This window comes from Spermophilus citellus (assembly GCF_964194105.1).
Source record: "Spermophilus citellus genome assembly, chromosome: 13".
In the NCBI taxonomy this organism is placed as follows: Eukaryota; Metazoa; Chordata; class Mammalia; order Rodentia; family Sciuridae; genus Spermophilus; species Spermophilus citellus.
The window spans coordinates 76890134-76962222 of record NC_138193.1 but is presented as its reverse complement, the minus strand read 5'-3'; the positions used below and the strand labels follow the sequence as shown (position 1 = coordinate 76962222).

General features: G+C 36.1%; 2 protein-coding genes across 8 annotated transcripts in view; one reads left to right on the top strand and one right to left on the bottom strand.

Annotated features, from left to right (window-relative positions):
• The window catches only part of LOC308632146 (uncharacterized protein), a 109713-nt gene extending 96052 nt beyond the window's left edge, over window positions 1-13661 (bottom strand). The window contains exon 1 of the mRNA XM_081263934.1: window positions 13596-13661. The gene's annotated coding sequence lies outside the window, so the exon portion shown is untranslated. The remainder of the gene's footprint in view (window positions 1-13595) is intronic.
• Window positions 13662-22931: 9270 nt separating this feature from the next.
• FOXN2 (forkhead box N2) lies at window positions 22932-71003 on the top strand. 7 transcript variants are annotated; one of them, XR_014018437.1, is made up of 7 exons: window positions 24929-25228; window positions 44562-45112; window positions 57377-57483; window positions 60228-60292; window positions 65494-65562; window positions 66869-67491; window positions 70763-71002. XR_014018437.1 is itself a non-coding variant. In XM_081263930.1 (6 exons), the coding sequence occupies exons 2-6, from the start codon at window positions 44576-44578 to the stop codon at window positions 67390-67392; spliced, it is 1302 nt and encodes a 433-aa protein (XP_081120056.1). In that variant the 5' UTR covers window positions 22932-23244; window positions 44562-44575; the 3' UTR covers window positions 67393-71003. The 7 variants fall into 7 exon arrangements, 6 of the variants coding, with proteins under 6 accessions (XP_081120056.1, XP_081120057.1, XP_081120054.1 ...); XM_081263930.1 differs by lacking the exon at window positions 24929-25228 and adding an exon at window positions 22932-23244 and having other exon boundaries at window positions 66869-71003; XM_081263931.1 differs by lacking the exon at window positions 24929-25228 and adding an exon at window positions 24236-24913 and having other exon boundaries at window positions 66869-71003.
• The last annotated feature ends 1086 nt before the right edge of the window (window positions 71004-72089 follow it).

Sequence of the window (72089 nt, the reverse complement as noted above, 5' to 3'; positions counted from 1 at the left end):
GTTACTGAATCTTCTTGGGTCTCATCTTTGACATTTGTAAAATAGAGATCATAAAGTGTTAGGTCCTAGGCAGCAGTCCTAACCTTGGAGTCTCCTGGGGAACTTGATAGAGTACTAATGACTGAGTCCTATGCCAGAGCTTCTAAATTTATCAGGATGGTTGTTGCCAGGGCTTGGGGAATACTAAAGCTCCTCTGGGGCTTGTAATGTGCAGTCCAGGTTGAGAACCAGTGTTCTAAAGGGTACTATGAGAATTAAATTAAATAAGGAGGTGGGGAGCTGATAAGTAGTAGGAGATAAGAAATCTTGTTTTCTTCTATCTGCAGTTACTTTTCCTATTTGTGTTGGTAGTTGTGTTTGATTCTAGCAGGAAGCTAAGGAACAGGGGGAGAAATTTGTTCAAAGATTTGTTTTATTTTTAAACATTTTATCTTGAAATAATTTTAAACTTGCTAAAAAGTTGGAAGAACAGTACAAAGAAGAATTCCTATACAAGCTTCACCCAGATTCTCTCTCTCCCTCCCTCTCTCTCTCTCTCTCTCTCTCTCTCTCTCTCTCTCTCTCTCTCTCTCTCTCTCTCTCTCCTCTCTCTTTCTTTATTGCCCAGGCTGATCTCAAACTTGTGATCCTCCTGCCTCAGCCTCCAGTCTCTGGGATTACAGGCATTCACCTCCATGCCAAATTATTTGTTTGTTGTTGTTGTTTTTAATCTAGCATAATTAATTCCTCTTTCATGATACTGACATTGTGTGTGTGGTGTGTGTGTGTGTTGATACTGGGGATTGAACCCAGAGGCACTTAACCACTGAGCCACATCCCCAGCCCTTTTCTATATTTTATTTATAGACAGTAGAGACACAGTCTTGGTGAGTTGCTTACAGCCTCCCTAAGTGGCTGAGGCTGCTTTGAATTTGCAATCCTCCTGTCTCAGCCTCTGAGATTACAGATGTACACCACAACATCTGGCCTGACATTTAATTTTTTTTTTAAGACAGACCAGTTGTTTTGAATCCCATACCTTTTTTTTTTTTTTTTTTTTTTTTAGTAAATTTACAATTTACTAAGATTCCACCATTTATTAGGTAGGGAAATCAGTGACTTATGGTTGCTGAGAGAATTAAATAGGATAGATAAATTTGTTTAGTCTTGGTAGGGACTCATACTACATACAAATGGACCAGTAAGGGTTCTGTCGTAATGAAAACTAGAGTTCAAATCTTTTAGAAGAGAGGATGGGTAGAATTAATGCATCTCTAATACACAATTTGTGTTTTAAATTGTGAAACAATAAATAGACAATGTATTTCATTCCATCGCATATTTGCCATTTACTATGTAGCATTCGAGCTTCTAAATTGGATAGGGAAAGGGAGAAGATGTAAGCCTGGCCAGACACCAGAAGTTCAATGTGGATCACTATTAGTGAGATAGTCAATATATTTCTCTATTAAATGGCAATACAGATACCCAAGAAAGGCATAGAAAATAAAAGGGGTACATTATTTTATTTGCCAGATTAACTGAATTAAGATTAATACTTTTTTCTTTTAAGGATGTGAAGGTATATTTTATTTCAGATACATAGAGATTTATTTAGGAAAGCAGATACCTATTCAAGAGAGAATGAGGACAATCTTGACAGAGATGCCTGTGAGGATAAAGCAAGGAAAACGCATTCAAGGGAGAATGGGGATCTTCTCTAGAGTGAGAGATGATGAAGGTATATTTTATTTTATTTTTTTTTAAAGAGAGAGTGAGAGAGGAGAGAGAGAGAGAGAATTTTTAATATTTATTTTTTAGTTCTCGGCGGACACAACATCTTTGTTGGTATGTGGTGCTGAGGCTCGAACCCGGGTCGCACGCATGCCAGGCGAGCGCGCTACCGCTTGAGCCGCATCCCCAGCCCATGATGAAGGTATATTTTAAAAGAAAGTGAAATGAGCTGGGTCTGGTGGCTCACACCTACAATCCCAGCAGCTCAGGAGGCTGAGGCAAGAAGATTGCAAGTTCAAAGCCAGCCTCAGCAATTTTGCAAGGCCCTAAGCAACTTAGCGAGACCCTGTCCCATAATAAAAAATAATAAGGGCTGGGGATGTGGAATGTGGCTCAGTGGTTAAGCATCCCTGGTCCCAAAAAAGGAAAAAAAATGATATGTGGTATTTGCTGACAAGAATATGAAATCATACTTCAGATTTGTTCAAGGGGCTGAATTACATACTGTATCAAGCTGTTTCCTGAACAACCTTTGAATAAATCCCACCTGGGCCTTACTGTCCTGACTGCCCCCAGCATTCTCGTCAGCCATAGTTGACCATATCAAAGGTAGATACCTGACCAAGGAGACACAAACCCATTCATCCAATCAGATTATCTTTCTCAGTACTTTGGACCCTGAGCCACATTAATGATGGAGCACTTGACTCACGATCCTGAAGGTCGAGAACTAAATTGTTTCCTGCCCTTCCTGAGGTTCTTCATTTCCTCATAGACTGTGAGTTGATATTTCAATAGTGCAATTATTTTTAAAACAGCATATTGTGTAAGGACACAGACAAAATGACAAAATTTATAAATAATAACAAGAATAATTATCTCATAAAATATATTAGTGCTAGGAGTGCAGCTCAGTGATAAGAGTCCTGGCCTTCCATGCTTGAGGCCCTGGGTTCAATCCCCAGCAGAGGGTAGAGTGGGGGAAACAGTATAATCCCTAGATGACAGATAGGGACATGTTTTCAGAAGGGGCAATTAAGTGACTTCTAAGGTATAGTGGTGTATTCTTAGCCTGGGTAGTGGTTACAGTTATTTTAAAAATTTATACATATGTGTTTTATATACTCTTGTTGTATACGAAACTCTCTCAAAAGGAAAAAGATGTTTAACTTGAGCTAATTTAGAAGATTTCTGTTCCTTTCACGCAAACATATTCCAAAATCATAGTTATTAAAGGTAGCTTAGTAGTAGTATTCATTCAAAAAATAAAGGGCTGTGTGTGAGCACATACACATGTGCTTAAAGAAGGCTATGCAAATGTCATTGAACTCCAGGATTAGAAGAAATCTTAGAAAATTTCTAGTGAGTTGAAGATTTTTGTTTTACAAAGAGAAAATTGAGAGCTAACTCAGAATCCTGGGTTCTGTCCATCAAGCTGTATCATTTCCCTAACATAAGAGACAGCAATCATGTCAGCAAGAAATGCATATTTCAAAGATTCAATTATTTTTAATGTTTATTTTATTCTTAGAAGACTTGACTGCCTCTGTGCTGAAAATAAATTATTTCATGTAATATAATTCTACACATAAGCAACATTTTATATCATGATTGCTAGATATCAAGAAAATAAATTACTGCAATTTAAAATGGAATTTTACTGACAACTACTAAATTTTCTTCCTTGCTTATTAATTTTAAATCATATAATAAAATGAATTTACTGATACAGTTAGTCTTATGGGTATGGAAAAAATTGCTTCCCCTTTGCCAAACCCATCAAATGTAATTGAAGATTAATAATACTATGTGTTGTAAAAATTGGCTTATTTTCACTAATGGAAGACATCACTGCTTCTGATGTGATAGTCTGTTACTTAGAAAGGAAAAAGAAGTAGAATACCTACAGACAGCACTGGCTAGATAATTTGCAGGGCCTATTGAAAAATAAAAATGTGGCCACCTTGTTCAAAAAGTGGGAATAGAGGGAAATGCTGTTAAAGCTTCTAAAATTTAAAGATTTAGGGGGAGAAGCGGTACTGGTATTGAACCCAAGGGCACTTTACCACTGAGCCACATCCCCCATCCTTTTGTTTGTTTTTCTGAGACAGGGTGTATGAAGTTAAGTTGCTGAGGTTAGCCTTGTGATTTTCCTGCCTCAATCTCCTGAGTAGCTGGGATTACAAGTGTGCTTCATCACATCTGGCTTAAAGCTTTTCTTTAATAAAAAATATTTTTTAAAAAAAGCTTTTTGCTTCGGATACACCTCTCTTTCTAGCTAGTGTAGATTCCTTGGCTACTTACTGTCATGCTCTCTCCCATGGGGGGTATTTGCAAGGTAAGTGCAGATGCTCCCAGATACCCTAGAGTCTCATTTCAAAACTGGTGTTGCACTCACCCTCCACCAGATTCACTCTCTTGCCAGCCACTGGGCCCTATAAGGAGCAAGAAGTCAACCTCCCCTTACAAGAAGTCAATCTCCCCTTACAATGGCCTGTCACCCCAATGCATGTCAGAAAGGCACTCCTCACCTTGATCCCCTAAGACTGCAACCTCCGTGTTGGTACCTGGGATCACAGATGGAAAAGAGCCTCACTTGTACCAAAATATACACTAAATGTCTGACAGCCCACTGACAGCCCAGGGCACTACACTGTGCCCTGACCCAAGGTATTATAATATCACCATGTCCAATCTGGATTTTCCCCCACACCCTACACAGGTTCCACTTACGGGCAGAACCACCACAATCACCATCCATCCACCAAGACTCATTGCCTCCCCAGGCAGAAGCAGTCCCTGACAAGGCAAAAAAGGAAGAGGCCAGGCAGAGTTTGAAATGCTAGGGCATGATAGTGCCAACAGCTGAGAACTGGTCTTGGAAAGCAAGAGAGATGGCAAGTGATAGAATCATGTGGGAGCCAAGGTTCCAAGCTCCAGTGTGCCAGCATTGTCCCATCAAACTTCACTTGCAAAACACAAGTTCAAAGAGAAAGTAAGATACTAAAGAGGAGACTGCAGGCACTGAACCCTAAAAACAGTCCATTTGAGTACCAGGCCCTATTGGATTTTTCTGGTCATATTCAAGCCAGCCTGCATACAAAACTATAGTTATTTCCACAGCATGCCAAAAATGAAATCACAAATAACTGTGTGTATTTATGAGCACATGTTTATATCTGTGTTGAAATATCTTCATAGATGAAAATAGTATTGCTGGCAGGATTCAAATCAAGTTATGGTGCCAAGCAGTCAAAATAATGAAGGTAATTTTTCCAAAAACATTACATATAGTTTTTTTTTTTTTTTTAAGAGAGAGTGAGAGGAGAGAGAGTTTTTTTTCTTTAATATTTATTTATTTAGTTAGTTAGTTAGTTAGTTAGTTCTCGGCGGACACAACATCTTTGTTGGTATGTGGTGCTGAGGTTCGAACCCGGGCCGCACGCATGCCAAGCGCGAGCGCACTACCGCTTGAGCCACATCCCCAGCCCTACATATAGTTTTATTAAAGAAACAGATGGGAGCCAAGCAGGATGATACACTCTGATGATCCTAGAGACTCAGGAGGCTGAAGCAGGAGGATAGCAAATTCCAGGCCAACCTCAGCAATGTAGTGAGACTCTCAGCAACTTAGTGAGACCCCATCTCAAAATAAATAAATAAGTAAGAACTGGGGATTTAGATTGGTGGTAAAATGTCCCTGGGTTCAATCCTCACTACCAACCAACAAACAAACAGATGGGAAAACATTGGGTACAAAAAACTTTTAAATTTTTAAGGATTTTTAGTCACCCTATGAAATTCAATGTGTCTAGCCAGGCACAGTGGCACATGCCTGTAATCCCAGCAACTTGGGAGTTTAAGGCAAGAAGATTGTGAGTTTGAGGCCAATATAAAATAAAAAAAATTGGGCTGGGGATGTGGCTCAAGTGGTAGCGCGCTCGCCTGGCATGCATGCGGCCTGGGTTCGATCCTCAGCACCACATACAAACAAAGATGTTGTGTCCACTGAAAAAACTAAAAAATAAATATTGAAAATTCTCTCTCTCAAAAAAAAATAAATAAAAAATAAAATAAAATAATTAAAAAGGACATTCTAAAATAGAATGATCATAGGTTCAACCCCCAGTACTGATAAATAAGTATATTTTAGAAATAACATGTCTAATTTTTAGAAGCTCTCTGGCATTTAGTAATGGGAAACCATCTATACTTGGAATGTTAATTCTTTCTTTCCTTCACACTCCATTTGGTAATTCTTACTCACTTCGATGCACAATCAAATTTCACCTTTTCCTTAAGACCTTCCTCAACTATCCCAGTGGTTAACTATGGTTTGCTTGTTTCTCTTTTTATCATTGTTTTTTTTTTTTTTAAAGAGAGAGTGAGAGAGGAGGAGAGAGAGAGAGAGAGAATTTTAATATTTATTTTTTAGTTATCAGCGGACATAACATCTTTGTTTTTTGTTTGTATGTGGTGCTGAGGATCGAACCTGGACCGCACGCATGCCAGACGAGCGCGCTACCGCTTGAGCCACGTCCCCAGCCCGTTTTTTTCTTATTTTTGATGCTAATTTTGTTTTTTTGGAGGGTTTGGTGGTACTAAGGGTTGAACTCAGGAGTGTTTTTCTGCTGAGCTGCATCCCCAGTTTTTTCTTTTTGAGACAGGGCCTCACTAAATTGCACAGGCTGGCCTCAAACTTGTGATCCCTCCTGCCTCAGCCTAGAGAGTTGCTAGTGTAAGAGGCACCAGCTTTAGCTATTGTTTTATTGTCCGTTATCTGCCAAAAACTGTTGTGTTTCCAAACCAGAACCTGACTTTCCTTAAAGAGAATACTCAGATCCTTCAGTATTTTCTGCATTCCTTATTTGGTTACTTCTCTACTCAGGACTTGATTGAAGTGAATGGGGTAATACTTTGTCTTATATTATGCATACCTAATCACATTTTAAAAACAGGACTCCAAATTGTCTTTGTTGTTAAGAATTTGCTTCAATGATAGCAAAATCTTTATTGGAAATAAGAGGCCAACAAGAAATGAGGATATCCATTGGGATGGAGATACAAGACCTGATTATAAAATGAAATTATAAGAACATTATGATAAAGAATCAATGCCTGGGGAAAGGGTTAATCTGCACCGACCCCTCCCAACCCCACTCCCAGCCTCTCTAGGGGCCCAGAATTTCTGAGAACAATCTGACTGGGTTCTCCAGTCCCCAGAGTGCTGCTTGGTCTCTTGCTGAGCACAATTTCCATAAGACATGAACTTGAGACCTTTGGCCAGCTGTGGTTGTAGCTCAATGGTGGGGTGTTTTCCTATCTTATGTGAGGCACTAGGTTCCATACTCAGCACCACATAAAAATAAATAAAATAAAGGTATTGTGTCCATCTACAACTAAAAAAAACAACAATTTTATTAAAAAAAGAAAAGAAGGGCTGGGGATGTGGCTCAAGCGGTAGCGCGCTCGCCTGGCATGCGTGCGGCCCGGGTTCGATCCTCAGCACCACATACCAACAAAGATGTTGTGTCCGCCAAGAACTAAAAAATAAATATTAAAAATTCTTTCTCTCCCTCCCCCCCCCTCTCTCTCCTCTCTCACTCTCTCTTTAAAAAAAAAAAAGAAAAGAAAAAGACCTTTGGCCAGAAATGATCTGTGGGGGAAATGTGATGCAATTGAATAGAACTTGATCCAATCTGTCACATGAAAATCAACACTTTCAACTGCATCCTGTGCCCATTGCCCAGGGCATGTACTGTGGTGCCCATGCCTGTTTACCTCTGTTGGCAGTATACTTTGCCTCCAAAGATTTCCAAAACTCCTCTTCCATGATAAGCATGAATACTTTTCTTTTGTCACCCTTTGGCCTTCCCCTGCCCCCAAGATTTTGCTTATGGTTTATTAAAGAAGCTAACAAACCTCAACTAACAAGTATGTTAGTGAGAGATGGTTGGGTGATATTTATACATTTAAAAAAATGCTTTGGGCAATCAGATTCCTAACTCAAAAGGAGAACTCTGAATTTTTGTTACATTTAGGGTCCCTTTCCCAACAATTCTCTTGCTTATTTGAGCAGGTCTAGTTGTACTGATCCTACACCTAAAACTCTCTTACATAACTCTGCTGTGGGAAGCTTCCCTTTTCGCCCCAGGCCAACACTGAAGTAAGAATCAGCACACTCAAATCCCTTCAAAAATTTATAAGCAATGTAGATTTTACAGAGTATGTAAAAGAGGTAAGAGAGGATTTTATAAACCACACCCTACAGCACATAACATTATTAATCCTCCCTTTACTTTTTCTTTCTTCCCCTCTCCCACCAGTGGGGTAGGGCAGGGACAGCGTTTCAACATTTTTTCCCAGAAAGGGAAACTCTCAGATCTTCCTGTTTACACCATTACTCCTGTTTTCTCCTTTCTTGGCTGTAATGCACTAGTCCCAAACCAGGCCACTGGTCTAAGCAGGAGTTCTGCCTCTCTGCCAACATATTAGACCAAGCAGGTATTTGGACATAAAAATTCGGTTCTGTGCATATGGGGTATGGCTGAAGACCGTAATTGGAGTGGAAATGGTATAAATACTATGGGGAGCATGAACTCTTAGGTGAGGAAATGTGAACATAAGCTTAAAGTAGAATTGCATTTAGGACACTTATTTATAAGAGTTTTTATTGTAACGTGGAGGAGAAATTAGAAACAAAGAGAAACAAAAAGAAAATGGAAAATTCCCAACTCATGCAGTTATTTGCATTGTTAAATGATTGTCAATTTGGTTTAGTGTTTGTCCAAATAAGACCCTGCAGCAAATACAAAACTGTAACCACAATGGTAATTAATTCAACAAATATTTGTTGAGTATGTATTATATACCAACAGTGTTGGATGCTTAGAAAACAGGAGTAAATAAAACAAAGACTGCTGCTCCCGTGAAGCCCTCATCTTAGTGGAGGAGACAAATTTAACAAAAACATGATAAATAAGCTATCTAGTGTTAGAAGATGGTTTCTGCGAGAAAAGAAAATAAAGAACAAGGAACGGAGAGTGGGATTCCTAGGATGGGGTTATTTGCATTATTAAGTAAGGAGGCAAAGGCAAGCCTCGGGAAGCAAAATTTGAGGAGATAAGAGCCTTACCTAAGAAGATATCTGGAGAAAGGACATTCCAGGCAAAGAGCAAAGGTCATTGGGCAGGGTGTGTCTGGTATTGTCAAGAAAGAGCTTCGAGGCCAGTGGGGGCAGGTGCAGGGGAAGTTGGATCTTGTAGGACTTGTGGGTAATTTTAAATATTTTGGCATTATTCTGAGTAAAATGGGGAGCTGTTGACCAATTTTGAGCTGAGGAAGGACATAAACGGACAAATTTTAAGAGAACCACTCTGGCTGCTATATTAAGAAAATACTGCCCTAGAGGTAGGAGGTGTAGCTCAGTGGTAAAGCGCTTGCCCAGCATGTGCAAGGCTCTGGGTTCAATCCCCAGAAAAGAAAAAGAAACATACTGACAAATTCAAGACTAGAAGCCGAGAGTAAGGAAGTTATTAGAGTCATTCAGATCAGAGATGATCGTGGCTTTGGGCAGAATGGTGGCAGTAGAGGTGAAGAGAGGGGATCAGATTCTAGAAATATTTTGAGAATATGAGAGAATAAGTGGAGCCAAAGATGATTCCAAGTTTGGGGGCTTGCACAACCACAGAGTGAATCTAAGTGCAACATGACTATAAGGTCCTTGCTTAGCATCTGGATGGTCATCTTAAGTGACAGCCATCATTTTAAGACAAATTTCGCTTTCCCACCCAAAGGCGGGAATAGAAAGGCTCACCACTCCCTCATACCAACCCAACCCTTCATCTCCCCCATTAGGAACTGCCCTGCTCTAATCCCTGAGCCTGCACCATAAAAGTCCCAGAACTCAAGCCTGCGCAACTCTGTTTGTCTATGGAGAGATGTGCCTTAATTTGTCAGCTCTGACAAATAAACTCTTGTGTGTATCTCTGCCTGGTCTCTGTCTTTAATTTCTTGATCGCCAGTTCCTCACTTTCCTTTCCATGACTGTTCAAGCAAAAAGTTGCCCTTTTTGCACTTCCCTGAACATTTATCTCATTTATCAAAAGCTATTTTCACAACTGCAGTATTTAGTTTCAAATAAACTCTATTTGTTATATAGTGGATTCCTGCAGATAGAATTTGTTTCATTCTCTTAGCAATAAGAAAGAAAACAGTCTTCTCTAGCTTCATACATGCAATCCTTTCGGGTGATATTTTTAAAAATCATAATAGGTTTCTAGGTGTGGTTGTGCATGCTTGTAATCCCAGCACTTGGAGGCTGAAGCAAGAGGATGACTTGAACTTGGAGTTCAAAATCAGCAACAAACGTAACTAGACCTCCATGTCTAACAACAACAACAACAACAAAAGCAGTAGGTTGCATTTCTAGTCGTTGTTTATTTTAAAATAATATTGAAGCCAGGAGAGGTAGCACACACCTGTAATCCCAGTGGTTTAGGAGGCTGAGGCAGGAGAATAACAAATTCGAGTCCAACTTCAGCAATTTAGGCCCTAGGCAATTGAGATCCTGTCTCAAAATAAAAATACAAAAAGGACTGGGGATGAGTGTTAGAGCACCCCCTGGGTTCAATCCCCAATACACACACACATACTACTACTACTAATAATAATAATAATAATGGGGGGCGGGCACTGGGGACTGAAACACAGCAATTAAATTCCATACATGTAAGGTTATGTCAAAATGAACCCAACTATAATGTACAAATATAATGTACCAATAAAAGCAAAATAAATAAACAAAAATAATATTAATAGCAGCTAACATTTATTGAGCACTTAGTTTCCAGGCCACGTGCTAAATATTCACAATCATTTACCTTATAGCACTGCTCTGAGGCTGGAATTATTATCTCCATTTTAGGCATGAAGAGGGTTAGAAAATATCTAATTTTTTTTTTTTTCTGGGCTAGTAAGTACCAGAGCTAGGATTCAGACTCATTTGCCTAGGTCGAGGGCTTTTATTATATTCTATTATTTATTTATTTATTTATTTTATTTTTATGGTGCTGGGATCAAACTCAAGATCTCACACATGCGAAGCCAGGACTCTACCACTGAGCTACACCTCCAGACCTCCAGACCTAGGGCTTTAAAGAACTGTGTATTCTGTCCCTCTACTTGACGTCCCTAGGAGACAGTAGGGAAGGAATATAGCTTTTAGTCACCCCTTCCCCTTTTTGTCTCTAAGATTTAATAAAGGATAAGGTTTGTCTCTTTTGTTAGAGATAAGTATGATATATTTATTTATTTTGCCATGCTGGAGTGTGTGTGGGGGGTCAAGCCTAGGGCCTCACACCTGCTAGGTAAGTGCCCTGCTACTGAATTACACCCCCAGTTCCAGCATAGTTTTAAATATAGTTGTGGTTTAATGAAGTCTCCCTGGTCATCTTCTGAACCTTAACTTCCCTATTTTTAAATCAAGAGAAGACATTTAGATAATGAGGTTTTGTTGTTGTTGCTTCTTTGGTAATGGAATTGAACCCAGAGGTGGTCTACTTCTGAGTTGCTACATCTCCAGCCCTTTTTATTTATTTATTGTTTTAATTGAAAGACAGAGTCCTTGTAATGCAAAAGGACAACCACTAAGTTGCCCAGGCTGGTCAAACTTGTGATCCTCCTGCCTCAGCCCTCCTCCCCCTCAGTCTCTCTCCTCTCAAGGAGTACTCCACTGCAACCAGCTCTAAATTTTTAAAATTCTAATATCTTTGTTAGTCACCACAAAAAACCTTGTTTATGAAAGATTTCTTGCCCTCACCCCCGAAAAAGTCTTAAGTTTACCAAAATGGTAAATTCTAGATTTCATTGTATCCTTCCACCCGGAGATATCAGCCTTTTTTTCCATCTGCCTTACTCTTTTTGTCTGTCTGTTAAGTAATAAACTTCTGGATGTTTAAAACTCAATGTATATACACTGAACATTGTGCCTCAGCCATTTCAGCTTAGCAAGAGCTATCTATGGAGGGTCTGGGAAATTTGCCATAAGTGAGTTATTTAAAGGTGGTTAGGGTGACACACTCTACTAAATTTAGCATCTTAATGAACTTCTCTAGATTAAGGAGTTACTGCCTTGCATTCTTCTACCCTTTGTGTGAAAAATTTGGCACATACTTGAGATTGATTATTTTCTTTCCTGTGTTAGAATTTTCAAACAGTTCCTTTCTCAAAATATGTTGTCAGCTGCCTTTCCCACATTATCCTTTTTCTGCAGAAAGTGGGAGGGGCTATCCACTCTCAGAGCTGAGATTGCAGAGTTGACTTCCCCCTCACATCTCCATACCCAGCTGTCTAATGCAAGATCAGCAATTTTTATTTTTTCTCTAAAGGTCTAGGTAAGTAAACGTTTTCAGTTTTTTGGTCAGTAGGGTCTCTGTTGCAATTACTCAGCTCTGTCCTTGTAATGCAAAAGAAGCCACAGACAATATGTAAATAAATGTGTGCTGTGGTGTTCCATTAAAACTTCATTCATGCCAAGCACGTGGCACGTGCCTGTAATCCTAGCTATTCTGGAGGCGAAGACAGGAGGATCAAAATTTCAAGGCTACCCTGGGCAACAGAAGAGACACTGATTCAAACTTTTAAGATTAAAAAAGCTGGGGGGGAATAGCTCAGTGGTAGAACCTAGCATATGCTAGGCCCTGGGTTCAACCCCCAGTACTGAAAAAAGTAACAACAAAACTTTATTTACAAAGGCAGAAGAAGCCAGATTTGGCCCTCCAGGCCATAGGTTGCTGACTCCTGATCTACAAGCATGTGGGAGCTGTATCAGAGTGACTATAGTTCCTAGGAATTTGGAATTGGGACCTAGAGAAAATGGGGTAGAGTGGGTGGGGGACAGAAACAGAGAGCCAAGACTGCTATTTGAGACAGCTATAGGAGGCCACATGTGAACAAATAAGTGAGCAGAGAAGCCAGTCTGTGGAGAGGGAAACACACACACACACACACACAGAAAAGCCAAGACTGGAGACCAGATAATGGGAAAGAGGAAGGAGAGAGGAGTTCTTGTCATTTTAGCTGTGCTTTCCACAGTTGGGTCTCACATAATCCCTTGCCTATTTTTATATTCATTTCTCCTTTACTTTAGCCAACTGGCATGAATGTCTGTTTCTTGCCACCAGATAACCCTTAACTTGAGCAGCCTTTTATACTCTGGATTTCCCAAATGACTGGCAGCTTTCCGACTTAAATAGCCATGCATTTGTACACTAGGCTTTGCTGGGTCTGATTTCACCTGTGACCTACCCTTTTTCAGTTCTACTCCAAGAGTGTTCTCTGTCTCTCTGTCTCTATCTATCTGTCTGTCTATCTATCTATCTATACATATATATATATATATATATATACACACACACATACACACATATATATGTATATATAACATATATTTTATATATATATATATATATATATATATATATATATATATATATATATATATATTTTTTTTTTATGTGGTGCTGAGGATGGAACCTAGGGCCTCACACCTGCAAGGCAAGCATTCTACTGAGTTGTAGCCCTAACCCCCCAAGTTCTGTTTTTTCTTCAGCTTTTGCTCAGACATTATCTCTTATGCCCGAGTTAGGATTTGGTTTCTGCATTAGTTAACTCTTCATTACTACAACAAATAGCCAAGGCAGTCTTTCTTATTTTTATTAATTTATTTTTGGTTTTGGGGATTGAACCCAGAAGCAATTAACCACTGAGTCATATCCCATCCCTTTTTATTTTTTATTTTGTGTCTTAGCTTTTTTGCTGCTGTGACTAAAAGACCTGACCAGAACAATTGTAGAGGGGGAAAAGTTTATTTAAGGGCCCACGGTTTCAGAGGTCCATAGGAGGCCAGTTACATTCCTTGAGGAGAGAGAGTGTGGTGGAGGGAAGCAGCTCACAGCATGATCAGAAGCAGAGAGAGATGTCTGCACTGGCCAGCTACAAATATATAACCCAAAGCCATGCCCCAATTTCCACCTCCTCCAGCCACACCCTACCACCTTCAGTTACCACTCAGTTAATCCCTATTAGGGGATTAATTCACTGCTTGAGAAGAATCATTTCTTCTCTGAACCTTCTTGCATTGTCTTCTTGCATTGAGCTTTTGGGAGACACTACATGTAAACCATAACATTTTGAGACACAGTCTCACTAAGTTGCTTATGACCTCATTAAATTACTGAGGCTGGCCTTGAACTTGAGTTCTCCTGTTTCAGCTTCCTAAACCCCTGGGATTACAGGTATGTGCCACCGTGCCTGGCTAGTCTTTTTATTTTATTTGGTACCCAGGGATTGAACTCAGGGACACTCAACCACATCCCCAGCCTTATTTTGTATTTTATTTAGAGACAGAGTTTCACTGAGTTGCTTAAAACCTTACTTTTGCTGAGGCTGGCTTTGAACTCATGATCCTCCTGCCTCAGCCTCCCATCTGCTAGGATTACAGGTGTGATCGTCTGGCTAGTTTTTTAATTTTATTATGTATTTATTTATTTATTTATTTATTTATTTTTTAAAGAGTGAGAGAGGGGGGAGAGAGAGAGAGAGAATTTTTTTTTAATATTTATTTTTTATTTTATTTTATTTTTTTAAAAGAGAGAGTGAGAGAGGAGAGAGAGAGAGAGAGAGAGAGAGAGAGAGAGAGATAATTTTTAATATTTATTTTTTAGTTCTCGGCGGACACAACATCTTTGTTGGTATGTGGTGCTGAGGATCGAACCCGGGCCACACGCATGCCAGGCGAGCGCGCTACCGCTTGAGCCACATCCCCAGCCCTTATTATGTATTTATTTGTGCTGGATATTTGTGCTGGGTATCGAACCCAGGACCTGATACATGTTAAGCAAATGCTATAATACTGAGCTATACCTCCAGCACAGGCTACTTTTTAAAGAAAAGAGGTTGATTTTGACATGTAGTTCTGGAGATACAAGGTCAAGGGGCTACATTTGATGATTGCCTGTTGGCAGAGTCCCAAGGCTACCCACAGCATCACATGGTACAAGACAGGGAACACATATATGACTATGTGCTGTTTAGTTCCTGCTCCTTCTCCTCTTTTCCCTTTCCCCCTCTCCTCCCCTTCCTCTTCCTCCTCTTCCTCTACTTCTTCTTTCAGTACTGCATATTGGATTCAGGGGTGCTTAGCCACTGAGCCACTTCCCTAGTCCTTTTTATTTTTTAGTTTGAGATAGGGTCTCACTAAGTTGCTGAGGTTGGCCTCAAACTTGCAATCCTTCTACCTCATCTTACTGAGTAGCTGGGATTACCTCTAGTTTTAATTACAGCTTTCACCTCTGAACAGGGCCTGGAACATAGTAAGAACTTAATGTGTTTATTTGTGAATGAGGTAAAGGTACACAATGTTAAATATACCTGCAAAATATATATCCTGGTAATAACTAGAAATAAATTGTAACCAACTAAAAGGCTTAGGATTCTCTGATTTCCCGCCCCCCCCTCCAGTTTTATGAGACAAAACAGAAATAAATGAATTACTGTTGCCAAAAGCTTGGTTCTTGTCCCCAATGCCAATTCAATAATGAGGACACAGTTTTGAGGAAAAGGAAAAAGAAGGTTTACTGCTTTGCTAGCAAAGGAGAAACACAGGGACTCCTGTCTCAAAGGCTGTGATTCTGCCCATCAGCAGGTACAGGGGGTTTTTAAAGAGGTGATTCAGAGAAAATGAGATTAGGGAGGAGAGATCAGGAAGGAGAAGTTTAGGGAAAAGAAGATCAGGAAAAGATCAGGGAGGAGAAGATCAGGTAGAAGGAGGTTGAGAAAAAAGAAAAAAAACATGTAAGTTTCAAAGCAACAAGAGATATAGTCAAAGCATCAAGCAAACCCTTTCACTACTGCATTTATTCATAAGTAAAGGACTATAGAAATGTACTCTTTATGATTTACACTCAAATATGCTAACAGTGTTGTTCAAACCTATATTCTTACTAAATTTTTTGTCTGCCTATTGGTAACTGAATGTGTTCACTTTCCCTATTGAAATTGTAAATTTTGGCGGGGCTGGGGTTGTGGCTCAGTGGTAGAGTGCTCGGCTCACAGGTGTGGGGCCCTGGGCGCAATCCTCAGCACCACATAAAAATAAATAAATAAAATAAAGGTATTGTGTTCCAACTACAACTGAAAAAAATATTTTAAAAAATGTAAATTTTTTATTCCTTCTGTATTTCTACAATGTTCACCTTATTATACTTTGAGGGGGGCATGAAAGCTTACAATTTAAAAAAAGTTGGCAGATTAAATCTTTATCATTATGACGAGTCTCTCTTTATCACTAATGGTACTGTGGAGTCTACCTAATCTGATAATAACAGCTATTTCAGCCTCATGTTTTGGATAGTATTGCATGGGTTAGTTTTTCCATCCTTTTACTTTCAAGCTTTCCTCATTTTTATGTTCTAGGTATGTCTTTTGCAAATAGGTTTTGATTTTTTTTGTCCAGTCATAACAATTTGTGGTAGTTGGTTACATTAATTTGTGACCATGGGCTTATCTCACTTCTTAGCATTTATACCCTTATGTATAAGTCCCTCCTCTTGACTCAGGGAGGAGACTATAATGTACTTTATCTGAGAGCCCTGTGTGTGTGTGTGTGTGTGTGTGTGTGTGTGTGTGTGTGTATGTATGTATAAGAGGTTTTCCAATTTGCTTTGAGAGACTGCAATGAAAGGCCATATGGAAAAGAAGTCTTGGAACTACCTGTAGAAAAATTAAAGAAACCAATCAACAGTGAGAAACAAGGCCCTATAAATATAGTCTCAGTCAGACTATTTCAGGGAGCCCTCCACCCAGTCATGGAAGTCATCCTTGCTGAGGGGCCACTGAGTGAGAGAAGATGCCATCTGGAACACACTGACCACAGCAGACATCACCTAGAGGAGAGAGGTATCATCTCCATTTTGTCCTATCCAATGTCCTGACCCACAGACTCATGAAAAGTAACAAAGTCTAGTTGTTGCTATTTTTTTTTTTTCTCCCAGTACTGGGGATTGATTCCAGTAACGCTTTACCACTTAGCTATATCCCTACCCCTTTTTATTTCTTAACTTTAAGATACAGTCTCAATAATTGCTGAGGCTAGCCTTGAGTATATTATAGTCTCCTCCCTGAGTCGAGAGGAAGGACTTATACATAAGGGTATAAATGCTAAGAAGTGAGATAAGCCCATGGTCACAAATTAATGTAACCAACTATCACAAATTGTTATGACTGGACAAAGCAGGAGGATCACAAAATCCTGCTTCAGCCACTGGAGTTGCTGGGATTAGAAGTGTGTGCCAGCCACTGTACCAAGCTACAAAATATAGTTTTAAGCTACTAAATTTTTAGGTAGTTTGTTACAAAGCAATAGGTAACCAAAACAGTCTATTATTAAACAAGGATCTGTTTTCACTTAGTATAATTAGCGATATATTTGGTTTTAAGTCTGTCATCTGGTTGGGAGTGTAGCTCTGGTAAAGTTTTTGCCCAGCATGCAAAAGGCCCTGGGTTACATCCCTAGCACCACTAAATAAATAAATATCATCTTATAAATTATTCTCTCTGTCTCTTTTCATGTCAAGAGTTTGGGGATCAAACTGTGGGCCTTGCACATGCTACCAAGCACTTTACTACTGAACTATAGAACTGTCCCTTACTCCCACCTTCTGTAAGTAGTACTTTTTTTTCAGGGGGGTTGGGGGGGGTTGGGGGGTGGGGTGTGGTACCAGGGATTGAATCCAGGGGCACTTAACTATGGAGTCAAATCCCTAGACCTTTTTTATATTTTATTTTGAGACAGGGTCTTGCTAAATTGCTGAGGCTGGCTTTGAACTTGAGATCCTCCTGGCTCAGCCTCCTAAACTGCTGGGATTACAGGCATGTGCCACTATGCCCAGCTAGTAGTTTCTATTTGGTTGTCACTTTGTTCTCAGTTTTTCCCCCTTATCTTGCATTTAGATTAATTATTTTTTATTTTTTCATTTCCTCTTATCTCCCTTTTAGATTCAAAATTGCTTAGCATAATGGTTAATTTACAATTTGCATATTTCCTGTTAGAATCACCCCATTTTTCATTGTGGCAATTTTGATATGTATGATGACCAGGTGTTTGATTAAATGTTAGTCTAGATGTTTATATAAAATCATTTTTTAAAATGAGATTAACATTTAAATCAGTAGACTTTGGTGAAGAGGGGATATAGCTCAGTGGTAGAGCATTTGTCTAGCATGTGCAAGGCCATGGATTCCATTCCTGAAAAAAATTAAAAAATCAGTAGACTTTATGTAAAGCAGATACTCTCCATAAGGTGTGTGGGTCTTATCCAACCAGTTTAGCGTGTTAATAGAACAGCCTGGCCTCCCATGAGTAAAAAGGAGTTCTGCCAGAAATCCACCTTTGAACTTGAACTAACTCTCCTTTGGGTCTCCACCCTGCTGGTTCACCCTATAGGGTTTGGATTTACCAAGCCTTCACTTCTATTTCTCTGAAGAACCCTGACTGACATACATAGTATTTTATAATTCTCTTAGTGATTATTCTATGGATTGCAATGTGTATTCTTGATTTACCAGAGTGATTAATAAGTCAAACTTATTAATTTAAGTTATTTCATCCTCCTAAAGAATGAGTCCATTTATCTTCTGACATTGTTTGTGTGTGTGTGTGTGTGTGTATTTTTTTTTTTTTTTTTTTTTTTGGTATTGGGAATTGAACTCAGGAGCACTCAACCACTGACCCACAGCCCCAGGCCAACTTTGTATTTTTTATCAGAGACAGGGTCTCACTGAGTTGCTTAGCACCTTGCTGTTGCTGAGGCTGGCTTTGAACTCACTCACGATCCTCCTGTCTCAGCCTCCTGAGCTGCTGGGATTACAGGCGTGTGCCATCACGCCTGGGAATTGTTGTATATTTTACCTACAGAAGACATTAATATTACTGTCCTATATAATTTATATTGATATTTGTCTATATTTGCCCACATATTTATTGTTTTTCTTGATCTTTATTTCCTTCTGTATTTCAGACCTTATGACGGGAAACATTTTCTTTCTGCCTATAGAATGCCATTGTGAGCCTACTGGGGACAAATTCTCCATTTAGTTTTTTTGAAAACTTCTTCATTTCATCTTCCTTCTTTTTTTTTTTTAACCAGGATTTGTTCAAACCCTGGTACAAAATGTGGCTCAGTGGTTAAGCACCCCAGCCCTATCCTTTTTAATTTTTTAAATTTTGAGACAGGGTCTTACTGAGTTTCTTTAGAGCCTCAATAAATTGCTGAGGCTGGCTTTGAACTTGCCATCCTCCTGTCTCAGCCTTCTGAGCCACTGGGATTACAGGTGTGTGCCACCTTTATTTCACCTTTATTCTTAAAATGTATTTGCTTTCAGCTCTTTAGTCATCCTATCATTTTTTGACTTCAGTTATTTGTTTTTTAAAGAAAGAAATATTTTTTAAAGAGAGAGAGAATTTTTTAATATTTATTTAGTTTTCAGCGGACACAACATCTTTGTTTGTATGTGGTGCTGATCTTTTTTTTTTTTTTTTTTTTTTAGAGAGCGTGAGAGAGAGAGAGAGAGTGAGAGAGAGAGAATTTTTTTTTTATTATTTATTTTTTAGTTTTCGGCGGACACAACATCTTTGTTGGTATGTGGTGCTGAGGATTGAACCCGGGCCGCACGCATGCCAGGCGAGCGCGCTACCGCTTGAGCCACATCCCCAGCCCTGACTTCAGTTATTTCTGTTAAAAAAATCAGTATTAAGTCTAATGCTTTCTTTAAAAGTCATCTTCTTTGCTTTCTCTGACTATGTTTAAGATTTGTAGCAGGTGTTTCATCATGTGTCTCTGTCAATTGTATGGAATAAAAAAAAATCATCCTTCTGGGGATTTGCTGGTGCAAATATTCTTCACTTCTGGAACTCTACTTATTTTCATGCACCTTAAATTTTCTCACTGTACCTTCTACATATTTTCTCTGTGTTCTGTATTTTCTATCCTTTTCCCTTTTTGTGCTTCATTTTGAATGTTTTCTTTTGACTTATCTTTTAGTTCACTAATTCTGTCTTTATCTGTGCCTAATATGCTGTTATACATATTATTGAGTCCTTATTTTCAGTTAGTAATTTTTTTTTCATATTTCTATTTGTTTGACTAAATGTTTAATCTTGTGTTTTACTTATTTGAACATAGTGAGCATTGTCATTTTAAAATCTGGGCATGAGCAGGGCATGCCTATAATCCCAGCAGCTCAGTAGGCTGATGCAGGAGGATCACAAGTTCAAAACTGGCCTCAGCAATTTAGAGAGGCCCTAAGCAACTTAGCAAGATCCTGTCTCAAAATAAAAAATAAAAGGTGTTAGGGATGTTGCTCAGTGGTTAAATTCCCTGGGTTCAATCCCTGGTACCAAACCAAAACAAAATAAAACCTAGGCATGACAATTTCACTATCTGAATCACTTTTAGTGTCTGTTCTTGTTCTCTGCTATTTCTCCTTCTTTTCTCTTTCATTCTTTCTCTTCCCACTCCATGTATTGGGAATTGAACCCAGGGGTGCTTTATCCCTGAGCTACATCCCTAACCCTTTTTTATTTTGAACAGGGTCTCACTAAATTGCCCTAGCTGGCCTCAATCCTCCGGCCTCAGCTTCCAATGTTGCAGAGATTACAGGTGTACACCACCATGCAGGGCTCTGTTATTTTTATTTCCTTGCATGACTGATTTTTTTTTTTATTGTGTACTAGACATTGTATTTGCAAAATTGTAGAAATTATTTGAAGTTTACTAGCCAGGCGTGGTGGTACATACCTGTAATCTCAGTGACTTGGGAGGCTGAGACAGGAGGATCACAAGTTCCAGACCAACTTCAGCAATTTAGTGAGAGCTGGTCTCAAAAAAAAAAAAAAAAGTTATTTGAAGTCTAGAATATGCATTTTATTGCACAGAGGAGGAGTTTAGTTTGCTCTGCCAAGTGCTTGGGCATTAGCTCAAAGGAATTACCCTATCTAAATTCAGGGTTAAGAAGATTCAAAACTGAGCTGTAGCCCCTTTACTTTTAGAGTGTAGTTGTTTGGATTCCTAGCCCCAAACAAAGTAGATTCTATAGGGTTCTTCTTCTTTCCCCATAACATGCCCTGAACATTAATCTCTGTTCCTCATTTCTGTTCATTCCCTCATCAACTGTTTGGAATGGACAAGTACATTTCCTTGGATCTCCACCATTCCTCAGGTAATGGCCTCATAATTCCTCATTAAGTTATTAGCTCTCCAATGCCTTTAAGCGGACATTTTAAATATTTTTGTTGAGTTTTTCTTTTTCTGTTTCTCAACAGGAGGATTGCTCTAAATTACTGTCAATACCAGGGTTTATAGAAATGTAGATATTATTACATATAAGTGGTTGCTTTTAAGAAGCACATTGAAAAAGATCCCTAAGGGGGAAATTAGACTTTTATTTATTTATTTTTTAATTTTTTTTTAAAGAGAGAGTGAGGGGGAGAGAGAGAGAGAGAATGAATTTTTTTTAAAGAAAGAAGTGTGTGTGTGTGTGAGAGAGAGAGAGAGAGAGAGAGAGAGAGAGAGAGAGAGAGAGAGAGAACAAGAACTTTTTGATATTTATTTTTCAGTTTTTGGAGGACACAACATCTTTGTTTGTATGTGGTGCTGAGGATCGAACCCGGGCCGCACGCAAGCCAGGCGAGCATGATACCGATTGAGCCACATCTCCAGCCCAAGAGAGAGAATTTTAATATTTATTTTTTAGTTATCGGCGGACACAACATCTTTGTTTGTATGTGGTGCTGAGGATCGAACCCGGGCCACTCTCATGCCAGACGGGCGCGCTACTGCTTGAGTCACATCCCCAGCCCCTAGACTTTTATTTTTAATTCTCACTTTTTAGCACAAGTGGTAGGCTAATACTTAGGAACATTTTATCCCCGTCCTGGTATCATATAATTTGAGGGAAGTTATTTCTTTTATTGACAAGTATTATTGCATATCACCTCTATATCAAGAAGTTGTCCTATGAAATTAGACTATTCAGATGAAAAATATGTGGTCCTTATCCTTATGGGGCTTAAGTCTAGATTCCTTATTCATAAACTGGTTATTTTTAGAGCTATACATTCATGATCACACTCTAGTTAAAACAGTCTTTGTTAAATACATGTAGCATTACCAATGATAAATGCACTGAAGACATAAACACATATTTGAGTTCTCACTACTTTTCAGCCTAAATATGAGGGAATTTTAAATAATATATTTTCTAATGTATTTGTCTTTCAGTAATATTTACCATTGAATATGTTTCTTTGAAGTCTTTTGGAGAAAGAAGAATAAAGCTTCACAAGAGATCCTGAATGCCAGGATTCTCTTTTTCCTAAAGAGATAAGTTCTGTCTTCCTAGCCTTATTATTTTTATAAACTCCTGGAAAGTTACTTAACTCTGAATCATCATTAATTTTAATAGGCTCTTCTCCTTGACAGATGTTCAAAGTCCTCTAAAATAGCCTCTAGGAATACAAGTATCCCTGGACTTTAAACTAAGAGTGTAACACATTGGTGTAGAGACTTGAGCTTTACCCACAGATAGTATTTAAATGTGTGCAATGAGTCAGGCACAGTGGTGCTGTCTGTAATCCTAGCTATTTAGGAGGCTGAGCAAGGAAGATTGAAAGTTCAAGGTTAGCCTCAGGTACTTAGGGAGAGATTCAGCAACTTAGAGAGAATGAGAATTTAGTTCACTGGTATAAGCACCCCTGTGTTCAATCCTCAGTCAAAATAAAATAAAAGTGCCCAGCATCTCTGGGTTTGATTAGTCAGTGAAGAAGACCAACAGAGAGAATTTAGTAAGGGTACAATAGATTCATCTATTGACCTCTAATGAGTTCTACAAATTCTGGATTTATTTTCTAATCCATAATAGGTTGAGATCCTGGATGATGTATTTCAGCTCTGAAATTCTGTGATTCTTTTAGAGTTGAGGAAGAGTACTTAGCCACTTGAGTTCGAGTTGAGGGAAATATATACTAATATATACCTGATATACATGAAATGTATATCAAGTACGAGTTGAGGTATATATATACTAATATTGTATATCAGGTATATATTAGTATATATCTGTAAGGAGATGAAGACCTATATTATGTTAGTGGCCCCCACGGCAATGACCAGCAGAGATAAAACAAACCAGGTATGAGCAGCATGTGGCCTTTTAGAAGCTGGGTTCTCTCAATCTTTCCTTCCTTCTTTCCTCAGTTCCCTCTCTTCTATACTCTTCTTCCAGGAACTGGTATCATTTTGTCCATATGAGGGGACAATAGCAATTGCTCTGAAGGGAGAATTGGCAGCAACTCTGGCTCCAACTGAAGTGCACTGTGCCTTGCAGCCTCTCCCTGTGAACACAGCTGTGAAGCTCTCCAGGACAGTGTAAGGGAAAATACACAGAACTAGTAGATGACCTTGGACAAATCATGTAAGTGTATTCATCTATGTAATGAAAGGATCAAATACTCCCATTTATTTTTGTATATCCTGATGCCTATAATTCTTCAATATTCATTATCCCTAAGGCTTGATCTGTTTTATTTTCTGCAGGCAGCTTGTTTCATATTCAGCTCACTTGATACTCAAAGCCTGGCACATAGTGAATATCTAGTTAATATCTTTTTTTTTTTTTTAAGAGAGAGTGAGAGAGGAGAGAGAGAGAGAGAGAGAGAGAGAGAGAATTTTTAATATTTATTTTTTAGTTCTCGGGGGACACAACATCTTTGTTGGTATGTGGTGCTGAGGATCGAACCCGGGCCGCACTCATGCCAGGCGAGCGCGCTACCGCTTGAGCCACATCCCCAGCCCCTCTAGTTAATATCTTGTTCAGGAAGGAAATGAACTCTATTGAACATCTACTTAGGCAATGTCTGGGCGTCATATCCTTTTCTTTTAATCTATTCAATACCTTTGTGAGAGAGGTTATCACTACTCTAGCGTTTTAAGTTGTAGGTATAGAAATTCAGAGATTTAATTATCAGAATCATAATGATAGCAGTAAATGGAGTTTTAGTTCTGCTGCTGCTTTTTTTTTTTTTTGTACTGGAGGGTGAACCCAGGGGTGCTTTATCACTGAGCTACCTCACCAGTCTTTTTTTTTTTTTTTTTTTTTTTTAAATTTTGAGACAGGATCTCACTATATTGCTTAGGGCCTCATTAAATTGCTGAGAGTGGCCTTGAACTTGCCATGCTCCCTCCCAAGCCTCCCCAGTCGTCTCCCCACCCCTATTACAGGCATGCGCAATAACGCCCGGCTTTGGTCTGCTTCTTATTATGTATTTGACGGGCTATTTTTCTAAGCTTTAATTCCTCATCTGTAAAGTGAGAATTCATGAGTTAGTACAGGGTTGGTAGATTTAATAAAAAACCAAAATCACCAGAAAGTATGTCCCAAATGGAAAGTTCCTAAATTAAAATTTTTTGCTACATTTATCTGAATTTCAATTTTAACTGCATGCTCCTGTTTTATCTGGAAGAATGTTAAGTTTGCGTTAAGGTTATGACAATGCATGTAAAGTTCCTATCACTGTCTGTAGCACTTAGTGAGCGCTCAGTAAATGCAATTCTTACTAATCTTGGATCTGGTTCCAGAGTCCATTTTTTCCCCCACCACAAGCTCGCGGAGCTTAGTTTCTACAAAATTTCACTCAAGTGAGGGTAACGCTACTTTAAATTTATAGCAATGCTTTATGGTCCCTAAAGCGCTTTTGAGGCTTGGCCAATGGAGGAAAGCTCTTGGGGAAATGACAGAACCTCGGGCAGTACAGGGCAGTCCTCGCTAGCAGAGCACTGGCATCCCGGGTCGACCAGCCCAGGCGGCCACCCTCGCCCCGCCCCGCCCCGCGCCCGCTCGTCCACTCAGCAACCGCGCCGCGCCTCCGCTGCGCTCCTATAGGTCCTTCCCGGGACAGGCGAGACCTTTCCATTTTCCCGCCTTCCCAGCCCGGGTTCGGCCCGAATTCCGCACCGGCCCACAGCCTCTCCGCCCTTCCTTGCCTGCGAGCTCCGCCCTTGTGGACGCCGCATTTCATGCCAACACCACCTGCCATTCTGGTCACCCTGCGCTCTGGTCACCCGAGTCGTCCCTTCAGTAGGAGGTGGGAGGGGACGGAGAGGGAAGGGCTGAGCCCTCTCTGTGGGGGTCGCGGGAGGCGGGGACGGAAAAAGGGGCGGGGCCAATTGCCTAGGCGCCGCGTTGCCATGGCAGTGGGGCGGGGGGAGGAGGGGGAGGAAGCGAGCCGGAGGGGGATGTGGTGCTGCCGCGGCCGCCACCGCAGCTGCCGCTGCCTGCTTGTTGCCGCGTCTTCCCGGAGGCGGCTGCTGGAAGCCACAGGGAGCAGCTGCGGTGCTCTGCCATATTGTGTCTTTCCCGGCCCATCCCTCGCTTCCCCGCTGCGGCGGCAGAGCTGACGGTGAGTCCCGGGCGGAGCGGCGCGGCTCCCGGGCGCGGAGGCAGCGCGTGCGGCCGGCGCCGGGCGTGGGTCGCGGAGGCGGCTGTCCCGTGACGCGCCGGGACATTTTCGTCCGGTGAAGAATTGGCGCCGGCGCGGGGGTGTCCCCAGCACGCGGCTTGGATCGCATGTGGGCTCCCGGGGGTGTCGAACTGAGGGAAGTGTGGCCCCGTGAGGAGTTAGGAGTTTTTCCTGAGAGGTAATGATCGCCCGGAGGGAGTGTCGCGGCGGAAACCGCGGCACGAGTGTCGGCTCCCAGCAGACTGGGGGATAGCTCCGAGGACGCCGAGGGCTCGTCCGCGGGGCGATCTGCTGTTGGGGAAGTGTCGCAAGCCCTTCGGGAGCCTTTGCAACGCTGTTTCCCGGCTCCGAGTGGAACGAGACGTGCCGGGCGTGGAGTCCTTGCCCGGCCCAGGCGGGACTGGCTGGGCCACGCGAAGTAGTGCCCCGGGAGGCGGCCGGGCGCGAACTTCGGGCTGCGGTGCGTTGGGTGGACGGGCGTGGGTCCCGGATGTCGGGATGTTGGACCCAGGCACCCTCTTGTCCCTCCTCCATCGGGCGCCCGGGGCGCCTCCGAGGGTAACTGTTGGCGTGTTGGGAGTTAGTGTTTTAGCGCTGCAATATGCACACTTCCTGTTCACCGCCCCCTTTGGGGCCATGGTTGCCTCTGCCCTTTGGTCCACTCTTTCCAGGCAGAGGAAGAGATCTGTGGTGGGAGAGGCCCATCAGCCTTAAGAGTTTGCCCCTGTGCAGTAGCAGCCTGCTTGGAACCCAGAACTGTGGGAGCTGAGGGAAAGCAGTCCAGGTGCGTAGCCCTCGGTGCTCCCCTCTTCTTTAACTCCACCCCCATTTCCCGTTTGCAAAATGCCTCTTGTTCCCTTTGCAGCTCCGGGGAGTTAGGGTAGCCAGTTGCGTGGAAAGCCGCATTCTAGGGATCTTCTTGCACTTGATTTCTGCTTTAAAGTCGCATTAACACAGTCCTAGTTCTTCGTTTTCCCTTCACAAGGAAAAAAGTCTTAGCGTGCAAAGAAATAATAGACTTTTTCCCCCTTCTACCTCTACTCTGATGTGCGAGGAGGAGTGAGGTTATTTATTTTCAGGTTAGTTGATGCTGTTTCTCCTCTCTTCCTTCCGATTGTGACAGCCACGTGGCCGGCTGAGTGCTATAGAGTGCCCTAGCGGCGCTAGGGGCTGAGGCTTCTCTGGTAGCCAAGGGGTTTTGAAACTGTGTAGCTTCACAAACAGATTTATCTTGGTGCATTTTGAATTGGGGAAGAGGAAAAAGAGGAAACGTCTGTATAAGTATCATTCGACTCTTAAGACTTAAATGTTTCTTTTGCAGTCCTGAAAAGGTGTGTGTTGACATTTTTGCCGTCTTACGTCGTTTTGATGATTTATCTTTTAAAATGTTAGCAGTGTTAGGTATCAGAGTAATGGGAAGTAATAGTGCATTATGGAATTTCCCGACTCTGATAAAAAAAAATCTGAATTTCAAAACCCTTAATGACTGACTTTGTAATCAGAAATAATCACATTTGGGTGGTTTTTGTGTGTGTGGTTTTAGAAAAATATCATTTTTTCTCGTTTTACATATAAATTATGACCTGAAATGCATAAAATTACAGCGAAAATACTTTTTTTAGGGATAAAATAGATACTAGTTTGATTTGTATATATGCAGTTTCTTAAACTTTTGAAAAAATATTAATATGAACCTTAACATAAACAGATTTTATTTCAAGGGAATGAAATTTGATTTTCAGAATATATAAAAGGGAAAGGTCAAAGAGTTGAAGATAGCTGGGCACAGTGGCGCATGCCTGTAATCCCAGTGACCTGGAAAACTGAGGCAGGTGGATTGCAAGTTCAAAGCTAGCCCCCAGCAATTTAGCCAAGCCCTAAGAACTTAGTGATACCCTGTCTCAAAACAAAAATAAAAAGGACCTGGGGGTGTAGCTCCCAAGGTCCAATTCCCAGTACCTCCCACCCTTCAAAAAAGTCAGAAGTTAACTTTTGGAGATTGGGGAAAATTTTGAATTAAGTACAGTCCTTAGTACTTACTAATGCATGGGGCTTCATTTTGTGAATGTTTTGATGGATTTGTATTATTTCTGTAACAAGTTTTTATTTGAATCAGTCTTCCTAAAAAAAAATGCTAATTAACAGGAAATATTTAAATCTGTAAAAGAATTGTGTCAAGAGTCATAGCAACACTATTTATTTGAATTTTAATTGCTGCTTAACAATTGTACTCAGTCATGTTAATAGGGGAAAATATTGAAAAGGTACCATAGGTATCAGTGCAGAAAAGAAAGTACAATTGAAAAATAAATGTATATACTGACCACTGAGACCAGTGCTTAGTTGAGATAGAAAAGTAAATGAGATGATGAGATCAGTAGGGAGCCCTGAAATCATGCTGTAGGGTTACTAATTTATATCATTAGTTTATGAGATTTGACTATCAAAATGAAACTTAAAAAAGTTTCTTGATTACTTATGGAAGAAAAAAGAGGTCTAGATTTGATCCTTGTTCTTAAGTTAAAAAACATTAGTACACTTGGAAAAAAAAGTTTACACTGTGAGAAGATATAGTTAGAAGTAGAACTGTGTGATTCAGTCAGGTGCAGTTATGAGTTAAAAGGAGAGCAAGACCTTAGAAGGTTTGAGTAGATAAGGGAAGGCTTTTTGCTTTCTCAAGTAGAACTTTCATGTTACCCCCATTAATCTTGCAGATTGTATCATTCAAAGGAACACACCCCTTATATCAAGCATGAATATCAGGCTTCTTCTCAAGACCTTTCAAACTTTGTTTCCAGTCTTCTCCCACTAACCTACAGAAACTGTTTATTATTCACTACCTCATTGTGGTATAACAATCTTACTTCTTTATAATTAAACTGATGTAACATTTTTCTGTTGCAAATCCACATGTATATATATCCTCTTGACTACTGAAGATCTACTCAATCTTGAGGCCTGGCTGAAATCTTGACTGCCTTCTGAACCTTAGAATCATAGAACTTTTAGACCCACATTCATCTCTCTAACTGAAAATTCTTTCCCTTTTCTGATAGAATGTAATTCTTTTGGAATATAGAATTCTATACTGCTTTGTTTTCATTTAATAAATATTTTTGAGGATTTATCATATGCCAGGCCCTGTTATAAGGAACTGAGAATATAGTATTAACAAAATAAATTCTCATATACTTTGTTATATTTTAAATTTTATCACCCCAGCTGGATTATAAGGTCTTTGATGACTTAAAGGAGACTTATTTTCTCAGACATGTTATATGCTTAGTAAGAATGTAATAATTTTCTGTATACAGGGATAATAGAACTTAGGGTGTGAGGACTTAAAAAAAAACTGTGTTTACAAGTGAAGGGTAAAAATGAATAACTATGGATGGTCTTGAAAACGTTGCTTTGGAGTTTAAATATGGTTTGGTACCAAAATCATCATCATCATCATCATCATCATCTGGAGAATGACATAAACACCCCACCCCTTTTGTGGTATTGGGATTAAACCTAGTGACATTCTACCACTGAGCTACATCCCAACCATTTTTAAGCTTTATTTTGAGTCAAGGCATTGATTAGTTGCCCAGCCTGGCCTGGAACTTGGAATCATCCTCGTCAGTTGGAGGGGGTTATTGAGACAAATGTGAATGGACTTGAGTGTGGTGTGAGGTGATAAAAGGACTTGAAACATTTCAAACAGTAGGGTCCACCTCAGAAGGGGTTAATGGGAAGGCACTGGCAGACAGAATAGGGGATGGTTCCAAGTAAGGGTGAGGATCAGGGGAGCAGCAGGCGAGTCTGGATGGAAGCATATATGAGGGGAGAAGGAAAGCGTAGCCCCCCCCCCTTTTGAGGATGTCCCTTCCCATAAAGGGAATAGGCTACTGTGGAATGACCAAAAATGAGAAGGTAAAGTGAAATTTTTCTTAAAATGGCGGCTGTCACTTAAGATGGCTGTCCAGATGCTAAGCAAGGACCTTACATTAAGACAACCTAAAAGGAATTAGAAATTATAAATTCTTTAAATTTGTAACCAAAAAATGCTGTTCATTTGTCAGGTACTGCAGGTTTCAGATGTTTAAGTATTTAATGGAACAGATTTTTAGTAGGATGCTAGTATGGTGAGGTCCAAATGGTGAGAAACAACTGTCTGTAGGTTAAATGCTGTCATAGTTTGAGTTGAATCATCCTTTGCTTTAAGCATAGGACTGACTTTGGTCTTCAGAGCTTCTTGGTACAGTTGCTCAAGTGTTGGTTTCAACTTTTTCACAGTTCTATAGAATGTTAACAGATGGTATGGTTCTTTCACTTCAGTGTAGTAAAAGCCTATTAGATTCAGCAAAATTGATTTTACCTAAAGAAGGTAATGAGGAAAGGAGTATTTAATGACTGGCTCCAGAGTACAGGGAGAAAATAAATTTGAGTAAGTTTGCTTTGTAGTGTTTAAGAATTGACTGACTATTGGGGCTGGGGAATGGGGCTTAGTGTAGAGTACTTGCCTAGCATGTGTGAGTCATGGATTCCATCCTCAACACCACATAAGAAGACAAATAAATAAAATAGGGGTATTATGTCCATCTATGACTAAAAAAAATAATAATTTTTTCAGTGCTATATTTTGTTTACTAATAAGAATTCTTAGACAGTATAGTAAAAATAAAATTTCAACAATTAAAATTACTGAGAAACAATAACAGAACTCTAAGTAAGAACCGTAATATAAGTAACATAGATGCTTAATTAAAATTGAAAATGTAGCATGAAGAGATTCAATAATTTAAAAACCATCTTGTGAAAAATGGAACATATAAATGGAACTGAGTTAGTTGCAGTTATTCTTTATTTGCTGTGGATCTTTATAATTTATTAAAGTGTACTCCTTTATGATGAGAATTGCTGATTTGAGGGCCATTTATGATGAGAATTGCTGATTTGAGGGACATTAAATAAGCATTATATTAATGAGCACTTATTTATTTATTTTTATTTTAATTTTTTTTATGGTTCTGGGGATTGAACCCAGGGCCTTATGCAAGCACTCTACCAACTGAGCTATATCCCCAGCCCCGAACACATATTTTAAAAGTACTATTTTGAGCTGAGGATGTAGCTCAGAGGATAGAGCATGAGCAAGACCCTGGGTTTGAAAATAGTAAGTAACTAAAAGTACTAGAGACACTATGCTGAAATTCATGATCTAAGTAATATCTAGAAAGTAGATAGGAAATTATTATATTTAGTATTTTAACGATAAGAATTCTGAAATAGGATAGTAGGTTCTACATAGTTGTATATGAATTAATGTAACTATGTGTATGTACTTATATTCCTGTTTATATTATACCATTACACTTGTTGCTGTCTTTTTGTTAAAATAAATATTTAAACAAATTTCAGAGGTACTGTAGTTATTCTCTTTATTTTTTATAAATTATTTTGTGTGTGAGAATGTTGGCATCAGGCACAGCTCTTTATAGAATTTATCTTTCAGGGTCATTAATAATAAAATATTAAAAGTTCTCAGTTGTTTTATATTATTTAAACTAAAAAATATTTGAAGAAGGATTCCAACACATTCGTGTTTATAGCAAAATATAGCCAAAGGAAACAAATAGAATAAGGAAGTGAAAGTTGTGTCCTAAATATATATATATATGATGAAATAGCCATTGCAGCACTCTTCTGAGAAGTCCTAATTACGTTTGGCTGCCTTGCCAGTGGATGCTATTGGTCATGAGGGAGACCCATCCTTAATAGAAAATTCTTGTATAATTTCACAACTTCAAAACACCAATGTATTATTACTGATTTTGTACCCTAATTTTTGTATTAAAGAATATAACAGGTATGAATCTACTTTATATGGAGAAAAGTCGTAATTTTAAAGTTGATAACAATGGTAACTTGGCATAATTATCATGTCTGCAACTAGTATTCATTGTGTTTACTTTGTATCTCTGTTCTAAGTGCTTTTTTAGGGTTCCCATTTATTTTCTATTAAAATCTTATGAAAGTAGGTATAGTATCATTGTAATTCTAATTTGGTGATTGACAGAACTAGGGTTTGAACACAGGCAGTATCTCTTCACAACTCCTTCTCTTGAACTTCACCATCTCCAGAAGTGATTAACATAAACGCTAGTGATTTAAATTTTACCTTTGTAATATTTTTATTATTGAAATTGTTTATCCTTCTTCATTTTAACTTCAAGTTCACAACTTCCTTAAAGTTCTGTTTCATATATCCTGGTATTATGCATATTAATTCCTTTCTCAAGGAAGAAGCCTTTCATTTTATAGGTGGGCATTATTTACTATAGAATCTAACAACTCTCATAATAGAGACGTGAGTGTAGGACAAGCAAAAAGGTTTCTGCTTGAAACTCCTTGGAAAAGAATCAGGACAGAATGTCCTGAAATGCATAATTCTCAGACTTTTCTTTCTTTTTTATCCACATTGATAGATGTAGAGATACTAACATCATAGTCCAATGTAGGTAATATGTCAGCTTTGAAATGTATTTAAAATTCTCTATAAATTTAGGTACTTGTGACATTATAGTTTTTCATGACATAGTTCTTATCAGGCAGTTATTATTTTGTATCCCAAGCTATCAAGCCACAGTACACAAAAAGATACTCAGAAGTAGTTGGAAAAATATCACAAAGTTTGTATATTAAGTTCATAAATCTTAAAATGATCTCTTCCGCCTTTGTAGATCTTAATCTGATCTTTGGTGTTTTATAAAATTCTAATGAAATTTATTTGGATTTCCAGTCTGTAGCAGATAATCTATAAGTTTATATCTATGATTTAGAAATTGAAAATGTGCTAAAAACTGAAAGTTTTCTTAACCTTTTTAATGGTACATCATGAGCTAAGCTAATAAGGCTATTAAGGATCTTTATTTGTACCCGCCTTAGTGTAAGTATACATTTCCCCCCCCAAATTAACATTTTTATTATGAAATATTGCTTCAGATCTCACTGGGTTATAACATTTCATAAATACATTGTATTACTTTCTTGAAATCCAAAATATTATGAATTTTAAAATATATCTGAGCCTGGGAATTTTAAAGAAAGGATTGTAGACCTATATATTCAGGTACAGTGACCACAGTACAAATGAAGTCTAAGATTCAGAACTAAGCATTTTAATCCAGTAAAGAACACAGCAGGGGCTGGGGATATGGCTCAAGTAGTAGCACGCTCGCCTAGCATGAGTGCGGTACTGGGTTCGATCCTCAGCACCATATAAAAATAAAATAAAGATATTGTGTCCACCTAAAGCTAAAAAAATAAATATTTTTTTTTAAAAAAGAACACAGCATTGTGAGACCTTTAAATGTGGATCAGTTTCTCAGTCTTGTATAAGGTATGAATTCCTTAAAAAAAAACCTTCATTTTGAATATCATCATCTTTAGTTCTGAAAAAGTTTTCTTTAAAAAGTCACTTATTTTGTTTTTTGTAAATGGTAAAGTACATTTTTCATTTTGTTATTGGAATGAAATCACAAAATGAAAATTTATAACACTTATAAACCTCCAGAATGTATCCATGGAACAGACTGATTTGAGAAACACTGATACAGTGGCAAATAGTCCCACATAGTAGAGCAGTCTCTATAAGCATTATGCTTTAGGCAGACTTTGATTAAAGTCACAAGCTTGAATAATAATTAACAGGTTAAAATATTTCTTATATTCAAATAATATGATTTTTAAAAGAGACAGAGGTCTGTCTTACTTTCTTAAAAATGTGTATGGTTACCTTGACCTCCACAACTATGGCCTATACATATTTCTAGTTGGGAAGTACCATCATAACAAGCAACTGTTATTGGTGGATGGGAGTTATGTCAAATTTATCCAAGGTACTAAGGCAGAAAACCCTTAAAAACTGGTGAGTTTAAAAAAGAGAATAATGTACTCTCCTGCATTACCATGAGAAACTAACGTAAACATCTGTGTATGTGTGTGTAGGTATGTATATGTTGTTAAAAGACCTTTATTTTATTTATTTATATGCAGTGCTGAGAATAGAACCCAGTGCCTCACACATGCCAGGCAAGTGTGCTACCACTGAGCCACAGCCACAGCCCTGTAAACATCTGTTTTCAGCAGCATGATGTATAAGTACCTGGACCAGCTTTCTGCTGAAAACTTCCTAAAATACTGGATAAATAATTTAGATGCGTCAATGCTGTAGCAAAAAGTAAAGAATACTTAGGCTGAAACTAAACCCAGTGAGGTAAGCTGAGTTCTAAAACTAGTTTTTGCATTGAGGGTGTTTGTCAAATCAGGTGAGCTTCTATTTTGTTGGCCTTATGGGGCTCAAGGGTTAAGAAGCAAAGCCCAGATTCAGTCAAGGTAGAGCATTCTGCAGGAATAGTCTTCTTTATTAATTGGGAGCCCTATAGGGCAGAGCATTCCAAGTGCTTTGTGCTCTCTACAGATTCTTTTCCTTCATGTCAGTAGAAAATTGAGAATATTGCTGCAAATGGGAAAAATAAAATCTCACTGAAAATTTACTACCACGAATCAGCCCTTAAACTGATTTACAGCATGTGTCCACACTAAAATCCCAAGCTAAGAATTTAAAATGAACCTGAGCTGGGCATGATGGTGCATACCTGTAATCCCAGTGACTAAGGAGGCTGAGGCAGGAGATTCCAGGCTAGCTTCAGCAATTTAGTGAGGCCTAAGCAATTTAGCTAGATCCTGTCTCAAACTGAAAAATAAAAAGGGCTGGAGATGTAGCTTAGTTAAGTGCCCCTGGATTCCGTCATACCTAAAATAAAATAATCCTGCTCTATTACTACTACTATGGGAATAATGAAACTTAATGTAATCATTATTATCCAACAATTCCCATTGTTGAAAGTTATAATGGAAATAAGTAACTTTTAATAAAAATTACCAACCAATCAAAGAAATAGGGCAGTATAAGAGAATAAGTAGTCAGACCTGCAAAGAGTTCATATTTCAAATTATCAGATAGAAATAAGTACACTTTATATGTTCAATAAATGGCTTAAATGAGAAAAAGAACAAACATTTGGAAAAAGAATCAAACTCTAGAAATGAAAATTGTCATTGAAATTAAAATTTAGTGGAGAGGTATAAAACAAATAGGCTCTATTGAAGAAAAATTGGTGTTATGAAAGGCACATCTGAATAAATCCATAATGCAACATAGACAAGAAAATGGAAAATAAAAGATTAAGACTGGGGAAAAATCTGAGAAAACCGATTACCTTCAAAGGAATATCTAGTTTCAATAACAATAATTGAAGTAGAAGACCATGAAATGACATACTAAGCTAAAATAACAACCTATAATTCAATAGCTAGCAGACATCTCTTTCAAGAACAAGGAAAAAATAAATATATGCTCAGACAAAAAAAAAAATAAGTGTCTGTGTGTGTGTGTGTGTGTGTGTGTGTGTGTGTGTGTAAGTGTAGGTGTAGGTGTGTGCTGGTGGGATTTAAACCCAAGGCCTCTCAAATGGATTCTGCTACTGAACTACACTAGTTCCAGGCTAGTTTTTAAGTAGGAGGATAATGATCATAGTCATAAAGTCTGAAATTTTAAGAAGGAATGAAGATCAAAGAGAATGGCAAGTATAGGGGTAAATTAATAAAAATCGATTGGAAGAAATAATGATAGTATCCTATGATGAAAACCATTGTAATATCAATTCAGTTAAGTTAGAAATCAGTAACAAAATATTTTAGAAGAAAAATAACATAAATTAAGAAAATTTCTTCTAAATAAATTAAGATTGAAAGAAGAAATGTTTGTTTAGGGGTGCCAAGATATTATTATAATTTTCTTTTTAGAAAAAAAAAAGGTAGAATGAAATATCAGTTAATATGATAGAAACCGGGAGGAGCTGCGCATGTTGGTACATGCCTATAATCCCAGAGTCTTGGGAGGCTGAGGCAGGAAGATCACATATTTGCAGGTTCAAGGCCAGCCTCAGCAAACTAGAAAGACCCTAAGGAACTTAATGAGCTCCTCTCAAAGTAAAAAATAAAAATTGCTAGGGATATAACTCAAGGATAAAATGCCTTCCTGGGTTCAATTCCCAGTACCAAAAAAAAAAAAAAAAAAAAAAAGGAAAAAAGAAACCAGGAAGTAATAATTGGAGCTAGTGTTCAGAAAGATCTTCTTATTGTCCTGAAGCAAAATAAACATGATTTAGTGTTTTTTTTTATAAACACTTTAAGGTAACTATTCAACAATAATAAGTATATAACTTCCATACTAGTAGGCAGTAAAGAATGAAATAAGAAAGAAATCCCCCCACCCCCAAAAAAGTCAAGAAATGAAAACAGAAAAATTGATGTGGTAAGAGCATGATCCTAAGTAAGATGGTAGAAGTAAATCCAAATATTTGCATGCCTTATTTTAAAAAATGTTCAGTTATGTATGGACTAAAACAGAGCCTGCAAGGAAACAAGGTAAAAAATTTTGAAAGTAAAATGATGGAAAAAGATGCACCAGGCAAATTTAATAGAAAGAAAGCTAGTCTATCATTTTAAATAGACTTTTAGACAAATAGAATCATTAGATACAAAAAGAATTGATACATAATGGTAAATGACAAAATTACAACTACCTTATATTTGACAAAGGTGCTAAAAGCATGCAATGGAGAAGGGATAGCATCTTCAACAAATGGTGCTGGGAAAACTGGAAATTCATATGCAACAAAATGAAACTAAATCCCTTTCTCTCGCCATGCACAAAAGTTAACTCAAAGTGGATCAAGGAGCTTGATATCAAACCAGAAACTTTGCGTCAGATAGAAGAAAAAGTTGGCTCAAATCTACATCTCGTGGGGTCGGGCTCCAAATTCCTTAATAGGACACCCATAGCACAAGAGTTAAAAACAAGAATCAACAAATGGGACATACTCAAACTAAAAAGTTTTTTCTCAGCAAGAGAAACAATAAGGGAGGTAAATAGGGAGCCTACATCCTGGGAACAAATCTTTACTCCTCACACTTCAGATAGAGCCCTAATATCCAGAGTATACAAAGAACTCAAAAAATTAAACAATAAGAAAACAAATAACCCAATCAACAAATGGGCCAAGGACCTGAACAGACACTTCTCAGAGATGGATATACAATTAATCAACAAATACACGAAAAAATGCTCACCATCTCTAGCAGTCAGAGAAATGCAAATTAAAACCACTCGAAGATACCATCTCACTCCAGTAAGAATGGCAGCCGTTATGAAGTCAAACAATAACAAGTGCTAGCGAGGATGTGGGGAAAAGGGTACACTTATACATTGCTGGTGGGACTGCAAATTGGTGCAGCCAATCTGGAAAGCAGTATGGAGATTCCTTGGAAAGCTGGGAATGGAACCACATTTGACCCAGCTATTCCCCTTCTCAGACTATTCCCCAAAGACCTAAAAAGAGCATACTATAGAGATACAGCTACATTGATGTTCATAGCAGCACAATTCACAATAGCTAGACTGTGGAACCAACCTAGATGCCCTTCAATAGATGAATGGAAAAAAATAATGTGGCATTTATACACAATGGAATATTACTCAGCACTAAAAAATAACAAAATGATGCCTTTTGCAGGGAAATGGATGGCATTAGAGCAGATTATGCTAAGTGAAACTAGCCAATCCCTTAAAAACAAATGCAGAATGTCTTCTTTGATATAAGGAGGGCAACTCAAAACAGAGCAGGGAGGAAGAGCATGAGAAGAAGATTACCATTAAACAGGGATGAGAGATGGGAGGGAAAGGGAGAGAGAAGGGGAATTGCATGGAGATGGAAGGAGACCTGCACTGGTATACAAAATTACATATAAGAGGAGGTGAGGGGAAAGGGGGAAAAAAACAAGAGAGAGAAATGAATTACAGTAGATGGGGTTGAGAGAGAAGAAGGGAGGGGAGGGGAGGGGAGATAGTAGGGGATAGGAAAGGCAGCAAAATACAACAGACACTAGTATGGCAGTTTGTATAAACGTGGATGTGTAAACAATGTGATTCTGCAATCTGTACACATGGTAAAAATGGGAGTTCATAGCCCACTTGAATCAAATGTATGAAATATGATATGTCAAGAGCATTGTAATGTTTTGAACAATAATAAAAAACATTAAAAAATGGTAAATGACTCATTTTGCCAGGAAAATATAGATTTGAATTTTTATGCAAATAATGATCATAATCATGAAATTAAAAAAGCAAAAATAAACAGATCTACAAGGGAAAATTGACAAATCTCACCTGTGTGGTGAGATTGTAATATATCTTACTCAATATTTGATAAAGAAGGCAGACCCCCCAAAACAAAAACAAATCAGTAGAGATGTAGAAAATTTAAACAGTGCTTGATTTAAAAACTGCTTGTTGAAATTTAACAATCTTGATCCAATGAACATATATTTCATCTAGTCACCATAGAAACATCAACTGAATCATGAAGGGCAACCAAGTACTGATTTCAGAGATATATTATCTTGCAAACCATTGTAATACCAATTTAGTTGTTAAGAAATCAGTAACAAAAATCTTTTGAAGAAAAATAACATAAATTAAGACAATTTATTCTAAATAAGTTAGGATTGAAAGAAGAAATGTTTGTTTAGGGGAAAACGTCAAAGTCATCCCTCAAGCTCGCTTATGGCAAACAAAACTGAGAAATGGACTAGATAAAGGCTTTGCCTTCTTGACATCCAGCGTGAGCATGTGCATGGATATTGAGGACCAGTGGTAGATTGGTTCTCAACAGGAAGGGTAAGATTTTTAATAACTAGTGTTGGAATAATATATATCCATATATTTTCAAAGAATTGAATAAATGTGCATTTTTGGTGAATCGAAGACTAAAGGTGAAAGGCAAAAATTATGAAACAAACAGTGGACCATAAAGGAAAAGTTAATAAATTCTGCCACATGGAAGTTAAGAAATAGTCAAAAACTGCATGTGGTGGTGGATGTCTATAATCTAATCAGCATTGGAGGCTGAGGCAGGAGGATACCAAGTTCAAAGCCAGCTTCAGCAACTAAGTAAGGCCCTAAGCAACTTAAACCCTGTTTCAAGATTTTTAAAAGTAATAATAAAAAGGGTTGGGGATGTGGCTCCATGGTAAAGAACCCCTGGGTTCAATCTCCAGTACTAAAAAGAAAGATTTTAGTAAAAGGCAGTCAGTAAAGACAGGCCATCTACTAGGGAAAGATATTTACATGACATAAAAATTAATATCCAGGGGCTGGGGATGTGGCTCAAGCGGTAGCGCACTCGCCTGGCATGCGTGCGGCCTGGGTTCAATCCTCAGCACCACATACAAACAAAGATGTTGTGTCCGCCGAAAACTAAAAAATAAATATTAAAAATTCTCTCTCTCTCTCTCTCTCTCTCTCTCTCAAAAAAATTAATATCCAAATATTGCAAGTAATTTTTCAAAAAGACAGTCCTATAGAAAAATGGGAATCAGGTCTGTACTGGTGGCTCGTGCCTATAATGCTAGTGGCTTGGGAGGCTGAGACAAGAAGATCACAAGTTCAAAGCCAGCCTCATTAATTTAGCGAGGCACTAAGCAACACAGTGAGACCCTGTCTCTAAATAAAATACAAAAAAGGGCTGGGGATGTGGCTGAGTGGTTTAGTGCCCCTAAGTTCAATCCCTGGTACCCCCCCCCAAAAAAAAAAGAAAGAAAGAAAGGAAAGAAAATGGGTATCAGTAAATAGTTCTTATAAGAACTCTGTCTCAAAATAAAAAAGGACTGGGGATGCAATTCAATGGTAAAATATTCCTGAGTTCAATCCCCAGTACCCCCCACCCCAAAAATATTGAAGGGGTTTGGGAATGTAGCATGTGTGAAAAAGAAACTTTTCTTTATTTAGTCTTCAATACAATGAGGTAAAGATATGGGAAAATAAGATAGGTTAATAAATGTGTGTGGATATATCAAGGATTTATGGTTAGTAGGTTCCTTTGCTCTATTGGGTCAAAAGGCTGTCAATGTAATTCACCTTATTCTCTGTATTGCAGCATGAATGTTTTAGATAATAAAATTCTGTGACTTAATTTCCTTTTTCATTTAATCTCTGCAAAGTATTCCTCTTTGATCAGTGTTAATATCAACCAATGAGTGAATGTACCAGGGTTATTAAATTCTTCACTTCTGAATCTCTTTGTGAGAACAGTCTGTTCCTTCCTTAACTGTAGAAGATTGAAGGTCTTGACACAAATTTGCTTTCCTCAGTTATCTAAAACATTCATGTACTTTTTTGGTAGCCATGACTTGGCTTTAGAAATTGGTTTCTTAGTAGTTTTATTAATTACTTGAATTAAGCTAATTATACTCTAAAAATTTTGAAGTATATTTTTCAAATCCTACATAATATTCTCCATTATATTTTCTTGGCCTTAAATAATTATTTTGAGTGATGTTTTATATATATCAATTGTATGTGGTTTGTTGAAGTACTATTCTTAAACGATTAGAAAAAGGAAGTATTACATCACTAGCTCAGGTTTCCTTTTTGTTCTTTACACATTTTGTTTTATGAAGGAAACTGATCGTGCATATTATTCACACTCTGCTAGTGGAAAATTTCGGTTCATTTTAAGACGTGGTTTTGCATAAAACTAGAATTTTCCAAATAACTAAAACTAAGTTTTCTTGATTTTTATTGTGAATATATTGTTTTGTAGCAATATTACATATTATCCTACAAATACTGAAATTGTGCCTAATTGATGGATCAGTTTGCCTAAAACACTGCAACTTTGTAACAGAATGTTAAGGAAAAAATACATTAGTAAGAATACTAAATATTTTAATACTACAGTCATTTTGGGATTAAAAAAAAAAAAGGTGTGAAAGGATGGTTGAAGCTACAGCATTTAAGAGGCCAGGGTAAAATGCATGAAGATTTGGAGAAAACCTCACTAAGCATTTCCAAGAAGGACCATGTGGCCAAGCTGTGCCAAGAGGAAGAACATGCGTTGAATGAGAATTGTGTACAGCACTGTATTTTCAGCAGCTTGATGCTTTCCATGGTGTTAACCTATTTGGGGTTCAGCTGTTTTTATTTGGTAGTGCAAACAAGAGGCTGAGGAAAAAAATAATAAACCAATGTTATTTTTGCATTATACTAAAATTATTGCCTTATTCACTGATGAACTAATTCATGTTAGAAAAAGGTTTTCTAATGAATAGATATAAACACATTTAAAAAACTAGAAAATAAAACAACAAAGAAAAGAGTTACCCAGTTAGTAACATAAGAAACCATTAGTTTTTTTTTTTAACAGTTTATATAAGTTTGAAAACTTGTCTTTTTTTTTTTTTTTTTTTTTTTTTGGTACCAGGGATTGAACTCTTAACCACTAAGCCACATCCCCAGCCCTTTTTTGTATTAATTATTTGCAAAAATAAAGTTATTTATATTACTGATATCTGATCTTAGTACATTCCAGACTGTGTTTAGTTCACTATATATAATATCACATTTCTGTTTTTCATTTTCTTGATCATTAGTGAACTTGAATAATCCTAATGTATTTATTTGATGTTTATATTTACTTAATTTGTAAGAGAAAGTAATCTGTCTATCATTTGTGGACTTGCTGCTCTAAAAGTTAGTGTTCTATAGTGTTCAGAAAAGATAGTTTAGAAATGATTCTTTTTCTTCTTGAAAATAAAATGACAGTTCAGATGTAGTATACTAAGAGAATGTTAGCCTTTCAGTGTTCATACTTGATTTTTAAAATTTGTGTGGATCCACACTTTGTGTGACAATATTTGTTGGCATCATATTGCATTATTAAAGCAATAGAATTTTATTATAGAGTTGTAATTTAGAATAATACCATATTTGCCACCATCTAAATTAGTTTCTGATGAGAATATTGAACCAGTAGTTACTAAGAAGGCTGGGGATGTAGCTCAGTGGTAGAGCACTTGCCTAGCATGCTTGAGTGCTTTGATTCCATATTGCTAAAAACATACTCTCCTTAACCCATTTTGTCCAGTTGTCCTAGGTGTGCAACACCTTTAAAACTTAAACTGAGGGGCTGGGGATGTGGCTCAAGCGGTAGCGCGCTCGCCTGGCATGAGTGCGGCCCGGGTTCGATCCTCAGCACCACATACCAACAAAGATGTTGTGTCCGCCGAGAACTAAAAAATAAATATTAAAATTCTCTCCTCTCCTCTCTTCTCTTCTCTTCTCTTCTCTTCTCTTCTCTTCTCTTCTCTTCTCTTCTCTTCTCTCTCTCTCTCTCTCTCCTTTAAAAAAAAAAAACTTAAACTGAGCCAAAAACAAACCCCCAAACACCTTTATGGTAACTTTGAAATAATATTTGAATATTTATTATAGTCTCAGAATTGAAAAATTGAGACTTAATGGGTTAAGAGATTGGGTGCAACTCTAATGGACAAAAACTTGAATTCAGTTGGGTTATAATTTTGGCTTTATTTTTCATTAACTTTTGAACCTTAGGCAACTGGTTTATTTCACTTCCATTTTCTTATTCATGACAATGAAGTTCTGGTTTTTCTTCTTCTTTTTTTTTTTTTTTTTTTTTTTTAGAGAGAGAGAGAGTGAATTTTTAATATTTTTTTTTCAGTATTTGGTGGACACAACATCTTTGTTTGTATGTGGTGCTGAGGATCGAACCCGGGCCGCACCCATGCCAGGCGAGTGCGCTACCGCTTGAGCCACATCCCCAGCCCAAAGTTCTGGTTTTGGATTGATACCTTTTAGAAGGTTTCCTTCCATTTAAGAATTCGTTTCTAAAATAAAATACTTTGTTGGGTGTGTGGTGGGAGTGACCCCAGAGGCTGAGGCGGGAAGACTGTTTGAGGCAGCCTTAGCAATTTGTTGACAACCTGTCTTAAAATTTTTAAAGGGCTGGAGCACCACTGGGTTCAACCCCCAGTTCTTGGGGCTGGGGTAAAGAATTATTTTATTTATTAATTATTTTTAATTGGACTCTGGATGCACTAAAGAGTTTTGTTTTTTAAAAGGGAAGCAAGACTTTGAAATCAATGAATTCTTTCCATATTAAGTCTCTGTTGTTATTAGAGACTTTGGTAAAAAGAATAATTCAGTGAGTTACAACGAACATGAGGTCAGCTCTGAAATTTATTGTGAACATATATGTAGATTTTTGTATGTGTATTGATTGAAATAAAAACTTAATTTGTTATAGTTTGATTTTTTTCCTTTTTACAGTGTCTTGATGTTTCAAGTCATAGAAAGAAAGAAACTAGATATGAAGAGAATGATGATAAGATTTTAATCTGCCTGGGTTTAAATTCTGATATTTCCATTTACTAGCCTCCACAAACCTTAAACAGTATGTTTAACCTTTCTGAGTCGTTTTCCTTATCTATAAAAGATGATTATTAATAATAGTATCAATTTTTTAGGGTTTAATTAATGATTAATTGAGCGATAGTATGTAGAGTGTTTGGCACAATGTGTGGCCTCAAAAATCTTAGCTGATGCTATTGCTAATTTAGATGTCCATCGGAATTCTGGTAGCGAGTAGCTACCAGTTTGAACAGTTTGCATAATTCTTGAAGTAACATGTCAGCTATATTCCAAAATAAAACTCTGAAGGTTCTTGTCCCTACTTTTTTCACTGCATTCAGAAATAAGGTCTTTTTATGAGGCATGGTGACGTGCCTATAATTCCAGCAGCTCTGGACGCTGAAGCAGGAGGATTGCAAGTTCAAAGCCAGCCTCAGCAACTTATCAAGGCACTAAGCAACTCAGTGAGACCCCGTCTCTAAATAAAATCTAAAAATAAAAATAGGCTGGGGATGTGGCTCAGTAGTTGAATGCTCCTGAGGTCAATCCCAGGTACCAAAAAAGAAAAGAAAATGAAATAGCACATTAGTTCTATCACTTTCCTCTGTTTAGTTATTATCCCATGGTGTTATTTTTAATTTAAATGTGTTTTAAAAGCAAAACAAATCATTTGACAAAACAAATGAAAAAGGATAGTTTAGAAACAGCTTTTCCCCCTCTCTTGGTGGTAATATAGTGTATACCACTAGGGGAATGTCAGCACTTGAGATGGCAGAATGCAAAATTTATGTATGTATGTATGTATGTACTGGGGATTGAACTGAGGGTATTTTATCACTGAGCTAAATCCCCAGTAATTTTTTATTTTTAAAGACAAGGTCTCATTAAGTTGCTGAGATTCTAAGTTTATAAGACTGGCCTTGAACTTTAAATCCTCCTGTCTCAGTCTCTTCAAGTCACCAGTATTACAGGCATACACCATTGTGCCCAGCAGAATGCAAAATTTAAAATACTAGAGTTTATAAAGGACAATAAATTTATAGTAAATTCAATTTAGGTGATAAGGAATTTGGTGAATAGGAAATGTCGAACTCAGAAAGCAGAACAGTGGTTATGAATTACTATTGGGGGTGTGAGGGAAGGTGGATAGGGAAAGGACAGATATTAGTCAACGGGTACAAAGTTTCAGTTACACAGGAAGAATAAGTTCTAGGCATCTATCACACAGCATGATGACTATGGTTAATAATAATAGCATACCATATATTTCAGAATTGTCAAAACAGTAGATAAGTGTTTTCACTACAATGAATATGAGCTGATGGATATGTTGATTAGCTTGATTTAATCCTACCACAGTATATACATGTACCATATCACATTGTACCTTCCAAATATATATATTTATAATTTTTCAATTAAAAAGAAATCATTTTTAGTATGATGCTATAAAATATAATTAATGGTTAATCTTCTTATAGTAAATATTTCAGATCTGATGAAAGCATTTATTTGGAACTATCGTTTAAACAGTATTTTAATTTATTTTCATTATTTTATTTATGGTTTTAGGTGTGTGGGGTGGCTTCATGCCTGTAATCCCAAACTACTATGAAAACTGAGGCAGAAGGATCATAAGTTCCAGGCCAGTCTTGGCAATTTAGAGATTTCCTGTCTCAAAAATAAAAAAGGGTTGGGGTTGTAGGTCTGTGGTAGAGTGCTCCTGGCTTAAATCCCTAGTACCACAAGAAGAAAAAATTTACTTAACCATTGTTTCAAATAATATAAATCTGTTACATAATAACTCTTTATTATATAAGTATTGTCTTAAATATTAGGAGAGATAATTATAAATTTTTTGATTTGTGAACATTTAAATCTGTATTTGCTTTTTCCAAAGTTTAAGAATGTCAGTATTACATTGACTGATCATTTTTTCCTTTGTTTCAGACCTATTAAAGTAAATGGGTCCAGTAATTGGAATGACTTCAGATAAGACAGCTGAAACCCCGGGAGCTGAAAAGGTTGCGGCACTAAGTCAGATTTATAAAATGGGAAGTTTGCCTGAAGCTGTTGATGCTGCCAGGCCAAAGGCCACTCTAGTAGGCAATGAGTCCGCAGATGATGAGCTCACAAACTTGAACTGGCTTCATGAAAGTACTAATCTTCTAACAAACTTCAGCCTCGGAAGTGAGGGTCCTCCAATGGTTAGTCCATTGTATGACATAGAAGGAGATGATGTACCATCCTTTGGACCATCTTGCTACCAGAGCCCAGAACAAAAATCAGCAACTTCAAAGCCCCCATACTCTTTTAGTCTTCTCATTTATATGGCTATTGAACACTCTCCAAATAAATGTTTGCCTGTCAAAGAAATTTATAGTTGGATTCTGGACCATTTTCCATATTTTGCTACTGCACCTACAGGCTGGAAGAATTCTGTTCGACATAATCTGTCCCTAAATAAGTGTTTTCAGAAAGTGGAAAGAAGCCATGGCAAGGTCAGTGTTTATGGAATTTATTTATTTGGTGGAGGAACTAACATGGAACTCTTAAAATATGGGACAATTAAGGGAGACAATGCCATATTGCTTCATTTTGAGGTTAAGTATATCATCATTTGCTTTCATTTGAGATATTTAGGAGTTTTAAGAATTGATAGAAATCTAGCAGAATTATGTTCACTGTTTAGGTACCTGGATTGTTCTCTTAATTCTTAGTTTCTGTAGTGTTTTTATAACTGTATCAGTATATATTGTTATTTATTGAATATGATAATCTGCCTTATAGTGAAAGGATAGACCATTTGCATTAATGTAAATGATAGCATTGGGTTGAAATCTTATACCCTGATATTTGTTTTGTGTTTATTTTATGTGTTCTTTTTAAAAGTTTGCTTTTAAAATGTGCTTTTTAAAAAAAGAATAGGTTTTCTGCAGGTAGAGAAGGTACGTAGGGGCGATAGTATATGTTTCTAGCAGCTTGGGGGAGTAGGCATATTCTCTGTGGGTGAGGAATGTAGGAGAGTGGGTGGAAAGATAGAATATGAAAGATGAATGTCACACTAGGTTGTTTGGACTCAGTTTTGATATCAAGCCCCAGATCATTTTGAAACAAAGGTATGATGAGGTTTTTCTTTATTTTACTTTTGTGAAGGTGTGAATGATAGAGTCAAGTTATCTTACACAACATCTGAATTCCTTACCAGAGGAAAGTTACAATTAGTACCATTCAAACAGGTAGTTTCAATAAACATGTGGGATTTGATCTGTTGGTAATCATTGCCTGGCTTATGTCTAAATCCATTGATTTCTTTTGTCTTTTCCAATATGATACTGCATTATAGCATAAGATTAGCTTTAGAAATTATTTTTTTCCTTGATTTGTTTATATTCTACTTTGTTCATGTTTGCCTTGAATCCATCATTTTCTTCTACCATTTACCTTTTAAACTTTAGTGTTCACTCTTTTGTTTTTCCCATGTTTTCTTTTCTTCAGTAATCTCATCAGTGGTTTCATATTTCACCAGGATTCTAGTGACTCCCAATTTTCTCTTCTAAAGGCCAGAATTAAATTTGTAGCTAATTATTAGATTTAGAGATATCTCTACAGTTTATACAGAAACGAACTTAATTCCTTTCTTCTAAGGCTGGTTTAGGATTCTTTTTATTGATTGATTGATTTTTTAAAATTTTTTGGTACTGGGGATTGAACCCAGGAGTGCTTAACCACTGAGCCACATCCCCAACCCTTTTTATTTTGAGATGGTCTTGCCAAGTTGCTGAGGCAGGCTTTGAACTTGTAATTTTCCTGCCTCAGTCTCCCAAATTGCTGGGATTCTAAGCATGTATCACTGCTTATGGCATTTTTCTTTTTCTTTTCTTTCCTTTTTTTTTTTTTCAGTTTAATATTCTAATCTAGAAATCTCAGTCATCTGGTATATCTGCCCTTCACTGTGCCTAGTTTTTTGAATGTTAAATTTAGAAGGAATTTAGAAATTATCCTGATAAACATCTTAATTTCATAACCAGGGAAAATGAGATCCAGATAGGTAAAGTTAATTGACCCTTGTCTGCAAAGCCATGGTTAGAGTCTAGAAAATTCAGTGTTTAGTAGCACCTATAAATACCTAAGAACCTCCTTTTTATTCTGATCATTGTTTTATAGTTTCTATAAACTATAACATCAGATCTCCCTCATTTTTCATCAGATTGAACTATTATATAAATATATATAAATTGAGGAGTTTGTATGAAGGAGAAAAATCAGATGTTCCTAGACCCAGGTTTGACTTGACCTCTTAGCCCCTTTTTATTTCAGTTTTAGTGAATAATATATGGCATTAAATATAAATATAAATAAAAAGTCAGACTTTCCTTTTTTTTTTTTTTTTTGGTACCTGGGATTGAACCCAAGGGCACTAAACCATCGAGCCACATCCCTAGCCCTCTTTTGTATTTTATTTAGAAACAGGGTCTCACTACATTGCTTAGGATCTCACTGGGTTTCTAAGGCTGACCTCAAAGTTGTTATCCTTCTACCTCAGTGTCCCAAGTCACTGGGATTACAAGTGTGTGCCTCTGTGCCTGGCTTTAATGAATAATTTTATTTCATGTTATTTAATGGTGACCTGTGGACAGACATTTGTTTCTTTTCTTTCTTTCTTTTCCTTTTTTTTTTTTTTTTTTTTTTTTTTGGTAATAGTGCTAACAGTGAAAATCTTGCATATAGATTTTTGCTTGCTTGTCTCATTTCTTCCTAAGGCTAAATTTCTAGTCAAATTATTGCAGTGGTGAATATGCACATTAAAATTTTTGATACATATTATCCATTTGCCTTTCAGTATTTTTCAATTAGATGAAAAGTAATACATTTCTATTTTGTTTAGTTTTTGTTTGTTTGTTTTAATGTGGTGCTGGGGATTGAACCCAGTGCCTCAGGAGCTAGGAAAGCACTCTACCACTGAGCTACAACCCCAGCTTTGTTTTTCTTTTTTCTTTTTAGTTAGAGATCTTTGTCTATTGGTATCTAATTCTTCCTTTGTCATATAAATTAAAACATTTTTAGCATATTTGCTGGGTAAGTAAATTTGCTAATAACAACAGCAGCTACATTATGAAGTATATAACACACCAACAAGATCCATGTGCTTAACTGTTTTATTGTGCCATCTTAACTAAATATCTGTCAATGTATTGACTTTTTAGCAATAGCACTTAGTACTAATAAGTAGCAAATATTCATATAGTTAACTATGAGCTGTATAGTGTTTTAAATATCTTATATTTATTAACTCAACATGCAGAACAACTCTTTGAGGTAATAAGTGTTGTAATCATTCTTCTAAAAGTGAAGACATTTAAATAGAGAGTGTCATGTACTTTGCCCAGGTTCATATAACTGGTAAGTACAAGAGTTGGAATTTGAACCCAGGTAGTCTGAGATCAGACTCTGTTTTCCAATATTCCTTTTTTTTTTTTTTTCTTTTTTTCTTTTCTTGTGTTTTTGGGGATATGGTTACATCCCAGCCCTTCTTCTTTTCTTTTTTTTAATTTGAGGGTGGGTATTGAGGATTGAACTCAGGAGCATTCAACCACTGAGCCACATCCCCAGCCTTATTTTGTATTTGTATTTTATTTAGAGACAGGGTCTCACTGAGTTCTTAGCATCTTACCTTTACTGAGGTTGGCTTTGAATTTGCAACCCTCCTGCCTCAGCCTCCAAGCTGCTGGGATTACAGGCAAGTGCCACTGCACCCAGCCCCAGCTCTTTTTATTTTGATACAGGGTTTGCTAAGTTGCTGAGGCCAGTCTCAAACTTGTGATCCTCCAGCATCAGTCTCTGGAGCTGCTGGGATTACAGGAATGAACCACCATGGCCAGTTTGGAGTCTTGACCATTATACTATACAAACATAGAGGATCAAAAAAGAAAAAAAGTTGTTCTTTTAAAAGGTCTAACTAAATTGTTAACTTCTGCCAAAACTGAAAAAGAATAAAAGCAAAAGTTAGAGATAAATAATAGTAGGAATGCAAAGAGAATGAAGTTAATAAAAGCAAGGAAAATACAACTTTTCAAAACTAAAGGAAAAGTAGAAAATATAAATCATCCTTTAATGAATAAAAAATAAACAAAACTCTCCCCTCTCCTTCAAAGAACTCATCAAAACCAGATGTTTTTTATATTGTTACCCCACCCCACTCCCCGTGGTACTGGGGATTAGGGGCACTCAGTTCCACTGAGTTACACCCCTCACCGTTAAAAAAAAATTTTTTTTTTCTTTGAGGATCAGATTGAGTCGCCCAGGCTGGCCTCATATTTGCCTTCCTCCTGCCTAGCCTCCCAGGTAGCTGGAATTACAGGTGTGCTCCACTACCCCTAGTACTAAATGGTCTTATAGCTAAGTTTTGTCCCACAATGACAGAACAAAGAGTTCCAGTCTTGACTCTTCAAATGATAATGAACTGAGTTAATTTTGATAACAAAATTCAATACAGACTGTAAAACTGGAAGATCACCAGCTAGTCTTCTTCATGGATATAAATGTAAGAATCCTAAGCAAAATGTTAAGAAACAGAATCTAGCAATGCATGTACAAGATAATATCATTCCCAAACTGATTTATACCAGGAATGTGAAGTTGGTTTAATAGCAGAAATTCAGATTAAAAGAGAAAAATCATATGGTCATCATTGTGGATGTAAAATTTAACAGGGTTACTCAATACAAAATCAACATCTAAGAACTCAGTTGTAGGGGCTGGGGAGATAGCCCAGTTGGTAGAGTGCTTGCCTTGTACAAGGCCGTGGGTTCAATCCCCAGCACTACAAAAAAATAAAATAATTAAAACTCAGTTGTATTAACAGTAGTTAGAAAATGAAAGAATTTTAAAGATGGTGTTTGTAATAGCACTAAATAAGAATAACTAACAAAAGATGTATAAGACCCTTATAGAGACAGAAAATTAAAGTAAATGAAGAAAGCTGCTATATGAAAAGAAGGCAGTTCTTCCCTAATTGATCTTAGATTCACTGTAGTTCTAATCAATTTCAAGAGGGGTTTGTGGGGAGAGGTATGGAAGGCTGGAAAACTAGTATAACAACAAGCTGATTCTAAAATTTATATGGAAGTACAAAGAATTATCAACACACTTGTGAAGATGAACAAGATTGCAAGAATTAATATGAAGTTAGGATATTCAAGACAGGCCAGTGAAGTAGAATAGAGAGCCAGAAATAAATCATTGCATATATGAATGCTCATTAAGTATACATCTTGCTTTTCTGTTTTCAAAATTTATAAGGTAGACACAGCTTTTTTCCTAATATAATTATTTAAAGCTCCATATTTTTATAGGTGCAACTGCATACCAACAAGTTGTATTCTGTATTATATTATCATTTATTCTAAATACTTTCTAATTTATATTGCTTTCCTCTTTATCCATAAGTTTTTGTTGTTGTTGTTCTATTTAGATGTATATGACAGTAGAGTGTATTTTGACATATATACATGGAGTATAACTTATTTTAATTAGTATCCCATTCTTTTTGTTTTACATGATATGGAGTTTCACTGGTGGAGTTTTCATATATGAACATAGAAAATTCATTCCACTGTCTTTCCTATTCCCATCCCTTCTCTCTTCCCTTCATGTCTAATCCACTGAACTTCTATTCTTCCCCCACCCCACCCTTGTTGTATGTTAGCATCTGCATAGCAGAGAGAATATCCAACCTTTGGTTTTTTGGTGATTGGCTTATTTATTTTAGCATGGTAGTCTCCAGATCCATTCATTTACTGGCCAAAGTCATAAACTCATTCTTTTTTATGGCTGAGTTAACAGTCCATTTTGCATGTATACCACATTTTCTTTATCCATTCATCTGTTGAAGAACACCTAGGTTGGTTCCATAGCTTAGCTATTGTGCTATAAATATTGGTGTACATATATATGTTGTTAAGAAATACTTTAAACAGTTTTAAATGAATAGTTTTTTTGAGGCATTTTTTTGCTATTATTTCTAATAACATTGTAATGATATTTATGATATTATCAGTTATCTATTGCTGTGTAACAGATTACCCATAAAATAAGTGACTTAAAACAACAAACATTAATTGTCTAGTTGGCTATGACAGATATTAATCCTTGGAAATTTATTGAAGTTTCCTTTATGGCCTAGAATATAGTTGGTTTTCATAAATATTCCATGTATAATGGAGAATGTACATTTTTCAAGTTTGATTGTTATGATGTATGATTGTATGTTAATCATATTCAATTAATTTATCTTAATTACCTCCTGACAGACCCTATCTCCAAATATAGTCACATTGGAGGGAGAAAAGCTGACCCAGTTTAGTTCATAACATCTGCCTAGCCTTCATTTTGACTTCTTTTGAATAGATTCTCTTCACTTCTTAAGTCATTCCATTGTTTTTCATTATGACTTTGGGAATGTTAACACTTGCCTTATTTAACACTACATAATTCACTATTATTTTTATATAGCTGGGTTCAATCCTCAGCATCACATAAAAATAAATAAGTGAAAATAAAGGTATTGTGTCCATCTACAATTAAAATTTTTAAAAAATTACTTTTATTTTGCTCTCAAAGGATAGTTTAATTATGAATATGAATTCATGGTATAATTGCTTTATTCTTAATAGTAATTTGTCTTTTTTCTTTCAATAATGTCTGAAGAATTTCAACCCATTGTTTTTTTGAATACAATGTCTTTATCATTGTATTATCTAGAACCATGTTTAGGTTATGTTAAACCTTTTCACTGTATCTTCACTTTTTAAAAAAATCTTTCTGAGTTTTGTGTTAGTTTTTTGCTCAATCTTATTCACCTGTTCTTTCCTTAGTTATTTCTAATATGTTTACCCTATCCATTGAGCTTCTAATTTTAGTTAATTTCTCTTTTATTTGTAGTACTTCTCTTTGGTTCTTTTTCAGATCTGATTGTTTTTAATAGTGTCTTCTTGATTATATTCAAACTTATCCTTCAATTTTGAAAAATATTTCATATTATTTTATCATCATAATCCTAATGTCTGTACCCATTCAGGTAGGCATCTGTTGTTTCTGTTGTCTCTGCTTGGTCTCATGGTCTTTCTGTCCTATGAGATGTCAACATGGAAGATCACGTTCATCATATTATAACAGATACCTCTAGGACAAAGCAAGCTTCAGACACTTAAAATTCCTGATTTCTCTTTATTTTTGGCTTTTTTACTCCCTTTCCTGCAAACCTAGTGATATAATTAAAATCTTTTAAAAATTATTTTTCATGATTTTAGATTTTTTGTTAGGGAGTCCATCATATTGTTTACTCTATCATATAAACAGAATCATAGTTTCCAGATCCGTTATCAAAACTCATACAATCTAGGGAAATAAGCTATAGCATTAGATAAAAAAAAGTGAAGAAAATATAAAAGAAGAAATCATATTTAAATATATTTTTAAGAACCAGAAGTTCAACAGCAACCAAAGTACTCACTGTCTCTCTCTTGCTAGATTATGAACATTTTCTTTGAGGATAAGATCCATGTTCTCATTTTTATGCCTTTAGCATGTAACGTCAAGCTTAATGCACAGGAGGGCTCAGTTAACGTATGTATAATTTAGTAGGATGTATGAGTAAGTGCATTATGTGAGATTCCTAGATGGGGTTAATGGGAGATGTCTGGTATTTCATAATAGACATAGCAGTCTGTCTGCCTTTCACGACTTAAATTTTAAGGACTATTGTAATATTTTCCTTTTCCAAGTTTCTAGCAATATTCTAATTGCAATATGTGGTCTACTTAATTTCCGACTAGATTAAAAATTTTGCTCTTTCTTTTTCCTTTTACAAAATCAATTTTAGAATATGCTACTGGGTAAAAATGGTTTCTATATATAAAATATTGGAGGAAAATATATATAGTAAAATGTTTTTAAAAACTTGCCATGGTAATTTTAAAACACTTACCATGGTAAAAAAAAAAATCAATTTTCTAAGGGAAAGGATTTTCTTGTAATCGTGGATTGTAGGGGAGGAAGTTAGAGATAGTGTACATTTATTTTATTGTTAGAAATTTTGGATATGTACTTTACAAAGTGCACCGTTAAATTTTGTTATTGAATTATATTGCTTAATTCTTTTCTACTTTTGAAACTGTTGTATTTACACTTATAGCAGGTAATTGTTTATGCCAGGCATGGTTAACTCATGCCTGTAATCCCAGCTACTGGGAAGGCTGAGGCAGGAAGATTGAAAGTTCAAGATCAGCTTGGGGGCTGGGGATGTGGCTCAAGCGGTAGCGCGCTCGCCTGGCACGCGTGCGGCCCGGGTTCAATCCTCAGCACCACATACCAACAAAGATGTTGTGTCCGCCGAGAACTAAAAAATACTCTCTCTCTCTCTCCTCTCTCACTCTCTCTTTAAAAAGATCAGCTTGGGCAACTTAGTGAGACCCTGTTTCAAAAAAGAGCCGGGGAGTAAAGCTCCTTGTTAGAGCATTTGATTGGTATGTGCAAGGGCCCTAGGTTTAATCTCTAGTAACTCCCCCACCCCATTAAGTACTGGGTATTTAAAATTGAAAATAAGGGATTGGAATAAAGGTTATACAGTGAGATTAAAGAGTTAAATTTGAAGGTCATAAGCATTGAGGAGAATCTAGGAAAGGTGTGGTATAAAGGAAACCAAGGAAGGTATTTTAAGTGTGAATGACCAACAGTGTTCAGTGTTTCAGAAGCCTTAAATGATTGGCTAAGAAGAGACAAGTTAGCAACCAAAAAATTAGGAATACACACATGCACACACACATAATGGTATTTAACAGTTGGCTGGGGGTCAGAGGTTTAGTTTTTCCAGATTTCTGTGGTAAAAATATTTTTATTAGGGCTAATTTTAAGCTACCAACATCTTGTCATTAGATCTGGAGTAGAGAAGAGATGTTTACAACCAGCAATGTACCACTACATATAAGAAATTCATGTTATTCAATAAGGAAAAGGAAAACCTAATCTAAATATGGGCAAGAATATGAACAGGCAGTTCACAGAGGGGAAATATGAATGGTCAATATATATGCAAAGATGTTTATTTTACTAGTAAGTAGGGACATACAAATAAAAAATATAACACTAACAACAACAAAACCTTTGTTTTTATCCATTAGAATGCAAAAGTGTTTGATAATATCAAATTAGGTGAGGACATGGAGGGAAATAGTGATAGTCTCACATTGACAGGAGTGTAAATTAGTGTAACTGTTCTTGAGGGCATCCTGGCAGTAGTTATTAAAATTGGAAATGTGCTTTCCTTCGACCTAGCAAATCAGATTCTAATTTCTCCTTTGGGGTGGTATTCTTACTTGCACACAAGAAGATGAATATATTCATTATGGTATTATTTGTAATAAAATTTACAGAACAATATATCCAGTGGTAATATTGTGGTTGTGCTAAAAAATAACCTAGTCCTGTGTACATTATTTATATAATCTGAGCATTTTTTTTGAGTGTTTAGAGAAAGAAAGGAATTCAGGAAGTAAGAAGTAGAGAATGGGAAGGGATATATTTGCCCACAGTATGGGTAGTTTGATCAAGGAAAGGAAGAGAAATCTTACAATTAAAAAAAAAAAGGATAAATACAGAAATTATAACATTGGAACAAAAATTGGAAAGCTATCACAAGTCAGGGTAGGAGAGAAGGAATTTATAGATGATGGTGTTCCTAAAAATCAATAGATCACTTTGTTTAAAAAAGAGAGATACATTCATAGAGAATGGGGAATTCATATGGTTTTTTAAAAAAAATTATGAATTCCGTTTTGAGTTAGTATCTCAAAGTAACAGTTTTTTTTTTTCCTAATCCATGGAAGACAAGTAGGTTATTCTTTCTTCCCTTAAATGTTGAAATTGAATTTGGAATTTTTTTTTTAATATTTATTTTTTAGTTTTCGGCGGACACAACATCTTTGTATGTGGTGCTGAGGATCGAACCTGGGCCAGGCGTGCGCACTACTGCTTGAGCCACATCCCCAGCCCTGAATTTGGAAATCTTGACAGCACTTTTCTGATAATTAACTGTTATCTAGAGATAGTAGTCCCTAAAGGAAGGCAAGATGGCACGGTCTAAAACAAACCAAAGTGATCATACTCAACCATCTGACAAAAGTACTTGATTAGACTTTTTCTCATATCATCAATGCCGTAGTTAGTTTGCCAAAAAACAGATCTAATTAGTTTGTGTTCTGTCTCAGAACTTTAAAATCACAAAAGATAGACATGGTAGTGTTTTGGTTTGGTTTAATTTGGGCTTTATATGTTAAACATTCACATTTAAATAATATATTGGTTTTTCTAAAAATTTATAAAGCCCAACTAAAACATTATAACTGAGATTTTAGTTCAGAAACATGGAATTAAAATTTTGCCTCGTTTGTCAATCACTTAATTCTTTTTAGGTCAGTACTTATAAAAACCACTGAAGAGATAGACAGGTCAGGGAAGAACATAAAAACATTTCAGGAATAGTAAACATTGCATGTTCTCTCAATTTATTCTTTAAAATTTCCATTAAGATAAATTGTATTAAGTTCAGCTTTTGATGTACTTCTCATTTCTTCAGAAACTTTAGTGGTTTTCTACCAAATAAGTCCAGAAGCTTTAGAGTTCCAGTATGCAAAACAGTAAATGAGAGAATGCATATTTCCTGTTTCTATTGCCCAAAAGATTATTTTTTATAGACAAATTTAGTTTAAAAGCAGTACTTAACTTCCAAGGCTCTTGTGTTCCATCATCCAAGCACAATAATATAGAATCAAAAATTTTAAGTGAGAGTTAGTTAAAAATTAGTTGCTTTTTGTACAAAGACTCCAAAACATAGATTAGCAAATACATAGTTTTATTTTGTTAGTGATAGTTCATGAACAGAACCAGTGAGAGGAAATGCTGCCATGGTAACATAAGCCAGACTGTTATTTGCAGCAGTACTCAGGATACTTTACTGCCCTGAAACTGCAAGTTTTTAGTACTAGATCTTGCAATTTGCTATTTCAAGGAAATAGTAATTCTACTGTGATAAAAACAATTTGCAGTACTCTCACAATAGAATTTGAAAAGTAGACTTGAACTAAATTGTTTCTAGGAGTGGAAAACCTAGGTAGAATATGGCTAAAATTATTAAAAGAATTGTTTCATTCAGTGTATGAAAAATAATGCCTGCATATCTTTCTTTTTTTTTCTTTTTTTGAGGCAGTGTCTCCCTATCTTGCCTAGGCTGGTCTCAAACTCCTTGGGTTCAAGTGATCTTCCTACCTATCTCCTAAGTATCTAGAACTATAGGCACCTACCACTGTGCCTGGCTCCTTGCATTATTATTATTATTTCTTCTTCTTCTTTCTTCTTTCATCTTTCTTCTTCAATTGAATTGGCTTTGGGACAAAGAGTATTATAGTTGCTAACATTTCAAAATTTTATTTCCCTTCCTTAAAGCATATTTATCATTTGGTTCACATGACCAAATATATATCTAAATTTCATCACTTAATCCAAAAAACATTTGTAAAACTTTTTTTAGACCAAAAATCATAATGTTGAATACTTCCTTGGTATAATTTATGTGATATCTTGCTACTAAATACCAGAAAGGTTGATCTGATATTCTAATACATTCTTCCTATATGACAGTGTGATAGGATATCCATAGTTTTTCTTTTCCTTTACATTTAAATTGCTGGGATGTTTAAAAATGCCTTACACTCAATTGTTGTATCTTTTCACAGATAGGAGTTTTTTGTTTTCCTTTCTAAATTTTTTTTATCCCTATTTATTATCTAACTTGTGTCTTATGGTCAGAATTAATTTATTTTTGTTCTTATTATTAGTTTTGTTAAACTCTCTTATCTCTTAGGAGTAAAGGAATAAGAATATAATGTTATTTACCAATATTCAATAAACCTTTCTATGTGCCAAGTTTGGAATAACCCACTTATTTTGCAGCTGTGTCATCTACATATAAATTACCTTTTTGAATCTCATCCCACCTTAGTGAAGTGGCCTGGATTAGTGTTTTGTTTGTGGATAAAATGTGATGGGAGGTCTAATTCTCAGAGATTAAAATATTTGTCCAGTGTCACATAGCCAGTCAATAAACAATGATTGGGATCTCAGTCTTTTGTTTTGTGTTTTATGTTTGTTTTCTTATTCTGACGATTGGGCTAGAACCTAAGGCTCAGACAAACAAGCACTCTATCACTGAGCTACACTCCAGCTCTTAGTTTCTCAGTTTTTAAATTTGTGGAACCATGTTTTTTTTTTATTATGCCATTATTCTGTAAAAATCATGTCATAAGTACGCCTGTAATCCCAGCAACTCTGGAGGCTGAAGCAGAAAGATCACAAGTTCAAAGCCAGCCTCATCAATTTAGCAAGGCCCTAATGCAACTTAGGGAGACACTGTCTCAAAATAGAAAATAAAAAGGGATGAGGATGTGGCTCAGTTGTTTGTGCCCCTGGCGTCAATCCACAGTGCAAAAACACAACCAAACAGAAAATTAGTTTGAACTTCTCTAGTATTGTGAGTTGGAGGAACTTTGTACATCACATGGGTACTACAATCACTAATTCACTTCAACTTTTGTATTGTACTCAAAAGATACTGGAGGGTTCCCCTCCACAACATTTATTAAAAACATTCTGACATTGATTGTGTGTGTTTAAAAATTCCATGTTACTAATTCATATGCATTTTTTTGTAGATTAATGGCAAAGGTTCCTTATGGTGTGTTGATCCAGAATATAAACCCAATCTTATGCAGGCACTGAAGAAGCAACCTTTTTCCTCAGAGCCTCGTAACTGTCAGTGGTGAGTTAGATGGTTTTATTGTGTGAGTTGGAGAAACTTAACAAAGTTGTTCGACTTTTTAATTGTATAGAGAGGTATCTGTGTATGACATTAACCTAAAGCATTTATGTTTACTTATGGTTGAATTTGTGTCTAGGAAATAAGAAATTGGATAACTGAGAACAAATAAATTATTAGAAATATAGTCAGTATAATATATGATGAGTAAATGTTAAAGAAAGTTATAATTTTAGTCACAGAAAGGTTAAATCATTTTAATTGTTTGCAATACTACTCAGACCATAGGAAAGTGAAAGTATATTTTAAAATTTTAAATAAGACTATTAACAGTTTGTCATTATAACATTTTTATATACATTTTTAGAGTTCCTATTTTATTTTTTTCCTCTTTAATAGCACTTTTAATATTTAAAGTTTTGTTAGTTCTAAAAGTTTAAACAGCAAGTAGAATACTTTTTTGAAGGCTCCCCCTTCCTCGTAAAAGTAATTATAATGTATTTTCCTATAATTTCCCTTGGCTTTTATTTTTAAACCCAGTTATGACAAGTACTGTGACACACATCTATAATCCTAGCTACTCTGGAGATGAGGCAGGAGGATGACAAATTTGAGGACAGCCTGGGCAATTTATCAAGACCTTCACAAAATGGAAAAGGGCTGAGGATGTAGCTCATTGTAGAGCAGCCCTATACTTAATACCTAGTACTGCAAGAAAAACAAATAATAAACCCAGCTACTCCTATGGATTTTTTTTCTAGCTTTCTCTTTTTAAGTTAGATCTGAAAATAATCTGAACTCCTTAAATACTTGTAGTGGTAGTCTGTGATGCTTAACTTGTATTTTGAAAACTGTAAAAAGGTTTTTAATAGGGGCTGGGGATGTGGCTCAAGCAGTAGGGCGCTCTCCTGGCATGCGTGGGGTGCTGGGTTCAATCCTTAGCACCATATAAAGTAAAATAAAGATGTTGTGTCCACCGAAAACTAAAAAATAAATATTAAAAAATTCTTAAAAAAAGGTTTTTAATAATATAATAAATGAAAAATTTCAAACACATGTAAGGGAGTACATTATAATGAACTCTGAGATACAACAGTTATTAATATTCATATAATGGTTCATTTGAATTCTTAAGGTATTATTAGATATAGAAGAATGGTTACAATTGAATACTGTAAAAAACTAGGAAAACTAGAATTGAAATGCTAATAATATGCACACCAATTGAGATTTTAAGTTTTTACCATATTGGAAGATTAGATGGATCATTTTTTTAAAAAACTACAGAGTGATTTCTCCTTGTGAAGTAAAACCTAGAAAAGAAGTTATCCGTACTTGTATCTTCATCTGGGAGTTATTTCTTCGGTATTAGTTAATGTTGGTGTTTATGAGGTGTTCTAGTTAAGTTATACATTAGAAACTAGTGAAAAGTTCTAGTTAATGTTCACTTGTGTGTTTTATTTAACTGTGCTTTTTTTTTTTTAGAGAGAGAGAGAGATAATTTTTTTTTAATATTTATTTTTTAGTTTTCCGCGGACACAACATCTTTGTTTGTTTATATGTGGTGCTGAGGATCGAACCCGGACCGCACGCATGCTAGGCGAGCGCGCTACCGCTTGAGCCACATCCCCAGCCATAACTGTGCTTTTTAAAAATAAGAATAAGTGGGAGAATTGGCACTATTTTTTTTTGTAAACCATCACAAATGCATTTTACTGGGCCTTTGATATGTTGCATTTTCATGTTTATGTTTTTTAGCGCTATCATAACTGTAGATGTTAAACAAAGGTGGTTTTGTGATTTAAAAATAGATTAACTGACAGCAAAGAGATTATAAATCTTTAACTTTAAAACCTTAATGTAAAATGAAATATTTTCTCCCTTTTTGGTTCATCTGACAGACTTTTGTATAGCCCTCTCATGTTATAATTTACAAATCTGAGAAAGGATGGATAAAATGCAATGTATGTAAAAGTTGATTAGGAAGGCAATAAACTTTTCATTCCATTAACAAAACAGATTATTTTGTACTGGCAAAAAGTCCAAAGAACAGAAGATGTTTTTCCCAAAAAATATTTAAATTTACGGAATGGGAGGTAGGGGTGGAAACCCACCTGTGTATGTCTTTCTCCACAAAGAAAGTTTAATTTGATATTGATAATTCTTAATAAAATCAGGAACTTAACTGGTATCATTAGTCTTCATTAAACACTAGTTTTTTAAATGCTTTGATTTCTGTGGTAATAACTATGTTAATACTATATCAAACATATACATATATGTAAAAAATACATATAATACAAAACCAATAACTATTACTGTTGCAGGCATTTAAAAAAATATATTTTTAGTTGTAATTGGACATAATAACCTTACTTATTTGTTTGCTTGCTTGTTTGTTTGTTTGTTTGTTTGATGTAGTGCTGGTCAAGTGCTTTACCACTGAGCCACAACCCCAGTCCTGTTCCAGGCATTTTAAATGTATTGTTCTTATTTAATTTGCCCAACAACTGTGTGTAATTAATTATTTGGCCTAAGGGCACCCAAATAATTGTGATTTAATATTGGTTGAGCACCAATATTGGTAGTATGTACTTTATGCTCTGGCCGACTCTTCCTAAATTGAGTATTATTAGCAAAATTACAAGGTAAAAACAGTCTGTTTTTTATGGTACAAATCAGTTCTATTTGTGACTAAGTTATGAAAAGCAAAATAAATTAAGCATGTTTGTGTCTTTATTTTTCAGTGGTTCTTTATCACCTCACTACCTAAGCTCTGTTTTCAAGCAGAACCAGGTGCGAACCCTCAAAGGTAAGTGTAAAGATCAGTCTTTTAAATTAAAAAAAAAATTTTAAAAAGTTAAAATTCAGGATTTTTTTTCTGATTATAAATTATATGTTATTTGTAGAAGTTTCAGTAATTAAAACACATAAAAGAGAAGGTAAATGCCACCCTTTATTCTATTGTTAATGTTTTGATATAATTCCTTCGGTCTTTTATATATGTTATGTGTGTATATACACACATATACCTTTATTTTATTTTATGTAGTGCTGAGGATTGAACACCCAGGGCCTTGCACCTGCTAGACAAGTGTTCTACTGCTGAGCCACAATCCCAGCCCTCATTTACTTTTATATGTATTTTTCTTTGAAAATTGGATTTAGTTTCTAGTAACATCTTCAATAAAGTTATCTTCATCTTTTTTTTTTGTGCATTTAATTACCTAAGGATGGCTTTACATTTATAAAATGGTTGGGGGAAAAATCAAAATAACAATATTGTTTCAAAGCATGCAAAATTTGCTGTAACAGCAGAGTTAAGTAGTTGCAAAAGAGATCTATTATTTCCTTGGTTTTTCCTCCTTGGTTATGCTTTATGCAAAGCATAAAGTATTTACTTTCTGACTCTTTACTGAAGAAGTTTGCCATTCCCTGGATTAGAATATAGTTCAGAATATTTCTCTAATAGGTTATTTAAATGTGAAGAGTTTTAGTTGAGCAAGCTAAGTTGACTTTTAAAAATTTTTTATTAATTATTAAAAACAAATTAAAAATTTGAATAAGGGATTTGCTTTCCTTCTCATAATTAATGTTATAGATTAGTAGTTTATTAAAATAGGTTTTTCTAACATTGTTGCTTTGATGCCTAGAGACATTTCCATGAACTTTGAAAATAAAATTCTCAGACTACAGCCTTTCTGTGTAACAGACATTTTTGGCTCTTTCAAATGATATACTAAGCTGAACCTCAGTAGTGTTGTACTGATGTCTGTAAAAATATGGGAGGGAAAGAGTGAAAAAGCTTTAGAGAACTCTGCAAAAGTCAAGTGGATAGGGAATTGGTTTTGGATAATGTTCTTCCTTTGCATAAGGCAGGCTTCAGTTTTCTTTTACTTTGTGGGTAAATGTGGTTTCTCTTTACATTTAGATACTGCTGAAACTGCTTTATTTTTTTATTGCCTCAATAAATGCTGATCCTTTGTTCTTAAGCTCAGTTCACAGATACATGTTGAGAACATATTCTTTGTGGATTCTTGGGCTTACTTAACATCTCTTCTTATACTTGTTCCATTCCATCTAAATTCAGTTTCTTCCTTTGGGGAATAGACAGTTTCACGAGTTTCTCTTAAGTTTTAGCTATAGTTTTTCATAACAATAAGTAGATATTTCTTCTTCATCTGATGACTTACACATAGTATTCATCACCTCTCCAGTACTGCTAACCTTCCTTCCTTCCTTTTTTATACTCAGAAATCTGGGGCCTGGTCCCCTGATTATAATTAACAAGGTGCAGAAGTTGGTATTCTAGGTTTTAAAACAACTGCGGGTCCATTCTGGAATAGAATAGTAAAGTCTCACAGGTTTTAAAGAGAAAAACATAAGACCCTGCTGCCGCAGTCTGGCTGGGCACAAGATCACGAGCCACTCACAACTTTGTAGATTCAAACAGCAATTCTTTATTCCCGAACTCACACCGGCCTCTACACACGTTCTGGGGAAATCCAAGTTCTGGGCCCAAATTCACGTACTCCACCAGGCTTTGAATCCCCAAAACTTTCTGAATCCCACAAGAACTCAACGGGAACTCAGGCAGCAGGATACGCCCTATTCCCAGCAGGAATAACCTTAAACCTGGAACTGCCCTAAACCCAGATTGTCCTAAACCGGGAACGCCCTAAACCCAAGGAGTGGGATACTTCCTAAAACCTGCAGGATACACCCTAAACCTGGATCCACCCTGGTCCTTGAGCAGGGTCACCTTTCTCAAACATATATGCAATGTCACAGCGAATGTCCAAGGCAAGTCCATTTCCACGAGTCCTTCCTCTAAGCTACATGTACGCTGGCAAGGAAATTTCGATGCGTCATTCCTACTTGGTAATGGCCCTCAGCACCCTGCAAAAACTTCATAAAATTTATATCTCAATCCGGATGCTTTAGGATATTCATAGATTTTTGAGAAAATTTGCTCCTCTTCCTCTCTTTACATTATTTCTAGAGAGAAGATTGAATTTTCATAACAAGTAATTATTGATCTCCTATGTCTTGCCAGGCATTGAAGAAGATGCTTTGGGATATGCAGAGATGAGAGACTCTGGCTGTTCTTAGAAAGCATACAGATTAATTAGAAAAGGTTAACTAGATTTATACAGAGTACACTGTGGAGAAAGGTAATGAGTGGCAAATTAAACTTAGAGGTAGGGCAGGAATGGCCTCTTAGCAAAGAAAGTATAAAACTTCAACCAGGCCTCAAAAGTTGGGCAGATACTTAACTTCCATGAATAGAGGTTTGGAGGAGGGCATGCCAACTTGACAGAATCATGGCAATAGAGAAAGTGGTCTGGCAGTTGCTGAAAATCAATCTGGCAGATTGATTGGTGTGACTGAAACCTGGGAGAGGACCAGGTAGATATGGTCTTTTAGCATGGGCAAAAAGCAAAGGAGGCAGAAGTTTTAAGAGGATGAAGAGTTTGAACTTCTAATAGTAAGGATTCTGTGACTTACTGTTATGCTTTGCATGCATTATCTCATTCATTCCCTGCAACCATCCTTTAAGGTATTCTTACCCCTTATTTACTAATTAGGAAACTAAATTTTGGAGAGGTTGACTAACTTTTTCAAGGTCACACAAACTAGTAAATGACAGAGGGATTCAGGTCCAGGAATTCTCACTTCAAAGCTTGCACCTCCTACCAGATATGACCCATTGGAGGAGCTGCTGAAGAGCTTTAAATAATGGAGATGACATTACCCATTTTGTGGTTTTATAAAGATCACTTTAGTATTACTGTTGGCTGCAGTATTACCTTATACATTCATCTCTCACTTCATAGAATCATCTTTTCTGATCATTACATTGTAACTAACATTAAACATTGAAGATTAATGGAGGTTAGGTTTAGGAACTCTAGAACCACTATCAGCCAAAACTGATATAGCACTTTGTTTGAAGTGTAGTTTTCTCTTGCTCAACTTGCTAACTTTATGTGCCAATATCTATATTACATTGTTATTATAATAAGTAGCAGGAAACACAGGACTTTCATACTGATATAGCAAAACAAAACTTTTTGGTCAAGATTTTGGCTTGGTGTGGGTTTGGGTAAATTCATCTGTTTTAGAATATTACTGAGCTGTGCTATGGCACTGTTTTAGGCACAGGGTACCTCAGTAAATAAAACAGATAAAAATGGAACTCATATTCTGGTTAGTAAATTTTAGAAACACCTAGTATACTACAAACAAATATAAAATTGAGGCAGTTGGAAATGATGTTAGGGGCTCAGCACAAATTGAAATTCAAATTTAATGTTGAAAATTAGCATAATTTCTGTCTTAACCTGAGTCCAGACCAAACCAATGGACCAAACAGCTTAAAGCTTTGGTAGTTTATTTAAATTGCTGTCTTACTGAAAGAGACAGCCTCTTCATTTGGATGCCTTATAAATGTTCATATTAGTTGGTTTTGGTTTTGGTTTTGGTACTGGGGTTTAAACTCAGGGGCACTCGACCTCTGAGCCACATCCCCAGCCTTGTTACTTTGTATTTTACTTAGAGGCAGAGTCTCACTGGGTTACTTAGTGCCTCACTTTTTAAAGAGACAGAGAGAGAGAATTTTTTAATATTTATTTTTTTTTAGTTTTCGGCAGACACAACATCTTTGTTTGTATGTGGTGCTGAGGATCGAACCCGGGCCACACGCATGCCAGGCGAGCACGCTACCACTTGAGCCACATCCCCAGCCCCCTTTTCATATATTTTATTAGTGAACTTATAACCCTTCAAATTCTGTTCTACCTTTTTTTTTTTTACTTTATTTAGATGTGGATACTGACATTTAATTTGAGGTCAATCTACCACTGAGTTATATTCCCAGGCCTTTTTACTTTGAGACAGGGTCTCATTAAGTTGTTGAGACTGGCCTTGAACTTGTGATTCTCCTTCCTGTGCCTTCTGAGTCACTGGGATTACAGGGATGTGTCTTCAAATTTGACTTCTATTCCTACAGTCTTAATATCATCCTTTAAGCATGGGGACCGAGAATTAGACAATAGAATCATGTTTGTCTTATAACCTTTACTTTCATAGGGCGAAAACTTGTGTCCTAATTTTTTTTCTCAATCATTGTTAATAATTTCTCAGGATTAAAGCTAAGGAAATATAAATCAAGAGGTGGAAATTAACAATTTTGATAGATCTTCATTTGAACAGTTATGAAATTAATAGCATGTTTTGAACTGCCAAATTTTGGTTCCTGGTGAACTGGATATGTTAGATAATATAACTAATAGTGTTGTTTGCCTTTTTTGGGGAGTGGGGGGCTGGGAAGACTGGGGATTGAACCTGGGGTGCTTTACCACTGAACAACATCCTCAGTTCTTTTTTTTTTTTTTGTGACAGGGTCTCACTAAATTGCTTAGGGCTTCACCAAATTGCTGAGGCTAGCCTTGAACTTGCAATCCTCCCTCAGCCTCCCAGTTTGTTGGGCTCACAGGTATGCCTCACTGTACCTGGCAGTGTTGTTGTTTTAAAAAACAGCCTCCTTTAAAATAGTCAAAATGGGGGCTGGGACTGTGTCTCATCGGTAAAGCACTTGCCTAGCACAGGCGGGCCCCGGGTTCGATCCTCAGCACCACATAAAAATAAAAGTATTGTGTTGTGTCCATCTACACCTAAAAAATAAATATTTAAAAATAAAATAATCAAGATGCTTTATCAATGAAAAGTAACATTATATGAAGTATTTTCAGCTCCGTCAGTACATTGTCTGTACCCTATGAAAAAAATTGCTGATTACATTTGTTTATCATAAGTAACTATTTGCTCATTTAGATTGACAATCACTTTCTCTGTGCTGATTAAGCATCCCAACCAGTATCTGGTGTGTAGTAGAAGCTGTATTTTAAGTAGGAGAACATACACCAAAATCTTGATCTTTAAGTATGTGCAAATATTTAACAATAGCCTCTCTTATGAAGAACATTAATGTTACCATTCTCCCCTTTTCAGAATCTGATATTGATGCTGCCGCTGCAATGATGCTTTTAAATACTTCCATAGAGCAGGGGATTTTAGAATGTAAGTCATGATGCTTTTGTTTTTAAGAAACATTTTCAAATTTAATTTAGAAATACACAAATTATTTCTCTTCAACTAAATTTTCTTTTAATCTGAAAAACTTATTCTGTTTTATTATATTTTCATTAATTTATGAGAGTAATTGAAAGATTGAAGTTAATGCTGTGAAAGATTTTTGCATTAAATAAGAAATGGAGAAAAATATTATATTTAGAAAATAAGTTTGATGAGCTAAAAGTAAAAATGAAAGGTGTATGTAATAAAATACAGGAAAGCATATTGAGTTCTGACAGCAAAAGATACCTATAAGAAAAATAACATGAATGGTTAGGGTTGTAGCTCAGTGGTAGAGTGCTTGCCTAGCATGTGTGAGACCCTGAATTTGATCCCCAGCACCACTGAAAGAAAGAAAACAATAAACAAATAAAATAATGGGACAATTTTTTTCACTATGTGATAGACAAAGGATTAATATTCAGTCTCTATATAAAAAGATCCTATAAATAAGAAATAATAAAACAGTTTAACAGAAAAGTCATCAAAATATATGAATAGGTAGGTCTCAGATGAGGAAATACAGACAATACCCATGTAAAAAGGATGTATAACTCCTAGAAATTAGGAAATGCAAAATAAAATAATATGAAGATTCTATTTTTGTCTAGGAGATTGTAAGAAATTAAAATGATTGATAGGCTTTGTCAAATACTGTTGGATGTCAAATGGTACTACCATTTCAGAGGGTAGTTGAGGAATACCAGTTGTAACTTTGTGTTTATATATATCTTTGTTTTTAATCTTTATTTTATTTTTTTATGTGGTGCTGAGCATCAAACCCAGTGCCTCATGCACGCTAGGCGAGCATTCTACCACTGAGTCATGGCCCCAGCCCCATGTATATATCCTTTTACTATCTCTTGGTCTCAATCCTAGTAAATTATTTGCATATGCATGAGGAAAACTATTCAGAACTTTCATTGCATCATTATTTGTACTGTACAGGTGAAAAGCTAGGAACAACTTACATATCGACAAGGAAATGGTTAGCTAAACAGTGGTATATTTATATTGGGGCATTCTGTGCAAGTAGTTAAAAATGATTGTATATTCCATGGAAAGGTGAAGACATACTATTAAATGGTTTTAAAATGTTTCAGATTAATGCTTATAGAATGGTATGATCTGGTTAAAAAAGAAAAAAACTACTAAACATTACTAGTCTAAGGCACTTACTGCTCAGTTTTTAGTTGTGTGTTTTTGCAATCAAATGCTTTTGACCTAGTGATAGAAGTTCTCTTTTCCACAGGTGAAAAGCCTCTTCCTCTTAAAACATCATTGCAGAGAAAGAGGAATTATGGTAATGCATTTAATCATCCCAGTGCTATAAGATTACAAGAGAGTGATTCTTCCACCACCAGCATTGATCCAAAAGAAGATCATAATTACAGCGCAAGTAGCATGGCAGCACAGCGCTGTGCATCCAGATCTAGTGTGTCTTCCTTGTCTTCTGTGGATGAGGTCTATGAATTTATCCCAAAGAGTAGCCATGTGGGAAGTGATGGCAGTGAAGGATTTCATAGTGAAGAAGACACAGATGTTGATTATGAAGATGATCCTCTTGGAGACAGTGGCTACGCATCACAGGCTTGTGCAGATACCTCTCAGAAAGGGCAGCCAGGCAAAAAGATTCGAAAACAGTCATGTCAAGAAATTGATGAGGAGCTCAAAGAGGCAGCTGGATCTCTGCTCCACCTTGCTGGAATTCGTACATGTCTGGGTTCCCTGATAAGTACTGCAAAGACACAAAGTCAAAAGCAACGGAAAAAATAGAAATGCTTTTTAGTGTGAAATTATTTTAAAGTGTGGCAATACTCTTCTACTTAATTCTTTACAAGGGATATCAAAGCCATAATCAACTTTAGTTTTAAGGTGAGGAGGGGTGCCAATTACTTGTTCCTTTCAAAACATTTTTGATTTCTGTTTATTTTTTAAAATTTAACCATTGCTGTAAGGATCATGCCCAATCGTAAACATGTGATAAAAAAAGCCTGAGAGCATAATTTTTGTGATAAGTGTCTCTTAAGATTTGGAAATTGTTATATATGAAAATCTCCAGCCTTTGTCTTAACCTTGTAGGAAAAAAATCTTTTCTATTGATATGTCAAAAATGTAACATTGGCAACTTTATATAACTTAATTTTATTTTCCTTTCCAATCTGTAACTAACCATAGTTACTGATCCCACTAAAATTTTTGCTGATATTTTTGTCATATACTCCTCCCTGCCACATGACCTAGTAGGGTAAGATTTGAATTATTTTAATTGTGTCTTATTTTTTGTTTTAAATTATTTGTTGAACATGAGCAAAGTCAAATATAAATCAGAAAAGATCCTAGATATCTAGAAAATTCCTGTTAATAATATAGGTAAAAAATCCAACAGAGTGTTGTAAGATTTAGAAAAGAAAATTTGGGGATGTGATTTCATCTAAGAAGACTACAGTTCCTATTACAGTAGTATCTGAAGTGTTTTTACATCATGGATGATGCATAGCATTCACTGGGGCCTTTTATTTTTTCCCAAAGTGCTCTGCAACCACTGTTTAAGCCACCAGCTGTCTATGTGAAGTGGAAATTGTCCACTCAGAGGATATAGCCATAGAGTGTTATGGAGTAACACCAATTTTGACATACTTTTGCAATAAGAATCTTTCATTTGCTTTCCTAAATACACTGCATTCTAAGAGTCTTATAACCAGATGGAGTGGAATACTTATTACTTATGTTATCATAAATGAAAGTAGGTCATTTAGGAAAAAAAAAAAAAAAGAACAAAACTTTCCAAGCTTTGTATGAATTAAAATTGAATGTATACGAAATAAATTTTAAAAGGCTTAACTGTAGAGCTAAAATACTTTCTCGGATTTCAACACTCATATAAAATTAGATCATACACAAAACTTTTTGAGGAGGCAGTGTAATACTTATATGTGCCATTAATCCATGCTAAAAGGTTTTTATATTACTATTCCAGCATTGTCTTAAAATGTTTTAAGTATTTAAACAAATCTGCTTATGAGACAGTTTTTCATAATACCATTTATATAGTTTGACTACATTATGGAGAAAGAACAGGGATACTAATACTATAATTTATTACATTTTTTTTTTTTTTACAATGGTGGGAACAACTTTGGAAAAGTTCATTCTTATGATACATTCTATGTCATAGACAATGACTTAATTTTCATTTTTCCCCATAATTTTTATACGTAGATACACACACACATATGCAGAGTCAAACTCAAGATGTTAATTTCCTGCTTTCAGCTGTGTTTGTGACTATAAAACATTTTCTTGGATTTTTTTTAAGAGATAATTTCGACAAAACTGTCAAAAGAGAAGAATAATAACAAATGTATCTTTCAATTGATAAGACTTTTATCCAGGGATAATAGCATTAATGTTTTCTGTCCTATTTCCCTGTCAGTTGTCATTGATTATAGATAACTACCTTAATACAATTGGTGCTGTTGAAATACAGTAATTTTTTCATTTGTTGATAATGTAGGATGAGTTATTTGGACTTTTTCCTTCATAAATGTCACATCTCCAGCAAATAGCTAAGCCAGGTTAACCTCTTTTACTATAGACAGTGAATAAAACACCAAAAACAAACAAAAAAAAACCTTTTACCACGGTGCAAATAGTAAAGAGATTACAAAAATGGATGTATTCTCCGCTGTAATAGGGATCTTCAAAATGTCTTCATATATGTAACTCCTTAATTTCTTTGATTTTTTTTCTCCCTCTGTACTTATCCAACAAATTTAAATGTTTAAGCTACATTCATCATTAGCAAGGACAATAAACACTGTACTAACATCTACCAGGGAGAAGTTAGACATTTTATTTAAACCTAAGTCTTGTACAGGATTAGCATGTCATGTTCTATTTGCTAATACAACACAGCAGTTATTTTCAAGGGGAGCAGCTTTTTAATTATGGTCCCGCTGTTCTCACTCCTAAGGTGTGTGGAGATAGAAACATGTCTCATAGCCATACAATTAAGGAAAGTCATTCCAAGTCCTGTGGACTAGAAATTGTATTCCCAATAATAAATTAATTTTGCTGTAGTCAGAATAATTTGGAAACCCCAGAGAAGTTACATATTTTTCAATAACCGTGACTTAAATTAACATACAATTTGCCTTACATCAAAAAAATAGAAAGTTGGTTGCAACCTATTCCAGTTTATACTAGATCCCTAGTGAGAGTTTTGTCTCAGCATGATTAATCTTCATCTGTGAAGATGAAGAATCTGTGTTTCCCGAATATGTATTTTTGACATTTGTTTGTGCAATATATTACTAAATTAGTTAATATTTACTTTACAAATTCAGAAGAAAACAGATTACCTGCATTTGTGGAAAAGCTAACTATTGGTGGATACCTCCCTTTTTCCACCTTTGAGCCTTTCTTGTCCTCATAGTCAGCATGACTTCTCTTAAATTAGATTCCTTTGTATATTATAAAGTTTAGTATATATATATATTTTTTCTTTTGCTACTTTCTGAGGCATTATGTAAAGGGTTCATATTAGATGGTCAGTCAAATATATGTTAGCAAAAAATTCAAAGCTAGAGAAAGTGTTAAGGAGGGAATGTGTGTGTCTTGGTAGGCCAGGAAGCCTTCCCCAGCAATTTAAGCAACAGATGTGAATACTTCATAAAGTGTAAAGACTTTTGTCTTAAATACTACAGTAATTTAACACCGTTTTGTGAAGACTCATTTAAGAGACTTTGAGGCTTTCTGGTTTATATATACTTTATAGTTTTATTAGTTTGAAATGTGTAAGCTTTGATTTAAACAAAGTTTACTTCAGTATGTTAGATGTAGTCAAAATATTTATTGAAAGGGAAAATAGAATATTTTAATGTTATACCTGCCATTTTTTCTTAAAGTACATTCTTTGCATCTAACTGCCAGTGCCGTTGTCAAAACTTGTTTCTAAAATTGTTGTACATTTTTTTATTAAACTAAGTGCTTGATTTTAAAGTATTATGTTGCCATCAGATAGTATATAAAAATGTATAATTGCCAATTCATTGTAACTACTATTTATTTTTAAATGAAAGTATAAAGATGCTTTCTGTTTCAAGAAATTTGTTATTAAACTCTTTTCTCTTTTTTGATGTAGCATAAAAATTGTCTTCAGTTGGAATTGTAACTGCCAGTAGATGACCAGTCACAAGTGAACCACTTCTTAGTTGCCCGTCTTTGCTCATTTTAAAAACAACTTACAAATGTTTAGTTTTTGTATCTAATCTCTGATAATTAAAATGTTTATAAAGTTTATTTTTACCAAAGAGATACAATTCATTATGATAAAGTATTGCAGAGTAAACTTTGTTTTGTAACATTTTTTGTGCTTTCTCTGTTCTTTGGGGGGTGAGAGGAGGGTCAGTGTAGATGTAAGGTGGCACATACTTCTACACACACACTAAGTGTGGTGGTGTTACTTCAAAAATATCAATAATACCATCTGTTTGAAAATTGGAACATGTATTATAAAATGGATTAATTTACAAGCAACGTTTTGATCTTAAGTTTTCAACCCCCATTAACTTCTGTACTGATAATTTAGTCTTTTTTACATGGAATTATTTATATGAAATGAGTCAAATGAGACAACTATATTGATTTTAAACTACTACCACTCTGTGTCCTTTGCCTTTTAAGGCATACTCTTGAAATAGAAAATGATTAAAATAATAACCATTCGGGGGTCATGATGTATTCTGAAATACTTTTATTCTCATTATTGCATTCATTTTCTAGCTCATACTAGTCTTGAAATAGAGAAATATATTTTAGGAAAATAAGTTATTAGAGTGGACTTGAAATACACAAATCTTTTTCTCAAGAATTTCAGGACATACTAACTTGATGTGATTTTAAAATATAGAAATAAGATTGTCAAAATGTACAATAACTTAGATTTCAAATCACTGAAAAATCTTCAGGAATAAAAATTAATTTTAATCTCAGAAATAACAGTATTTATCTGGACACCATGTGTATGCCTTGTAGTCCCAGCTACTTGAGAAACTGAGGCAGGAAGATTGTTTGAGCCTAGGAATTTGAGGTCAGCCTGGGCAAAATGGTGAAAGGCTGTCAAAAAATAAGTATATTACATGAAATTTGAAATAGAGAAAGTTTATACGCTTTCCACTGAAAAATAGCTCTGTATTACACAGAATATTTATGGAAAGTTTGAATTATAAAAGTGTCTTTACAAATCTGTTGAAAAAGTAACCTTTTCTAGGGAACATCAAGGCAAGCTCAAAGGGCTTATTTCCTAATGTGGAAAGCAATAATCCCTTCTTAGTGATTCTCACACAAAATTTTTGTGTAAGTGGATTTACTTCCATTGTACATTTTCCTCAATCTTCAGATTTGGACTCCAGTAAATATTTACAAGTCAGTCTTGGAAAATAAAAGAGGAAACCAAGAGTTGGTTAGAA

Bases quoted from the DNA above. Each gene is read 5' to 3' on its own strand.
- FOXN2 (XM_081263930.1), top strand. From the start codon at position 44,576: ATGGGTCCAGTAATTGGAATGACTTCAGATAAGACAGCTGAAACCCCG. The intron at 57,484-60,227 runs GTGAGTTAGATG...TTTATTTTTCAG, and splicing joins GAGCCTCGTAACTGTCAGTG to TGGTTCTTTATCACCTCACT. The intron at 60,293-65,493 runs GTAAGTGTAAAG...TCCCCTTTTCAG, and splicing joins CCAGGTGCGAACCCTCAAAG to AATCTGATATTGATGCTGCC.